Source organism: Myotis daubentonii, chromosome 3 (genome assembly GCF_963259705.1).
Source record: "Myotis daubentonii chromosome 3, mMyoDau2.1, whole genome shotgun sequence".
NCBI classification, from domain to species: Eukaryota; Metazoa; Chordata; class Mammalia; order Chiroptera; family Vespertilionidae; genus Myotis; species Myotis daubentonii.
Genome location: NC_081842.1, coordinates 118,199,407 through 118,271,495, shown reverse-complemented (window position 1 = coordinate 118,271,495; position 72,089 = coordinate 118,199,407).

Below are 72,089 nucleotides of genomic sequence, written 5' to 3'. Positions count from 1 at the left end.
GGCCTGCTCCCGGGTAGCAGAGGGCAGGCCCAATCCCTAGGTGCAGCCCCTGGTCGGGCTCAGAGCAGGGCCCATCAGGGGGGTTGGGGCTTCGTACCCTGTCACGCACAGAGCAGGGCCGATCAGGGGGTTGGGGAGCTCCCCCCTGTCACGCACAGAGCAGGGCCGATCAGGGGGTTGGGGAGCTCCCCCTTGTCATGCACAGAGCAGGGCCCATCAGGGGGTTGAGGAGCTCCCCCCTGTCACTCACAGAGTAGGGCCGATAGGGGAGTTGGGGCACCGCCCCCTGTCACACACAGAGCAGGACTGATCAGGGGGTTGGGGCGCTGCCCTCTATCACCCAAGAGCAGGGCCGATCAGGGGGTTGGGGCACCGCCACTGTCACACTCAGGGCAGGGCCAATGGGGAGGTTATGGCTCTACCCCATCACATACAGAGCAGGGCCCCTTTGGGGGTGGTGGGGGGTGGGGCGCCGCCCTCTATCACCCACAGAGCAGGGCCGATCAGGGGGTTGGGGCGCTGCCACTCTCACACTCAGGGCAGGGCCGATGGGGAGGTTATGGCTCTACCCTGTCACACACAGAGCAGGGCCCATGGGGGGGGGTGAGGGGGTTGGGACGCCGCATCCTGTCACACACAGAGCCGCAGGGTGATCAGGGGATTGGGGAGCTCCCCAGTATCAGGCACAGAGCAGGGCGGATAGGGAGGTTGTGGCCCCGCCCCCTGTCACACACAGAGCTGCAGGGCGATCAGGGGGTTTGGGCGCTGCCTCCTGTCACGCTGATCCCGGTGCCGGGAGGCATATTACCCTTTTACTCTATAGGATAGAGGCCTGGTGCATGGGTGGGGCCGGCTGGTTTGCCCTGAAGGGTGTCCTGGATCAGGGTGGGGGTCCCCACTGGGGTGCCTGGCCAGCCTGGGTGAGGGGATGATGGCTGTTTGCAGCTAGTCACACACCCTTCAGGGTGGGGGTCCCCACTGGGGTGCCTGTCCAGTCTGGGTGAGGGCCTGAGGGCTGTTTTCAGGCTGGCAGGTGACTGAAGCTCCCAACCTGTCCTTTGTTTCTTTTTTTTTTTTTTATTCTGGGCCAGCTTTAGCTCTGGCTCCAGCTCTGAGGCCTTTGCTGCTGAAATCAGGTGTCTAGTTTGTTTGGGTTCTATAATCGAAACAATGTATAACTCCAGTTCTGAGATCCTGGCTAGCTGAAAGCAGGTTTCTGGGGTTTTGTTTAGCTTCTATATTTGTTACAATATTTCAAACTGCAGGCTCAGAGGCCGGCAAGGCAGGCGGGGAACGTTGGTTTCCTCTGTCACTGAAGCAAGCAAGCCTCATGTTAGTTTCAAGCTGCCTGGCTGCCTGCCGCCATCTTGGCTGGCGGTTAATTTGCATATCGCCCTGATTAGCCAATGGGGAGGGTAGTGGTCGTACGCTAATTACCATGTTTCTCTTTTATTAGATAGGATTGGAGATGAACCCCTGGTCTGATGAATCATTGGCAAATATATTCTCCCATACAGGAGGTTCCCTTTTAATCTTATAGATGGTTTCTTTTGTTGTGCAGAAGCTTTATAGTCTGATGTAGTTCCATTTGTTTATTTTTTCCTGTGTTTCCTTTTTCCTAGGAGACATATTTTGTGAGAGATATCTGAGATGTTACTGCTGTGGACGAAAGGGGCCACATGCTGACCTGACAAGCTCAGGGGAGGCCTGCATGGCAGTCTTGAAAACTCAGAGACCTAAAGTAACCACAAAGGATGGTCTGAAATTAAACTTTAACTAAAGCAGTTATGGTGGCCAGTTACGTCCTAGGCCAGTATCTTCATTGACAAGGTCAACCTTTACCTTAACTGAGCCTATCTGTCTTTTTGCATCCTTCATTATCATGTTAATTGATCCTGCACCCACCTAAGTATGTGTCCATCATTTTACTTTTTATCCAATCCCAGGGGTTTCCCTGCTTTGCTTTATCCCTCCTCCTTAATCTATCACCAATGAATTTCATGTAACCCACCTATGTCCCTCCTTTGATTGCAATGTATAAATACAATGTAACCACCATTCTTGGGAGCATTATCTCAATTCGTTGAGGTTCTGCCTCCCGGCATATGTCGACAGTTTGGCTCAAATAAACTCACAAAAATTCTTTACAGGTTTCAATGGTTTTTTTACGTTAACACTGCCTATATTTTCTTCTAAGATTTTAAGTTTTCACAACTTATATTTAAGTCTTTTACCCATTTTGAGTTTATTCTTGTGTAAGATGTAAGTTGGTAGTTTAGTTGCATTTTTTTGCATGTTGCTGTCCAATTTTCCCAAAACCATTTACTAAAGAGACTGTTTTTACTTCACTGTATGCTCTTGTCTCCTTTGTCAAATATTAATTGACCATAAAGGCTTGGGTTGATTTCTGGGCTTTCCATTCTGTGTTAGGTCGGAGAGACCCCAGGATTGGATACATGGAGACGTGTGATGAGATAATGGACTTCCCCTGGAATTTCTCACAGATCAACATGCCAGACACAGATACCGGCTTCTTCTCCCTGAATCCACATACCCCCACACAGACACTGACTTCTTCCTGAATACCTTGCTGACCCCCTGAAACTGAAACTTCCTCAGCTGAATACCTCAGCTCATATCCCCGCCCCTCACCCAACCGCAGTATAAAAAAAGCGCGCCCCTCCCTGTTGGCATGAATCCATGTGCCCTGTTTTGGGGGTACGTGGGTCTCCCGGGGACGCAGAAATAAAACTTTTCCTTTTTTTTTCTTTTTCTGATTCACTGGACTGTCTTATTTCCTATGCTGCCTCCTGAGCCACCTAACCTAACATTCTGTTTCATTGATTTATATGCGTGTTCTTGTGCCAATACCAGGCTGTTTTGATAACAGTGGATTTGTAGTATTATTGATATACTAGTAGCCCAGTGCACAAAAAATTGTGCACTCGGGGGTGAGGGTGAGGGGTGAGGCCAGACCCCTCAGCCCGACCTGCACCCTCTGTCATGTTCCTGGACCCTGGCCACTACTGGCCTAGGCACAGGCCTACAGGCTTGGGGTGGCCTGGCTCCCGAGGCCCCATTTTATCAAGAGAACAAAGTCGGCATTAGTTACAGCCCTCACCGAACCCAGTACAGTGCATCTGTGCATACAACTGCCTCGTTCATGTGCCTGCTTCGTCCTACTGAGTTACTAACATCTTGAGGACATAGATCTGTCTTATCCTGCTTCACCTTCAGTGCCTGGTCTGGTGCCAGGGACCTGAGAGGGTTTGCTGAGTGAGTGAATAATGTGTGAGTTAATGAGCGAATGAATGAGCCAGTAAGTGAATGAGCAAGCAGCTAAGGGGCGGGAACTTCTGCCGCGTTGCCATGGCAACACAGCAGACGTTCCCCTGGCACCCCTCTCCTGGTTGCATACTGAATTAGTAACATCTTGAGGTCATAGCTGCCTTATCCTGCTTCACCTTCAGAGCCTGGCCTGGTGCCAGGGACCTGAGAGGGTTTGCTGAGCGAGTGAATGAGTGAATGAATGAGCGAGTGAATGAGTGAATGAATGAGCAAGTAAGTGAATGAGCAAGCAGCTACCTGTAGGGATAGTTTGCACTCCACTCTGGGCTGCCTGACGCAAACCCTGGGCAGTTCCCGCCCTGCTCCCAGCGGCCCCAATCCCCTCTCCCAGCTGCATAGTATGCGCAGGGCAAAGGCAGCTCGGGTGTGTGTGTTGGCAGATCGGTGCATTAGCACCTGCCAACCCGGGATCCCCGCTGGAGGGCCGTTTGTGGGGCAGCTGGTGTCTGATCAGTGCAACTCGGGATCCCCATGGGAAGGCTGTTTATGGCCATTGGTGGATCGGTGCATTAGCACCTGCCAACCCGGGATCCCCATGGGAAGGCTGTTTATGGCCATTGGTGGATCGGTGCATTAGCACCTGCCAGCCACGGATCCCCACGGGAAGGCCGTTTGTGGGCGCAGCCGGTGTCTGATTGGTGCATTAGCACCGGCCAACCCGGGATCCCCACGGGAGGGCCGTTTGTGGGTGCAGCTGGTGTCTGATTGGTTCATTAGCACCAGCCAACTCAGGATCCCCACGGGAAGGCTGTTTGTGGGTGCAGCTGGTGTCTGATTGGTTCATTAGCACCAGCCAACTCGGGATCCCCACGGGAGGGCCGTTTGTGGGCATGGCCACTGGCGGATCGGTGCATTAGCACCTGCCAGCCACGCATCCCTGCAAGAGGGCCGTTTGCGGGCGTGTCCGGTGGCGGATGGCTGTGGTCCCACAGGCCAGCCCTGGGTCGGGTCCCATACGGGCTGCCTACCGCCTTGGTCACAGATAGCAGGCCCGGATGGCAGGGGGGCAGGCGGGATGGCGCTGTCCTGCCCTGCCTGTAGTATGTAAATTAGCCACCATCTTTGTTGGTGGTTAACTGCCATCTTGGTTGGCAGTTAATTTGCATATCACCCTGATTAGCCAATGGGAAGCGTGTTGGAGGAACGGTTAATTACCATGTTTGTCTATTATTAGATAGGATGGTATTGTGATCCCTCCAACTTTATTCTTCTTTCTCAAGATTGCTGAGGCTCTTTTTGATTTTTTTTTTTTGGTTCCATATAAATTTTGGAATATTTGTTCTAGATCTGTGAAATATGCCTTTGGTGTTCTAATAGGAATTGCATTAAATCTATAGATTGCTTGGATATTATGGACATTTTAATGATGTAGATTCTCCCAATCCATGAACATAGCGTATGCTTCCACTTGTATGTATCTTCCTCTATTTCTTCTTTTATTTTGTTTTGTTTTTGTTAATCCTCACCTGAAGATGTTTTTCCATTGATTTCTAGAGAGTGGAAGGATGGAGGAAGAACAAGAGAGAGAGACACAGAGAGAGAAACATCAATGTGTGAGAGATACGTCACTTGGTTGTCTCCCACATGTGCCCCTACCAGGGCCCAGAATCAAACCCTCAAACCAGCTATGGATTCTTGACAGAGAATTGAACCCTCGATCCTTTGGTCCTTGGGCCAACACTCTAACCACTGATCAAACCCACCAGGCCTGATTTACTAATATCTTGTTGAGGATTTTAGCATCTATGTTCATGAGGGATATTGGCCTGTAAGTCTCTTTTTTTGGAGTGTCTTTATTTGGTTTTGAATTAGGATAATGTCGGCCACGTAAAAAGGGCTTGGGAGGTGTTCCTTCCTCTTGGATTTTTTGGAATAATTTGAGGAATATAGGTGTTAGTTCTTTAAAAATTCCCCTGTGAAGCCATTGAAACTAGGGCTTTTGTTTGCTGAGAATGTTTTGATTACTGCTTCAATTTCATCAGTTGTTATCTTGGCCTATTCAAGTTTTCTGATTCTTCCTAATTCAATTTTGGGATATTGTATTTTTCTAGGAATTTTTCCATTTCATCCACATTGTCCAGCTTGTTGGCATATACTTGTTTATAGTATATTTTATTTTTTTTACAATCCTTTGTATTTCTGTGGTGTCAGTGGTAACTTTCCAACTTTCATTTCTGAATTTATTTATTTGGGTTCTCTCTCTTTGTTTCTTGATAAGTCTGGCTAATGAATCTTGTTTATCTATTCAAAGACCCAGCTCTTGGTTTCACTGATTTTTTTGTAGTCTCTATGTCATTTAGTTCTGCTCATATCTTTATTATTTCCTTCCTTCTATTTACTCTGGGCTTTCCTTGTTCTTTTTCTAATTTATTAAGTTGTAGGAATAAATAGTTTATTATTAATTTTTTATGTTTGTTTGTGGTAGGCCTGTACTACTATGAACTTCCCTCTCAGGACTGCTTTTGCTGTGTCCCAGAGAATTTGATTGTGTGTTCATTTTCATTTGTTTCCAGGAAGTTTTTGATTTCTTTCTTGATCTCATTGGTAACCCATTCATTGTTTAATAACATGCTATTTAGCCTCCTTGTGTATGGGATGCAGTTACAGTGTTTTGGACAGGTTCATGCCTTGGACTGAGGAGAGGGCACAGTCCTCTCATTGCCACATGCAAGTCCTAGCTTAGAGGGTAGAGCCTTCCAAGCACAATTATAGCCAACAGCTATAGTTGTAAGCTTGAGCCTAGGGTCAGAACATGTGGTCCCATATTCCTGAGTGATAGAGTTCAGGTGCATGTAGTTGAGTAGGATTGAAACCCACGAGAATGTTGTAAACATCTTGATCATGCCCTTACTTTGCCTCGTGGCATCTACTATAAAATAAAGACACAGCTTGTGGGCGTTGGCACTGTCCATCAGTGGGGCAGCGTCCCACCGAGACCCAGCTTTCATTCTCTTGTCTGTCTTTTCTAAGCCTTTCATCGCCCCCACTCAGGGTCACTGAACCAGGTTGAGCTGGCATGAGTATGCCATGGCTGTGCCCGCTCCCCACATATGGCGCCCAAACAGGGCTTGAGTTTGGGGGGAAATTAAAAGTAGTCAGGTGAAAGGAGGCTCCCTTGAGGCACATGCAGAGAAATAGAGAAATAAGTAGAAATAAGCAAAGTAAAAGTAAAAAGAAAGTAAGGTGGGGAGCAGAAGTGTAGTAATATTAGCTCGGTGTAAAACTTGGGAAATTCAGGATCCCAGGAAGGGGATCATTAAAAACAATGCTTAATTGAAGCATTTTTAAATTTCTTAAGGAGAGAATAAGTAAAAAATAGACAAGAAATAAGGCAGAAAAGCATAAAAAGGGGATCCCTAAAAACAATGCTTATTGGAGCATTTTTAAATTTCTAAGGTAGAAATAAGCGGTAGAAATAAGCAGTAGATGTTAGAAAAAAAGCAGTAGAAATAAATGGTAGAAAATAAGAGATCTCTTAGGTTTTGTTAAGCTAAAGATAGGTAAGATAGAAAATAAGATAGATACAGATTAAGTGGAAAACTAGAAGTAGAAGATAGTATAGGTAAAATTTTGGTAATTTGTTTGCTGATAGGCACTGGGCCTCGTGGGGTTTTGCGGGTTCAGTTACGGTGTGGAATTTATGGGGATTGCAACCCAGGAAGGTTTGGGCAGGGACAGCCAAGCCTACCGATAGTTCACAGATAGAGGTAGAAAAGAAGTAGAAAATAAGCGGTAGACGTTAGAAAATAAGTGGTGAGAAGTAAGCGGTAGAAAGTAAGCGGTAGGAAGCAAGCGGTAGGAAGTAAGCTGCAGAAATAGGAGCTAGAAATAAGTAGAAAATAAAATAAAGTAGAAAATAGTGATACAAAATAAAGTAGAAATCTTCTAGGTTTTGTTTACGCCACTGTAAAGCAAAATAATGGCTGTGGTTGATGTTGTTTAAGGAAATAATTTTTATTTTAGACCTAGATTGTAAGCTCTTGCTCTGGGCTTTGATTATGTTTGCTTGTGACGGGATATAGCTCTCTGGGACTTTGGGTCTGTGTGACAACCCAGACTCAGAGTTCGAGGTCTCCAGCTCTGCAGGACCGAGGGCTACTCGTTTCCATGCAGCGATGGCTAAAGAAAGAAGCTGCAAAGGAATCGGACTTCCACCCACGTGGATGGGGCTGATTTGACTGGGCCTAGTGCCGACTCAGTGCCAAGGCCAACCGTCCAAGCAGCCTAATCCAGGGGACCAGTTTTGCATCTACAACATCTTTACATCAGCGGCATTTTACTATGCAAGTGACCGAGATGCCAACATGGGGTCAGCTGAAGAAGCTAACAACTGAGGCCCGGCAAATGGCAGAAAAGCAAGGAGTGGAAGCTGCTCCTTCAGCCATGTTTATGACTATGTTAGCATTGGTTAGCTGCCAGTCTTCTGTAAAGTCTTATGCAGCCAAATCTAAGGACTCTAAGTAAGATATCCTGAAAATGTTAACATGTTTGTAGTTTGGTTTTGCATTGGTATTGCTTTGTTATTAGCCAGTTTTGTTCTCTCTTGTTAACATTGCTATGTTTATGGTTTTGTGAATAGCCAGAAGTTTGTTTTGATGTTTTGATTATGCTGAATAATTTGTTTAGAGTTCTTTGATAATGTAAATAGATGTGTTTAAAAACAAAAGCAAAGGGGGCTATATGAGGCGCGGCTACAGTGTTTGGACAGGTTCAAGCCTTGGACTAAGGAGAGGGCACAGTCCTCTCATTGCCACGTGCAAGTCCCAGCTTGGAGGGCAGAGCCTTCCCAGCACAATTATAGCCAACAGCTATAGTTGTAAGCTTGAGCCTAGGGTCCAAACACGTGGTCCCACGTTCCTGAGTGATATAGTCAGGTGCATGTAGTTGAGTAGGATTGAAACCCACGAGAATGTTGTAAACATCTTGATCACGCCCTTACTTTGCCTCGTGGCATCTACTATAAAATAAAGACACAGCTTGTGGGCGTTGGCGCTGTCCATCAGTGGGGCAGCGTCCCACCGAGACCCAGCTTTCATTCTCTTGTCTGTCTTTTCTAAGCCTTTCATCGCCCCCCCTCAGGGTCACTGAACCAGGTTGAGCTGGCATGAGTATGCCATGGCTGTGCCGGCTCCCCACACTTGTGTTTGAATGTTTTGGAGGTTTTTCACTGTAGCTGATTTCTAATTTCATGCCATTGTGATCTGAGATGTTTGATATGAATAAAATCTTCTTGAACTTGTAGAGACTTAGTTTGTGTCCTAACCTGTGGTCTATCCTTTGAAAATTTCCTGTGTACACTTGAGAAAAATATATATTCTGTAGCTTTGAGGTGAAATGTTCTGAAAATGTCAATTCCACCTGATCTAGTGTGTTGATTAGGATTGCTGTCTCCTTGTTGATTTTTTATCTGGAAGATCTATCTAGTGATGTCAGTGGGGTGTTAAAGTCTCCTACTGTGATTGTATTGCTGTTGATCTCTCCCTTTATGTCCTCCAGAAGTTATTTATATATACTTAGGTGCTCCAATTTTGGGTGCACATATGTTTACCAGAGTTATGTCATCTTGTTGTATCAATCCCTTTAGTATTATGAAGTGGCCTTCATTATCTCTTGTTATGGCCTTCACTTTGGAGTCTATTTTGTCAGTTATGAGTATTGCTACCTCAGGTTTTTGGGTTTTTTTTTTTTTTGTTTTGTTTTGTTTTTTTTCCATTTCCATTTGCGTGGAAACAGTTTTTCCTCATCGCTTCACTTTCAGTCTGTGTGAGTCCTTTGTTCTGAGGTGGGTTCTTGTAGACAACATATATATGGATCATGATTTCGTACTCATTCAGCTGTCCTATTTCTTTAGATGGACAATTTAATCCATTTACATTTAAGGTTATTATTGATAGGTGCTTGTTTGTTGCTATTTTTATTCTTTTTGCCTGTGTTTCTCCCTCTCTTTTTATTCTTTTTATAGCAGTCCCTTTAGCATTTCTTGCATGGCTGGTAATAAACTCCTTAGCCTTTTTTGTTTGTTTGTTTGCAAAGCTCCCAATTTCACCTTCAATTTTCTTTTCTTTTTTTAAAATATATTTTTATTGATTTCAGAGAGGGAGAGGGAAAGAGAGATAGAAACATCAATGATTGGCTGCCTCCTGCACACCCCTACTGGGGATCGAGCTTACAACCCAGGCATGTGCCCTTGACCCGAATCGAACCTGGGACCCTTCAGTCCCCAGGCCAACACACTATCTACTGAGCCAAACGAGCCAGGGCTCACCTTCAATTTTCAATGATAATCTTGCCAGATAGAATAGTCTTGAATTCAGTCCCTCAGTTTTCATTACTTTGTATACTTCCTGCCATTCCCTTCTAGTCTGAAGTATTTCTGTTGAGAAATCATCTGATAGTCTAATGGGAGTTCCTTTGTAGGTAACTTTCTATCTCTCTCTTGCAGCCTTTAAGATTCTTTCTCTTTAATGTTTGCCATTTTAATTATGATGTGTCTTGGTGTGGGTCTTTTGGGGTTCATCTTGATTGGGACTCTGTGCTTCCTGGACTTGTGTGGCTTTTTTATTCCTCATGTCAGGAAGGTCTGTCATTATTGCTTCAATCAGGTTTTCTATTCCTTGCTCAGCCTTTTCTTCTTCTGGCAGCCCTATTATGTGGGTGTCATTTCATTTCATGACGTCCCAAAGCTCCCTTAGACTCTTCTCCTGCTTTTTAATTTTTTTTTCCATTTTCTGCTCTGAATGGCTATTTTTTTTTTTTTTTTACCTTGTCTTCTAATTCACTGATTCGGTCCTTAGCTTCTTCTAGTGCACTGTTGAATCCTTCCAGGGTGTTCTTTATTTCAGCCATGTTGTTCCTCATTTCCAATTGAATCTCATTTATTCTTTCAACCTCTCTTTTCACATTGGTTTAGCTCTCATTAAGTCTCTTCATATTCTCATTAATTTCCTTATAATGCTCATTAAGTTGCTTATAGGTCTCACTGAATAGTTTGAGCACTCTTATTTCCACTATTCTGAATTCTTTATCTGAAAAATTGCTCATCTTCATTTCATTTAGTTCCTTTTCTGGCAGTTCTTCATTTTCTTTCATTTGTGGGTTATCTCCCCATTTTTGCTGCCCCTTTGTATTTGTTTCTATGTATTAGATCAAACTGCTATGCCTCTCAGATTTTGGGGAGTGGTCTTACATAGTAAGTGTTTTGTGGGACCCAGTGGTGCAGTCCCTTAGATCTCCTGAACTGGGTGCTCTAGGAAAGCCCCTTGCTTGAGTTATTTTGGTTCTTCTGTTGTAGTTGGGTCTTGAATGTTATTGTTCCATTCTTGGATGGAGCCTTCTCTCAGGCTGGCTGACTATGTGGCTCACTCCTAACCACATCATGCAAGATCCTGTGGAGGTGCTGACTGGACAGTATGAAATACAAAACAAAACATGAAAGAGAATAAACAAAACCAGAACATACACAAGACCCCTATAGCACCAACAAAAGCAACCACCAGAGAAGAGAGAACTAGGGAAGAGAAAAGAGAGCAAGAACGATAGAAAGAAAAGAGAAAAATATGGGGACAAAACAAAACAGATTAACAAAATAACCAAGAAAAGATGGGGCAGAATATGTAGATGAAGAGCTGAAAAAAGAAAATAAGAATGAAGAATTAGAAGGGTAGGGGAAGGAAAGCTATTTACAATAAAGGAGAGAGAAGAGACATGAAAAGACAAGATAAAATTAGAAAAAGAAAATAGAGGACAAAGCAGAGGACTTAAGAAAGAAAAAAGATAAAAAAGCAGGAGAAAAAGAAAAGAGAAAGGAAAGAATGAAAAAAATTGAGTAGTGACAGAAGAAAAATTGAGTAGGAGAAGGAAAGAGGAAAATTAGATATATGAACAAAACAACAGGGACTAGAATAACAAATCAATGAATCAGGTAAATGAAGAAGATAAACTTAAAAGGGGGGGGGGGAAAGACAAACTGAAAAAGAAGAAAGGGAGGAAAAAAAGAGAGAAAAGAAAAAAAATGAAGTGCTGTTCGTTTCAGCCAAGTTTAATATCCCATGAGAGCTCACTTTGGACCCCACTCTTCTGTTCTGTCTGCCAAATTCTGGGCTTCCTGTTGAGTATGTAGGTACTAACTAATGTCAGACACTGTCTTTCGGCTTCAGCAACCTGATGGAAGCTCCAAGTGATCCACTGATCCACCACTTGTGTCTGTCCCCATAGCACTTGGCTGCAAATAGGAGGGCCAATCTGGCCTCTAAAATAGGTTTGTTATCTGGGCGGGGCCCAGGGCTGGGTCAGCAAACATCCCCTGGTTCCCGGGCTCTACCTCTGTCCCCTTTACCTGCTAGCCATCTGTCAATCTTAATCACTCAAAAGTCTGTTTCTGAAAGGGCTTCCATGGGGGAGGTGCTATTTAGCTTCAGATAATGTGGTGGGTGTGTTTTCCTGTTCCAGGGCTACCCCGTGAGCATTCCAAAATATTACTCCGCCCTTGGCTGGACAGAGATCCTTCTATGGAGACCAATGGGGTCAGCTGGGAACCTAGAGTTTTTTGTTTTTGTTTTGTTTTTTGTTTTTTTGAACCTGGAGTTTTTATCATTCTGGTTCCCAGAATAGTGGGGTGGATTGCCCCTCCTCCAATACAGTCACTGAGGGCTCCTTGAGAACTCTTCAGACCCATAAGCTTGGCCTCTGCTTTCTTTTCCTCTGAAAAGCTCAAAATGCACAGTATGGAGTGCAGGGCTCTTGAAGGTAGGACAGGCTGTATCACTTGTCCTGAGGCTACTAGGAGCAGTTAGCTCCTTTCAGGAAAAATGGCGTTTTGGTTTGTATGGATTTGAACGACCAAATGCAGAACTCCTGGCTACTGCTTTTCCACGTCTCTCTGCCCTGCTTCCCACCCCAGCCTCTCCTCAGACCCCTCAAGTTTATACCTCCCTCCCTGTACCAAAGCCTCGGGTGAGTAGTTGCAAATGAAAACTCCTGTGCTCTGCAGTGGTTCTCAACCTTCCTAATGCTGTGACCCTTTAATATAGTTCCTCATGTTGTGGTGACCTCCAACCATAAAATTATTTTCGTTGCTACTTCATAACTGTAATTTTGCTACTGTTATGAATCGTAATGTAAATATCTGATATGCAGGATGTATTTTCATTGTTTGCAACCCACAGGTTGAGAACCGCTGGTTTAGAGAATAAAAACAATGAAACTGCAGCTTTCTTTCTGACCACATTTTCTAGCTTCTTGGCATATTGTTGCTGTTAACGTAAAAAACCATTGAAACCTGTAAAGAATTTTTGTGAATTTATTTGAGCCGAACTGTCAACATATGCCGGGAAGCAGAACCTCAATGAATTGAGATAATGCTCCGGAGACTGGCTGGTTACATCTGTATTTATACATTGCAATTAAAGGAAAGGGACATAGGTGGGTTACATGAAATCCATTGGTGATAGATTAAGGAGGTGGGATAAAGCTAAGTGGGGGAGGGAACCTCTGGGATAGGATCAAAAGTGAAATGATGGACATATGCTTCTTTTATATAGATGGATAGAGGGTAGTTTAACATAAAGTTAACAGTTGATAACAATAACAATGAGGGAATGTCCTGGTGCCATTTGTTGTGCCCTTAGGGGTCAGGAAAAAAGGGAAGTGACAAGTTACCCAGACATTTCGCAGATATGTTATCTTAGAGGCAAAAAGACAAATGGGCTCAGTAAAGATCTAAGTTGATCTTTGTCAGGGAAAATACTGGCCTAGGACATGACTACCCACTATAACTTGTTTGTAGTTAAATATTTAATTTTCAGACCATCTTTTGTGGTTATTTTAGGTCTCTGAGTTTGCAAGACTGTCATGCAGGCCTCCCCTGAGCTTAGGTTAGCATTGCTCATAGTGTGTTCTTACAATACTTTGTGTTTCTGTGGTGTCAGCTGTTACTTTACCTCTTCATTTCTGATTTTATCTATTTGGGTCCTCTCTCTTTGTTTCTTGATGGATCTGGCTAAAGGTTCATCGATCTTGATTATCTTTTTAAAGAACTAGCTCTGGGTTTCATTGATCTTTTGTAATGTTTTTTTTTTTAGTCTCTATGTCATTTATTTCCACTTGAATCTGTATTATTTCCTTTCTTCTACTTTCTCTTGACTTTTCTTGTTGTTTACTTTCTAATTCTTTAAGTTGTAGGGTTCCATAATTTATTAGAGATTTTTTGTTTCTTGAGATAGGCCTGTAGTGCTATGAACTTCCCTCTCAGGACTGCTCTTGCTGTGTTCCATAGATTTTGGGGTTTTGTGTGTTCATTTTCCTTTTTTTCCAGGAAGATTTTGATTTCTTCTTTGATCTCTTTGGTTACCCATTCATTGTTTAATAACATTCTATTTAGCCTCCATGTGTTTGAATGTTTTTGAGTGTTTTTATTATAGTTGATTTCTAATTTCTTGCCATTGTGATCTGAGAAGATGCTTGATATAACTTCAGTCTTTTTGAACTTGTAGAGACTTAGTTTGTGTTCTAACATGTGGTCTGTCTTTGAGAATGACTAGTGTGCACTTGAGAAGAATTTATATTCTGTAGCTTTGGAGTGAAATGTTCTGTAAATGTCAGTTAATTCCATCTGTTATAGTATGTTGTTTAAGATCACTGTTTCCTTGTTGATATTTTGCCTATAAGATCTATTCAGTGATGCCAGTGATGTGATAAAGTCCTCTACTGTGACTGTATTGCTGTTGATATCTCCCTTAAAGTTCTCCGGAAGTTTATTTTATGTTTGGGTACTCCTATATTGGGTGCATATCTGTTTTCCAGGGTTATATTGTCTTTGTTGTGTTGATCCCTTCATTGTCTCTTGTGATGGCCTTCATTTTGAAGTCTATTTTGTGAGACATGAGTATTGCTAGTCCAGCTCTTTTCCCATTACCATTTGCATGAAAAGTATTTTTTCTGTCCCTTCACTTTCATTCTGTCTGAGGTGGGTCTCTTGTAGACAGCATATATATATAGGTTATGTTTTCTTGTCTATTGAGCTACCCTCTGCCTTTTGATTGTAGTATTTAATTAATTTACATTTAAGATTATTTATAGGTACTTAGTTATTGCCATTTTTATTCTTTATGCCTGTGTCTCTCTTTCTATTTCTTCTTACACCACTCCCTTTAGCATTTCTTGCAGTGCTGGTTTGGTGGTGATAAACTACTTTATCCTTTTTTTGTCTGTGAAGCTCTTTAATTCATCTTCAATTTTGAATAATAGCTTTGCTGGATAGAGTAGTCTTGGAGTGAGTCTTTGGCTGAATACTTCATGCCACTCCCTTCTGGACTGAAGTGTTTCTATGGAGAAATCAGCTGACATTCTAATGGGAGCTCCCTTGTAGGTAACTTTCTGTCTCTCTCCTGCCTTTAAGAGTCTTTCTTTTTCTTAATTTTTGTCATTTTAATTAAGATTTGTCTACGTGTGCTTTTTTTTTTTTTTTTGCGGGGGTGGGGGTTCATCTTGATTGGGACTCTATATTTCCTGAACTTGAGTAACTTCTTCATTCACCAGGTAAGGAAAATTTTCTGTTATTATTTCTTCACACAGTTTCTATATTCCTTGCTCATATTCTTCTTCTGGCACCCCTATGATGCAGATGTTGTTAGGTTTCATGATATCCCAAAGTCTCCTCCTGCTTTAAAATTTTTTTTCCTAATTGCTGCTCTGGGTGTTATTTTCTACTTTGTCTTCTTCTTTTTTTATTTTAAATTAAATCTTTATTGTTCAGATTATTACAGTTGTTCCTCTTTTTTCCCCCCATAGCTCCCCTCCACCTGGTTCCCACCCCACCCTCTGCCCTCCCCCCCCACCCCCACTGTCCTCATCCATAGGTATTTTTGTCCAGTCTCTTCCCGAACCCCCCACCAGAGAATAATCAGTTTACTCCCTTTCTATGCCCCTGATTCTATTATATTCACAAGTTTATTCTGTTCATCAGATTTTTTATTCACTTGATTCTTAGATTCACTTGTTGATAGATGTGTATTTGTTGTTCATAATTTGTATCTTTACCTCTTTCTTCTTCCTCCTCTTCTTAAAGGATACCTTTCAGCATTTCATATAATACTGGTTTGGTGGTGATGAACTCCTTTAGCTTTTTCTTATCTGTGAAGCTCTTTATCTGACCTTCAATTCTGAATGATAGCTTTGCTGGATAAAGTAATCTTGGTTGTAGGTTCTTGGTATTCGTCACTTTGAATATTTCTTGCCACTCCCTTCTGGCCTGCATAGTTTCTGTTGAGAAATCAGCTGTCAATCGTATGGGTACTCCCTTGTAGGTAACTAACTGTTTTTCTCTTGCTGCTTTTAAGATTCTCTCTTTGTCTTTTGCTCTTGACAATTTAATTATGATGTGTCTTGGTGTGGTCCTCTTTGGATTCCTTTTGTTTGGGGTTCTCTGCGCTTCCTGGACTTGTAAATCTATTTATTTCACCAGGTAGGGGAAGTTTTCTGTCATTATTTCTTCAAATAGGTTTTCAGTATCTTGCTCTTTCTCTTCTTCTGGCACCTCCATAATTCGGATGTTGGTACATTTGAAGTTGTCCCAGAGGCTCCTTACACTATCTTCATATTTTTGGATTCTTTTTTCTTTTTGCTTTCCGGGTTGGGTGGTTTTTGCTTCTTCATATTTCAAATCGTTGACTTGATTCTTGCGATCTTCTAGTCTGCTGTTGGATCTCTGTGTAATATTCTTTATTTCAGTCAGTGTATGCTTAATTTCTAGTTGGTCCTTTTTCATATCCTCGAGGGTCGCACTAGATTTATTGAGGGTCTCACTAAATTTATCGGCAGTTTCTAGAGAATGCTTGAAAAACCTTAAAAGTGTGGTTTTGAACTCTATATCCAGTAGTTTGCTTTACTCCATTTTCTGTCATTTGTGATCTGTTTCTTTGTCTCTGCATTTTTTATGCTTCGCTGTGTCGATAGAGTGGCTCTCTGTGTTGGGTGTCCTATAGGGCCCAGTGGCTCGGCCTCCCCAATTACCTGAGGTGGACACTCTTGGTGCACCCCTTTGTGGGCTGTGTGCACAGTCTTGTTGTAGTTAAGCTTTGATTGTTGTAGGTATCACTGGGAGGAATTGACCTCCAGGCCAATTGACTGTGAGAATCAGCTGTTTCTACAGTAGGAGAACTTCTGTGCTGGAGACTCCCTTATGGGGCAAGACTTGCTTCAGTGGGGCTTTGGTGCTCACTGAGTCTGCCCCCTGAGTGTGTCCCTTATGGATCTGAGGAGTTGTAATCTGGATGGTCCCACTCTGACCACTGGGTACACTGAGTCTTGGGTCTCTAAGGAGGTGCTAATTTAGCCTCTGCCTGAGGCTACCCAGCAGGCGCCCAGCTGTGAAGCAATGCAAGCTGCTGTGGGGCTTTGGGCCATCTTTTGGAAGTTCTGGGTTTCTGTGACCCAGCTGCAGTTTGTTGGGTAATTTTTAGATTGCAAAGGGCCAGGTCATTCATATGCAAAAGCCTCTGCACACAGCTTGGGTGGGGCAGGGTCTCAGGGAATCAACAGGGAGGAGCAAGCAGCTATGGCTGCTCCTCAGTCCTACCCTAAGAGGCCCCGCTTCTCATTGTTCTGGTAATCGTTGCAAGTACCTCTGAGAGAAAGCCGCCCTCGAGTTCTGACCGATGCCAGACAGTCCAGTTTCTCCTGTATGAGTCTGGGTCCCCAGAGACTCGCCCGGAACTGGACTTCAGAGCAGTCAGGATCTTGAGACTCCCTTCTCGACTGGAAAAGACAACTGTGTCCTCAGTTTCCAGCCCTTTGCACGTGCTCCACGTCCTCAGCTGCCAGCCCTTTTCACATGCGCCGTGTCCTCAGCTGCCAGCCCTTTCCGCATGCACCTCCGTACCTCTGCACTTTACTTCCACACGGCACCTCCTCTGAGTCTCAATGTGCTTTTCTCTTTCCTTCTAGTTGTAGAATTTCTACTCAGCCAGCCTTCATATGGTTCTGGATGATGTCTGTTTTGTCTTTTAGTTGTATTTTTGAAGTGGTTGTGTGAGGCAGCAATTTCCGGTGTTTACCTGTACCGCCATCTTGGTTTTTCACTCTCTACTTTGCTTTTAATTTGCTGATTCAGTCCTCACTTTATAATCTACTTTTGTTTTTTACAGGGTATTCTTTATTTCAGCTATGCCATTCTTCATTTCCTATTGATTCTTATTCATAGTTTCTATTCTGTTTTCATGCTGATATAGTTTGTACTAAGTTCCTTATAATTCTCATCAAGTTATTTGAGCATACATATAACCATTACTTAGAGTTCTATATCTGATAAATTGCTTGCCTCCATTTCATTTAGCTCTTTTTCTGGAGATGCCTATTATTCTTTCATCTGTGGCCTGTTTCTTTGTTTCCTCATTTTTTAATGTTTCTTTATGTTTGTGTCAGAGAAGATTGCTATTCCTCCTAGTCTTGGTGGGGTGGCCTTCTTGTGGGACCCAGTGGCATGGTCTCTTTGATCTTCTGAGCTGGTTGCTCTAGGAATGACCCTTGTGTGGGTTATATGGGTCCTCCTGTTGAATTTGGATCTTGATTGCTAGATTTGCTGGATGAGTTCAGTTCTCAGACTTGTTGCCTGTGAGTCTTAATCCTGACCTCGTTGTGTCAACTCTTATACAGGTGCTGACAGAACAAAATGACAAAACCAGATCAAACCAAAAGGAACATGAAGAAGAAAAAAAGCATTTATAAACAAAATACCACTAATAATGAAAGCAGCAGCCTTAAGCAAAAGCCTTACAAATAGACAACCCGCTTCCCCCCTAACCCCCAAAAAACAACCAAATCAGACACATACACATACACACACACACACACACACACACACAATACTAGAAGACACAAGACCAGAAGAATTAGAGGAGCAAAAAAAAATAAACAAACAAATAAATAAATAGGAATATGATGCAAGGAAATAAGAGACCAGCAATAGCATAAGTATAAAAATAAAGATAGAAAATAATGAATAAAATAATAATTTTAAGGAGTAATAATACTAAATAAAATAAAATATGGAATAGGAAAAGAAAAAGAAAAAATAGAACTAAAAATAAGAATTAACAAAAAGTAAAGTGAGAAAGAAAAATATTAGACTAAAATAAAACATAATATGAGAAAAAAGAGAGGAGAGGAAGAAAATCCAAACCAACCATAAAAAAATGGAGGAAAATACAAAAACAACAACATTGAGTCTGTTATTCACAGAGCTCACTGCATTTTGTATCGATGCTGTTGAATCTGGCCCCTTGGTCTGTGGGTCCCAGGCGCTCTGGGAAATTCTCAGGTGCAGGCCAATGTGAGTTACTGTCTCTGCCTGGCTCTGGGCAGCCTGACGATGGTTCTTCTGTATTTTAGTTATAATTTTGATGTGGTTGTGGGAGGCGGCAAATACAGGCATTTACCTACACCCCCATCTTGGTTCTTTTCTCAGACTTTCAGTTCTTAAAGCATATAGGCTATGTTTTAATACTCATCTTTGACTTTGCTCAGAATTTTGTGTGATGCTGAGCCATAAAACACGGTTTAGATATAGTTGCTGATTGGTCCATGTTGCTGAAGATTACCAAAGAAACTCTTCCTGGGGTGTGGGATCAGCAACAGTTCTGTCCATCAGAGAGAAGAGAGGCACACCAGATTATGGGACAGCCCGTTTTTGCCCATAAGGAGGAAGTCAGAGTATAGGGTCTCTTGGGAAGCCCGGCTTTGGGGTCAGGAGCAGCTAAGCTGCCCACAGTACATAGACTCCTCAGGATATGAGCAGGCCAGACCCCTTCAAAGGGCAGTTTGGATAAACCTCAGACTGAACCCTACCATCTGCTTTGTCCTTAGCTGCAAACATTAAATTCTCTCCAACTTTCTCCTTGCCCCTAATGGAAATATTCCTAAGCAATGAAAATTTCAGAAAAGAACCTGAAGGATCAAAAGCCCAAAGGCTATCTTTCCTTAAGGAAAATCTGGTTTTACAATATGAGAAAAACACCCAGCCAGAGATATAGCCAGTGGTGACATTGGAGTGCAGACCAGTGAAATGTCTGAGGTGTCCCAGGCTGCAAATATACATCCTCCACCCCAAGTACTCAGAGGCCTCTGCCACCCAACACCCCCAGGAATTGTCCAGGTGTAAACAAGCAGGTGCTGGGGCAGAGACTGCTGGCTGTAAGGAGATTCTGCTTCTGTTGGAAGGAGAAAAGGAGTTGGAAGCCCGGAGAATCCCCACAAACCCCAATCCTACACAAAACGTTTCAGTGAGCTATGAGCACTCTAATGTGTTAAGAGCAGGAGCAAAGCCAGGAATGACCACTTCACACTGTGCTTGGACACTGTCAGAAATCGCAGATACTTGTAAGGCACTGCGATCTGGAGGCACAAAGCAAGACACCAAGTAAATGTACAGATTCACTGAAGCAAAAATAAAAAGGACCCTTTCAAATAGTTAGCAAGTGCACTTGCCTGACTCCCTGCCACTGTGCCCTGCCCAGGTGGCTGTCCCCCACCCCTGACATGCACGTAACCTTTAAGTGCTTCCTGATTGTTGTAGAACACAGCCAGAAAGATTGACATGAGGATGTAGGTGTAGTACAGTACTGAGAATACCACCAATTGAAGTCATAGGAAGGCATCCTAGAAGGAAATAATTATGTTTCACAATTTTTCATGCCACAGGGCTACAGTGAATAAAAGATTGAGCTTAGGTGATATCCTACATGGACAGTTCTTAAAGCATATGTGCTGTGTCTTACCAAAGCCATCACCATTTCTCATGCCAAACAGATCACTCAAGTCCTACCTTTTGAAATTCCTAGTACCTTATAGAGGTGCTACCTTTCAACACAGGGAGGACCTTGGAGATTCCCCAATCTCACTCCCTCCCTTCACTATTAGAAAATCAGACCTAGAACGGAGAGTGACTTGCCCAGAATTACAGAGAGAATCTGAAGTGTGGCTTGGGTTTACACTCAAGGCTCTGCAGGGACACCACACTGCCTTGATGGGTGGTAAGATAATTTTCTATGTACACTGGGACAATGAGAATGAAAGGGACACCATTAATAATTATGCCAGCACAAGAGTCATAAATTGGGACACATGCTCACTCTGACTTTGACTGGCTTTCCTGCAGGAGAGAATTTTCAGGTGCTGCCATGAGGCAGCCCAGGTCTATGGGAAGCTCCAAGAGAACACAAAGGGGGCCAAGACTTGACTTTGCTTGTGTTTGGGCAGAACCAGGCCCAAGAATGAGCAACAAACAAGAACCAAGTTGATGTGCTGATCCTACAAGAACTGGACGACAAGAAACCTGCCCCCAAGAGTACAGGCTTGTGCGAGACGGGATTGGCATTTGCAGTGCGAGGTCTGTCCGCACTGTAGACCTGAAGGGCTGCCTACACAGTGTGGCAATGCTTAATAACCATACCTCTGTGAGTAAGGTAAATGAGAAGGACTTCAGAATGTCCACATGTGTGGAGAATTGGCATTTCAGGAGGAAGGCAACAACTACGGATCTTTACATTTCTTTCCTGTTTTTGTTTTGTTTTGTGTGTTTTTTTGCCAGAAAACCACATCAGTGCTCAGGACAACAAGCCATCATCCCTTTAAAAAGATAGCTTAGGTGTCAACATCCAAGACTCAAAGGAAATTTCAGGATAGAGTGCGAGCTCAAACATTTAAGAGCCGGATCCCAAGAGATGTCTCCTGTTGCTTTTAGTTTTTTAAAAATTTAAATAGAGAGGCTAGCCTATTGTTGGTGAATAAATTTTGTAGTCTTCAGAATTTTTACAATGAATATGAATAAAAAGAAAAAAATCATATTTTCCCCTCTTAACCCTGGGAGACAACTGCTTTTAGCAAAGTGAATTCTCTTGTGGTAGCATGGACATGACATTAGGCTGTCTGCACCAGTGACCAGCACATAGAGCTCGAATGCTATTTCCAGGATGTTGGTGAAGAAGGGTGATTATACCACTGTTTTAAGACCCTTAAAAAGAAACTAAAAACACAGAGAAAAGTCACACAAATAAATGATGTGGTTTCTTACACACTTTTCCCCTTTTAACAGCACTCCTGGAGCGTCTGAATGAAGAGGACAGTGTCAGATGACAGGTTCTGCACCAACAGTCTGAACCCAAACATGGGAGAATTCATAGGGGGAAACTCCCAGAGCAGCATGCTCACCTGTCCCCAAAGAGCTCAAGCCCATGAGAGAGACCACCAGCAGATTGAAAATGAACAGGAGGAAGATGCAGAGGGTATCATGCAGAGGGTTCCGGATTACGCAGAAAGCCCAATGCGAAAAGCCCTTCAGATCTATGAAGAAAAACTTTCATGTTGTACAAGAAACCAGCTAATTTTCTGCTGGTTTCAACAAACCAAAACCAAGCCCTCGTGTGTCTATATCACATCCTTATCTGACGACTTTCAGGGAAGTTATTTAGAAGGACTGGCCTTAAGGCTCTTGACTACTGCACAAAGCACATTCATAGCTTTCAGGGACCAGGAAATAATCAGATCAATCAAGATCAGCTGTGAGACACAGGATTTCGATGTCTGCACTGAATTGCTGGAGGGCAGACGAAGTGACTATGTGGATGCATGCTCACTGACCCAGAAGGAGGGTCACAATATGTCATACATATAAAAGAACAAGTTTCATAAGCAGCATGATTCATGCTTTGTAATAGAACATTAATAGTTACTGCCTTTTGTGTGTTTACTCTGTAGCTTATTCCATTTTAACCTGTTACACCTCTAATGTGGGTACTATTCCTGGATGGAGACACTTGAGGCACAGCGAGGGTGAGCATGTGGCCTTGGTCACACAGCCAATAAAGGAAGATGGGACTGGAACCCAGGCAGTGATGTCAGAGCCCTACTGGGGCTAGCACTGCGATGTGCCCTCCACACTGCTTCCTGCCTCACTTTAACTTTCCTTCAATTTCACACATAAAGGAGAGGATCAGAAGTAAGGTAATCTAGAATACACAAAATCTTCTTGATCCTGATTAATGTCAGGTTTATAGTCACCGAGGACAGGGCAAAAGAAGACCTCACTGTGTTTTAGAAAAAGGTAAGTTAAAAGGAATAATAATCTACCATCATGAAAATGGTAACCCAGTCCCTTTGCTGGTAAGGAACAGAGGACCCAGTGAGGTCCAGCATAGGGGACAGAATGGACACAGACAGAAAGAGCTGGTGCCACCCCTATCGCCAAATGGAGGACACAGTGAGACTGACCCAGGGCATATGCACAGCACAAAGAGATATGATGCTTGAGGAGGCTTCATGGAGGAGGCACTTCTGATGTAATCTTACAGCACAGACAGAGCTTTAAAAGGATTAGTCTCAGAAAGGTCAAGAGCCACACAGAAGACACAGTAAAGTGACTCTAGCTCTCCCTACATGTCTGTAAAACAGAGGGTCTTGGGAAGGTGGGCAGAGGGGAGCAGAGAGTGACAGGACTGATGGCAGGTGGCTTGGGAACCAGGCTAAAATGTAAGTCTGATTCCTATGGCCTGGAAAGCCCTGGAAGGCTTTCAAATAAGGGCAGAGGAATGAGATCCCCCTGGCCCCCCCCCGCCCCCCACCGTAAGATATGCAGGACAGCCCGGCAAGTGTGGCTCAGTGGTTGAGCATTGACCTATGAACCAGGAGGTCATGGTTCAATCCCTGATCAGGGCACATGCCTGGGTTGCAGGCTCGATCCCCAGTGGGGGGCATGCAGGAGGCAGCCAATCAATGATTGTTTCTCATCATTGATATATGTCTCTCTCCCTCTCCCTTCATCGCTGAAATCAATACAAAAATATATTTTTAAAAAAGATGTGCAGGACAGACTTGGAGGTTCACACTGTAAGGGAGAACCTCTTATGTGCAGGGCATTGTTGCAGCTCTGGAGAGAGCAAAGCACTAGAGGGAAAGTGTCTGTGGAAGCACATGTGCCATCAGGAAAAGGAAACAACACTGAGGGTAAGTGCCCTGCGGCACGTGGCCCTATGTGATCTAGAGAGCACTCTGGCAGGGCAGGGCTGAGGGTGTGCAGGGGTCCTTTGAGGAGAGGGTGTGGGGGTGAGGCCATGCAGAACAGAGGGGTGGCTCCAGGAAAGGACTGTGCAGAGCAAGGGCTGAAGCAGCCCCACCAGGGAGAGAGCAGGAGAGGGCAGTGGGAAGAGGGAGGTGGGTGGTATGGGAGGGAAAGCGCCTTGGCCATGACAAAGATTCCACTTTTCTCTGGGTGATGTGGGAAGCTGTGGATGATGTGACACAGAGGCAAGGTTACTTGACTTAGTGATTCCCAACCTTCCTAATGCTGTGACCCTTTAATACAGTTCCTCATGTGGTGACCCCCAACCATAAAATTATTTTCGTTGCTACTTCATAACTGTAATTTTGCTACTGTTATGAATCGTAATGTAAATATCTGATATGCAGGATGTATTTTCATTGTTCATGACCCACAGGTTGAGAACCGCTGTAAGTTGTAAAAGTGCCTGTGTGCCAACCTATGACCCTATTCTAGGCCTCATGCTGGGCGTGTGAGGCCGTAAAGGGATACACTGGAGCCTGGCGTCATGGGAGGCACATGGCAGAGAGGTCATGAAACAAGTACACTCTTTTGGGAAGAGAGCAACAGGGTGTCTTTTTCTATTTTCTATACTCTATTGTTTGGATTTCCTGTCCATCTATATAGTTTTGTGGTTTTTTTGTGTTTTTTTTACTGTTTTCCCACCCATGCCATCCTCCACCTTCCTATGTCAGGCAGCATTGTGTTACCCACTGAGTCCAAGCTGTGGTCACAGGTACTATCCCAGATTGAGTATGCTTATATCACTCTTTTGACAGTAGAAAGTGAAGGCATTTCTAAAAATAAGGAAAAAACAGATAGGTAGTTGCCATATTCTGAGGGTTCAGCACATGTGTGAAGGGAAATCCAAACAAATATTTAGAGAAAGGACGAGGAAAGACAGTGGCCCTCTTAGTCAAAATAGATGCCACAAGGGGAGGAAGAGTGAGCAGTGCATATGGACAGCAGGCAGCTCAGAGCCTGGAGTGAGGGCACCCTTCAAAATGTTTGCAGGACAGGCCTCTACAGTTCCCACCTTCTGCAGGGCTTGCAGACACTTTGAGCAAGGGCAGGAAGGGATCTGCAGTGTGCTGCTGGAGAATTCATCCAGCAGTGGCAACCAAAATGCATGTACCAGGGATCTGAGGTTGAAGTGACCACAACAGTTCTGGAAAGGGGTGAGAGGCGTCTTTGGTGGGAACAGAATGTCATGGCGTGCAGCCGAGAGTTGGTGACAACCACATCAGAGGTCACTGCAATGGTCCAGGTGGGAGAACAGGGAGCAGGGGAGGCAGAGGAAGCTGTGCAGGAATCAGAGTCATCCTGAGGGGAAGGGGAGGAGAGGGGAATCTTGGTAAGGCAGACTTGGAACTGGGGGATGAAAGATTAAGCTCCACAGAAAGTAAAACAGCCAAGAGAGCTGTGGAGAGGAAGAGGGTGGGTTTTAAAATATCTTTATTGATTTCAGAGAGGAAGGGGAAGGAAGAGAGAGATAGAAACATCAATGATGAGAGAGGATCATTGATCAGCTGCCTCCTGCACACCCCCCTACTGGGGATCCAGCTACAACCTAGGCATATGCCCTGACAGGGAATTGAACTGTAACCTCCAGGTTTATAGGTCGATGCTCAACCACTGAGCTACACCAGCCTGGCAAGAGGGTGGGTTTGAGTTGAAATGCTGATGTGGAAACAACAGTTGGCCACAGAGAAAAGAAACACAGAGGGGAAATCAGGATCAGCTACAACGGGAGAACCCCTCCCCACCAAGTGTTTGCAGAAACTGAGAATGGAAGGCCTTCCAAGAAAAGAACATCAAGTAGAAAGGGCAGAGGCAAGGGGACTGAGCGTGGATTTAATTGGGAAGAAACATAGATCAGGCACACAGGCCCTGCAGTGACTTGCTAGTTGTAAAGTACCCTAACCTACAATCACTGAGGTAGCCTCTGCTCACTACAGCAGCACTTCAGAATACATTACCCTCCTTACTTGGTATATATGCTTCCAGATTTTCTATGGATGTTAACGGTCTTTCCTTTTTTCTTTTTAACAAAGATGTGATCCAACTGTATTGAAACCTCTTTTGACTTCATAGATAACAAGCATCTCTCCTTGATAACAGACACATTTGTGCTTTAACATTTTAAAGGGCCGTGTGGATGTGCCACATGTTATCGAACACATCTATTGTTAGGAAATAGAGTTGTTTCCAGTTTTTCAATATTAGGAACAGCTCAGCCATGACCAATCTTGTGGGTAATTCTGAGCACATCCTTCTTGATTAAAGGTCAGTGCACACCAATGCAAATCCAGGTGCAAGTCCACACTGGAGTCTTTCCCAGGAACTGCCAGCCAGCCTTCCAGAAAGACAGCAATTCCTCCTCCAGGGGTTCTGTTTTCTCACAACCTTGCTAACATTGTTTTACAGAAATGTTTTTAATTGTTATTTTAATATAAGTTTCTTCATTAGTGAAGTTAATCGTTTTTCATATTTCCCATTGTTTATTTCTTCATTCATGATTTGCCTTTACCTGTTTTCAGCACATTTTTCTATTAGAGTTTCTGTCTTTTCCCTTTTAATTTGGAAGTACTCTTAATATGTTCAAATGTTCACACTGTCACATTTTGCCCTATTGTTAACTCTTTGGCTCCAGTTTGCTTGCAGTTGTGCTGATGGTGTTTGTACCAACATCTGTCACTGTTCCTTGAACCAAGTGAAATTCATCAAGTCTTTCTTCTTCAGTTTCTGCCTTTGATACATACTCTTAGAGGTACCATACGAGCACTCACCCCTATGGTTACCATGATGCAGATGTTTTTGTGTCCTTCCAGAAAACCATTTGAGGAGTAACTTCTGAAAAATGTACAAGTCTCCCAAAGAACGCAGCCAGACAGAGTACTTCTGCTATCGAGGTCACCTGCACACAGAAAACAGATTGAACTCAGTGCCCTGACATTGGAGGCTCAGCTTTAGTTCTCTCATAATCCCACACACCCACCCACCCACTGGCCATCTTGATGCCATCCCTGAGAATTAGCGATGTCCCTTCATTTTACTGAAAGTTGCAGCAAAATTCTTTGCTAGTTGGAATGGTTTCTTCCTCTTGAAAGGAAACCTGCCCTTGAGCCATGAATTCCATGACCCAACGGGCAGGGCTTCCTGAAAGGGGCTGACTCAGCAGATAGAGGACCCAGCTGGCATTTCTCCAGAGAACAGGAGGTCAAGGCCTGCAGAGGCAGGCGTCTTCTGTGTTCTCAAACCCCTATGTTTATATTTAGAATGGACATCCAGCAGTTCAGTCTCTCTAGTGGTAGAGTAACTCCTCAAAGATGCATTTTGAAATGGTGTGTCATGTTTAGACATTACTGCCACTGCTGCCTGTATTTGGCAGGTTAGAAGAGAGAATGGAGGCCACTGACTCAGTGTGAAGTCTTGACAGTCTCCTTCGTATGTTAGAGGGTACCAACTTTAAACTGCCTGTGGACAGCTAGATTTTCAGCCTGTGACTCCCTCCCAGGCTTTGCCTGTGATTGTCAGGAGGCAATAACTCCTCCATGATGAGGGCACTTTCATCCATTGAGAGGGAGCAAAGGGTGGCAAAGTAGGAAGAGAACAGGAAAGAGACAACCTGGCTTAGGTTAGGAGAATGGAAAGGTCTGGGGTGAAGGCTAGAAGGAGTGGACTCCCTAAGGGACAGGGAACAGGGGGCTGGCTCTGGGATCTGAGAGCAGCAGGTGACACAATCCTCCTCTCCCACTCCAGCCCTCATGGGTCCTGGGCATGAATGTGGCTACAGCCCCTTGCAAATCTCCTAGTTCTCAGCCTGTTCATCCTTGAAGAGCTACAGAGAATCACTATTAGGGCCAATTCCAAGACACCCCTGTTCAAAATAAGATTTGCTTGGTAATGCTGGATCTGCCCGCCCCCCATCACATTTGATTTTAGAGACTTCAAGTATAAGTACTGGCCAAAGGAGCACTCTGAAACTGAGGCAGGCAACCCAAAGCTGTATGTGCCCAATAACAAACAGAGGGGTGAGGACTCAGAAAGAGAAGCAAAGGACTGGGAAGATAACCCATAAAATTGTCCCCTTGGCCAGGGTGGGCCAGTGCTGGGGAGAAACCAGTTTTGCCCAGGTCTGTGAATGCACAACTCTTCTTCTTCAGACTCTGTGTTTGTTTGACAGTCATTGGGCTAAAAGTTTTCTATCCCTAAAATTCATTCATTGTGGACTCCTGATCACATGGAAGTGTGGTACACCATCACTTTGGTGGCCTCCAATAAACCACATTCTGGTTTCCACTCCCTTGTGCAGTGTCCTCCTGCATTGACTCAGGGCTTGGACATCTGATGGGCTCTGACCAACAGGACATCAGCAAGTGTGATGCAAGCTGAGATTGATGGTGCTTACACCTGGGATGCTCCTTGGATCCCTCACCCACTGGGAGAAGCCTAAACCACGTGCAGCAGCCGTGTGAAAGATAGCAGGGCTACCTGGCCCACAGTTCTAGCCAGGTGAGCTCCCAACTGATAGCCAGTAGCACCTGCCAACCTCCACAGACCTACAGAGCTTCCAGATAGCTACCACCCCAGCCCATGCCACATGAGCAGGAAATCTGCCCAGTTGAGCTCAGATACCCATGGAATCATGGACGATAATAAAAACTTCTTCTTTAAAGTAAGGGGTCAAAACCTTTATCTTTTAAAGGACCTGAGAGTAAATATTTCAGGCTTTGGAAGTCATGCAGTCTCTGTCACAGCTACGCTCAGAACTGAGTTGCTGTAAAGTTGGGAATTAATATGGGCAGGTCACCAATTTATTAAGTAAACCCACTTGGAGTAGCTGGTTAATTTGATATATTACTTAAAATAACATATGATCAGCCTGGCTGGTGTGGCTCAGTGGTTGAGTGTCATCCTGTGTACCAGGAGGTCATAGTTTGATTCCTGGTTAGGGTACATGCCCATGTTGCAGGCTTCATCCCAAGTGGGGGTTGTGCAGGAGGCAGCCAATCAATGATTCTCTCTCATCAATGTTTCTATCTCTCCCCCTCCATTCCTCTCTCTTAAAAAAAAATCAAAATAAAAACATATTTTTAAAAAATCACATGTGATCAGCTAGTAAGCACCAATAAATACTGTATGATATATCACTATGAAAAAAGATGGAAATGTGAGAAGTACAAGAAGTAACATACTACACTATGTTATGACACTGTGTACTTGTCATTAAATATGCTTCTCAGATACAAGTTGTCTACCTGATTTATCCCTGTGTGCACAGAAGATGAAAACCTTCCACTCCATTAAAAATGCCTCATGATTGAAGCATCAGCTCAGCAAAGAGGCAGAATTCTCCCAAACTCCAGAAATAAAAATAAAACCAAGTTCACATTGAAATTTGAGGGGGGGGGAAAAAAAGCATGGGGCCCACCTCATCTCTGACTAGCTCTGGTCAGCCACCTGGTTTTTGATGCTTACAGGTTCCTCAAAGAAGATGAGAGAGAGGTTGTTGACACAAATAAAGAAGTAGATTGCTCTTCACATTGTCCAGTTGTTATAAAAATAATAAAGTCTGAAGAGGAAATGAGTAAAGGTGGTTATAAACAAGGAGTGGTAGTTAAACCACACTCCAACTTCACAAGAGAAGACTAATGGTGAGTGAATACGAAGTGATGGGTCTGGGCTCCTTTCCTTTAAATTTAGGAAGCAAGAGGCAGCATCTAATCAAACATACACTGCGAAAAGTAACAATTCATGAATATTATCATATCTCAATATACATTCTCTGAACAGTGTCAAGCTAGGATTAGTACCCTTATGGAGTGGTTGAGACAATAGGAGAGTACTGCTGGAAAACTTTGACCAGTGACTGATGTGCATAAACCCTCAGTCAGCGGGACATAACATTGTGTGGCATGGTAGCCCAACTGGTTTAGAACATATCACCACATCCTGACTTGGGAGACTCAGAGATCCCATGGTTATGCTGTCTCTTCCTGTTGGGTTGTGGAGGTACAGTCCTCCCCACCTGCTGGACAGCCTCCAGGGGCGAGGCATTCACTGCTTTTGAAGGCACTGGCACTCGGTCCTGATGATAAGAAATGAGTTTTGTTTGTTTATTTGTTTGTTTATTCTGAGTCAAATTCTTGGTCTTAGTTCAATCCTTAGTGGGTGAGAAAGAAAAGGCTGATTTATCATGAAACGAACAAATGTATGAGTTACATTGAAACACAACAAAAAGGGAAAAGAACAGTTGTCTGTTCACTTAGGTGGCTCTCAGAGGACACTATGTCTAAGAGGAAAAGATGATGACAATTTATTTACTTGGATGCCCTGTCTCCTGTCCTGGGTGCTATTCATTTACTCATTTAACCATCCTTAATACATTTTTGTACATGTGAGGCACCATGCTCTTATTACTTGAAAATACAAGTATTGGACTTTATCCAAATCCATCTGTCATACCCTACACACTTCTCAAAATATTTGTAGAAACAATGTCTTTAGCTTGGGTTCCACTTCAAGAATATTAAGTGCTAAAGAAGAGGTGGTACCATGTGACAGTTTAATACTTCAATAACTGATGGCCTGACAGAATGATTCAAATGAAACGTTTCTGTTGTACTGGGTATCAGAAATGTAGGCAGCTGCCAGGAGAAGGTCCTGCTCCTCCTAAGGAGAAAGTCAGGGGACAGCAACAGTCAGAGCATAAAAGGACACTTCTTTTCATGTGTAAATATGTACCTGTGTAAATGGAAATGCCCTTCACCTCCTCCACCTCACTGTAGCAGAGGCAGACAGGATTAACAGTACTGCATGTCACCTCCAGATGTTCCCTGGGCTCTGAGAATCCCGCAACCAGGCTGAGCCACAGACTCACTTCACTTTCTTGAATTCAAATATAGGCTCTCAGTGGAGGAAATGAAAAAAAAAGAAACACTGAATAGTATACATACATGTCTTTCAATGGTATATTTATACATACATACATAAATACATACATACATACATAGGGTTATTACACAAATACATATATATGCATAAGATATATATATATAAACACAAAATTATATTTAGGCCACTTCATGGGTAGTTAGAGGGTTGCTCAAGGATTAATTTGACAAGTTAATTACTGCTTTTCTTTTCTTTTTTAAATCTTTATTGTTCAGATTATTACAGTTGTTCCTCTTTTTTCCCCTCATAGCTCCCCTCCACCCGGTTCCCACCCCACCCTCTGTCCTTACTCCCACTCCACTGTCCTCATCCATAGGAGTACGATTTTTGTCCAGTCTCTTCCCACACCCCAATACCCCTTTCCCCCAGAGAATTGTCAGTCCACTCCCTTTCTATGCCCCTGATTCTATTATATTCACCAGTTTATTCTGTTCATCAGATTTTTTATTCACTTGATTTTTAGATTCACTTGTTGATAGATATGTATTTGTTGTTCATAATTTGTATCTTTACCTTTTTCTTCTTCCTCCTCTTCTTAAAGGATACCTTTCAGCATTTCATATAATACAGGCTTGGTGGTGATGAACTCCTTTAGCTTTTTCTTATCTGTGAAGCTCTTTATCTGACCTTCAATTCTGAAAGATAGCTTTGCTGGGTAAAGAAATCTTGGTTGTAGGTTCTTGGTATTCATCACTTTGAATATTTATTGCCACTCCCTTCTGGCCTGCAAAGTTTCTGTTGAGAAATCAGCTGACAATCGTATGGGTACTCCCTTGTAGGTAACTACTGTTTTTCTCTTGCTGCTTTTCAGATTCTCTCTTTGTCTTTTGCTCTTGACATTTTAATTATGATGTGTCTTGGTGTGGTCCTCTTTGAATTCCTTTTGTTTGGGGTCCTCTGCACTTCCTGGACTTGAAAGTCTATTTCTTTCACCAGGTAGGGGAAGTTTTCTGTCATTATTTCTTCAAATAGGTTTTCAATATCTTGCTCTCTCTCTTCTCCTGGCACCCCCATAATTTGGATGTTGGTGAGCTTGAAGTTGTCCCAGAGGCTCCTTACACTATCTTCATATTTTTGGATTCTTTTTTCTTTTTGCTTTCCCGGTTGGGTGTTTTTTGCTTCTTCGTATTTCAAATCTTTGACTTGATTCTTGTGATCCTCTAGTCTGCTGTTGGATCTCTGTATAATATTCTTTATTTCAGTCAGTGTATGCTTAATTTCTAGTTGGTCCTTTTTCATATCCTCGAGGGTCTCGCTAGACTTATTGAGGGTCTCACTAAATTTATCAGTGGTTCCTAGAAAATTCTTGAAAAACCTCATAACTGTGGTTTTGAACTCATTATCCAGTAGTTTGCTTTTCTCCATTTCTGTCATTTGTGACCTGTTTCTTTGTCTCCGCATTTTGGCTGCTTCCCTGTGTTGATAGAGTTGCTTTCTGTTCTAGGTGTCCTATTGGGCCCAGTGGCTCAGCCTTCCCAATTACCTGAGGTGGACACTCTTGGTGCACCCCTTTGTGGGCTGTGTGCACAGTCTTGTTGTAGTTAAGCCTTGATTGTAGTTGTTATCACTGGGAGGAATTGACTTCAGGCCAATTAACTGTGAGAATCAGCTGTTTCTACAGTAGGAGAACTTCTGTGCTGGAGACCCCCTTATGGGGCAAGACTTGCTTCAGTGGGGCTTTGGTGCTCACTGAGTCTGCCCCCTGAGTGTGTCCCTTATGGATCTGAGGAGTTGTAATCTGGATGGTCCCACTCTGACCACTGGGTACACTGAGTCTTGGGTCTCTAAGGAGGTGCTGATTTAGCCTCTGCATGAGGCTACTAAGCAGGAGCTACAGAGAGATGTGCAGATTCCTCTTCTTTGTTTGGGGTTTGGAGGTGCCCAGATGAGGCCCAGCTGTGAAGCAATGCAAGCTGCTGTGGGGCCTTGGGCCTTCTGTTGGATGTTCTGGGTCTCTTTGATCCAGCTGCTGTTTGTTAGGTAATTTTCAGATTGCAAAGGGCCAGGACATTCATATGCAAAAGCCTATGTGCACTACTTGGGTGGGGCGGGGTCTCAGGGAATTAACAGGATGGAGCAAACAGCTATGGCTGATCCTCAGCCCTTCCCTAAGAGGCCTCAGGTCTCAGTGTCTCCCGGTAATCGGTCATAGCTGCAAGCACCTCTGAGAGAAAGTTGCCCTCGAGTTCTGCCCAATGCCAGACAGTCCAGTTTCTCTCCGTATGAGTCTGATTCCCCAGAGACTTTCCAAGAACTGGAGTTCAGAGCAGTCGGGAGCTTGTGTCTCCCTTCCAATTGAAAAAGACAACTGCGTCCTCAGTTGCCAGCCCTTTCCGCGTGCGTCTCCGTACCTCTGCACTTTACTTCCACGCCGCACCTCCTCTGATTCTCAGTGTGTTTTTCTCTTTCCTTCTAGTTGTAGAATTTCCACTCAGCCAGCCTTCTTGTGGTTCTGGATGATGTCCGTTTCCATTAATTTTTAGAGAATGTGGAAGAGAAAGGGAAAGATAGAGAGAAACATCAAAGTGAGAGGAACCCTTTGATTGGTTGCTTCTTGCATGAGCCCTGACCTGGGCCCAGGCCAGGGAGGAGCCTGCAACCTAGGTACATGCCCTTAGTCAGAATTGAACCCAGACCCAGCAGTGGGCATTATCCACTGAGCCAAAGTGGCTAGGGCAGGATATGACATTTCTTAGCCCTCCAGCAGTGGACCTTCCTTTTTTTCGCCAGGAGTGTGGTAAAAAACCCTAGATCACCTATTTGGATTCTTATTACCCAAGTTACTAAGAATATTACCAGTGGCATACAGGGAGCTAAGCCAATGAGCAGTCAGAAAAGATGTTTCCTATGTAGTTCACACCAATTGCCGGCTTGGCCCCTGCCTAGGCCTAACGCCTCTGGCCAAGTCATTAGCCCTGGGCAAGGGACCCCCAGCTCCCAACATCACCAGCTCAACCCCTGCTACCCCCAATTGCTGGAACTGCTCCTGCCCAGACCTAAAGCCTCTGGCTGGGGCATTTGGCCTGGGCAGGGGACCCCCAGCTCTCCGCGATCTCCTGCTCCACCCCTGCCCAGGACTAATGCCATGGGAAGGGGACCCCTGCTCCCTGCAATCGCAACTCCTCCCCTGCCCAGGCCTAACGCCACTGGCAAAGGCATTAGGCCTGGGCAGGGGACCCCCAGCTTCCTGCCATTGTTGGCTCCGCCCCTGCCCAGGCCTAATGCCTCACACCGAGGCACTAGGCCTGGTCAGGGGACCCAGAGCTCTCTGTGATCTCCTGCTACACTCCTGCCCAGGCCTAATGCCTGTGGCCAAGGCATTAGGCCTGGGCAGAGGACCCCCAGCTCCCACAATCGCCAGCTCCGCCCCTGCTACCCGCAATCTCTGGCACCGCCCCTGCCCAGACCTAACGCCTCTGGCCGAGGCATTAGGCCTGGGCAGAGGACCCCCAGCTCTCCGCGATCTCCTGCTCCGCCCCTGCCCAGGCCTAACACCTGAGGCCCAGGCATTAGGCCTGGGCAGGAGACCCCCAGCTCTCCCCGATCTCCTGCTCTGCCCAGCTCCCCACGATTGCCAACCCGGCCCCTGCTCCCTGCGATTGCCAGCTCCGACCCTGCACAGGCTTAATGCCTCTGGTCAAGGCATTAGGCCTGGGCAGGGGACTCCCAGCTCCCCGCGATTGCTGGCTCTGCCCCTGAACAGGCCTAATGCCTCTGACCGAGGTGTCAGGGCTGGGCAGGGGACCTCTCAGTTCTGATTGCAGGCTCCGATAGCCAATAGCCGCTGGGCACCTATGTATGCAAATTAACCACCATAGTTGTTGGTGGTTAATTTGCATATCACGCTGATTAGCCAATGGGAGGCGTAGTGAAAGTATGGTCAATTACCCTGTTTGTCTATTATTAGATAGGATATATATATATATGTGTGTGTGTGTATATATATACTGTACTCCCCACATGGCAGTGGTGACAGCTGTGAGTGCCCAAAGTGGAGCCTGCAGGCTGAGCTGAAGTAGCGCCTGCAGGCCATCAGCGCCCAGGAGTGGCTGTGCAAGATCCGCCTCCTGACCCAGAAGGTGCAGGATCGCAGAGACAGCCACCATGGTGGGCCAGACTGACGTCCTCCTGGCCGTACCATGGGGGTTTGCGGATCTGCAAAACCAGAGGCCTCCGGTGTGCACATCCCTCCCTGGCATGCGAACATCCCCCAGCACACTGTCACCCTCCCACGCCTGCAACAGTTGCAAACCAAGGCGTGCACAAGTTCCACATGCCTCTCCACCGCACTTCCATCAACCTTGCATGCCTAACACCCCCACAGGATGGGCACACATCCCCTCTGATGCGCTCACGTCCTTTGGAGAGTGTCTGGATGTTCTGGGTGCTGAGGGTGGGCGCCTGTGAGATGACAGTGAGAGGGTGGAGTGATGATGCCCTGTTCCCATGGAGGCCAGTGCAGCTATGAGATCACCTCTGGGGAGTTAATGCAGATGCTGAGGCGGGAGCAGATGCAGACAGACACACCTGGTGGGCATGGGTGGCCCTCACTGAGGTGCCTTCGGTCAGCGTTCAAGATCAAGAACCCAGAGGCGGAGAGGAATTCCGTCCTCTCAGTGAAACAGTGGGATAGTCGGGGCGACTGTAGAGGAGGAATGTGCACTTTGGGTGCCAGCACCCATGAGCAAAGGCTGCCCTGACTGAGCCTCACTTGCTTGGGGCCTAGCGCACTCCTGCCGGGCAGCGGGTGACAGGACGTGCTTTTCTGAATTAATGAGAGAAAACGTTGATTCTCCTGCTGCCCACGAAGGTGGAAAGTGAAGTGGGGAGACATGTGGGGAGTGAGCGAGGTTCCCTGTCTGGGGGTTCCAAATCTGCTGTTGGTTTCTTTCACTGCTGACTAGAGATATACAGGGTGTCCCCCCCAAATGTATACACACTTTGAATACCTACTAATTCCAATGGTTTTAAGCATAAGAAAGAAACAACAATGGAGCTGTTATCTGTTAAAAGTGTGGGCACAAACAGGTAGTTGGACATTCCCTGAGGGGTCTCAGATTGGAGAGGGTGAAGGCCAGACTGAGGGGCCCCTTCCCCCCCACCCCAGTGCACGAATTTCGTGTACCGGGCTACTAGTATATATATAAAGAGGTGATATACTAATTGGTCCTAATGGTGTCCCAGTCATGACCGGTCAACAGGCTGCATGCGCAGGCAGGAGCTGGTGGGTGGGGATGGGGGGGCAGGGACTTCCGCCCCCTGCCGAGGCGTGCACAGGCGGGCTCAGCATGGCTGGGAGCAGGCCCGAGCGGAGCCTCTGCACGTGAGCTGCAGAGGAAACACCTTTTCTGACCACTCATTGGCTAAGCTCCCTGTATGCCACTCACAGTGTTCTTGGCAACTTGGGTAATAAGAATTCAAGAAAGTGATCTAGGATTTTTCCACCTCACTCCTGGAGGACAAAATGAAGGCTCACTGCTGGAGGGGCTAAGAAATGTCATATCCTTCCCTAGCTGGTTTGGCTCAGTGGATGGAGCCTCAGCCTGCTGACCGCAGGGTCCAGGTTTGATTCTGATCAAGGGCATGTACCTAGGTTGCAGGCTCTGCCCTGGCCAGGGCTCAGGTCAGGGCTCATGCAGGAGGCAATCAATTGAAGTGTCCCTCTCATATTGATGTTTCTCTCTGTCTTTCCCTCTCTCTTCCAGGCTCTCTAAAAATCAATGAAAAAATATCCTCAGGTGAGGATAAAAAAGAAAGAAAGAAAGAAATGTCATATCCTATGAAAGGGACATCTTGAAAACGCCTAAAGAAAATTGTCATTTTTTCGTGGTGAAGGGACTGGAGTCTGTGTTAATGAAAACACCTTGGCAGCTGCGGCAGCTGGCAGTGGCAGCAGCAGTGGGGTGATGGGGGTGGAGTCTTCCCCTGATCAGCATGGTCACCTCCCACAGAGGGAGGCCAGACTGAGACTTAGGCCCGCTCTCCACAGGGAGCGGGCCTAAGCCATCAGTAGGACATCCCCTGAGGCCTCCCGAACTGTGAGAAGGGGCAGGCTGGGCTGAGGGACCATCGCCCCCCCCCCGCCAGTGCACGAATTTCATGCACTGGGCCTCTAGTCTACAATAAAGGCCTGCATTGGGGATAAATAAATCAACAAGGCCTGCCCCTTTGTTCTTGGCTATTTTATTCACTCTCTTCTGGGGAAGTAAAATAATAATACACATCACAGGAAGAATTAAATGCTTAAAAAGTGTAAGTCATTTTAATATTTTTTGTGTAGTTTCAGTTTCTACAATGATTTTCCTTAGCCATATCACTCTGCCCAGGAAACAGTTTTCCACTCAAACGCAAATCAATTTTATTTCATTATTAATGCATTTCCCCACTTTCCTTTTTAATCTTCTCCACCTCTCAGGTCCCCTTCCGCCTGCCTGCTATAGGATAGGTAGAAATAAGTAGATCATCAGGCTCCGCGTGGAAGTGCCAGATCTGATCCCAGATGTCACAGGTGGATGTGGGTTGAAGAATCCCCTTCACAGAGTCGACAATTAGATACTCTGTTCCATCAAATTTTAAATCTTCCAGTTTAAGGTCATTAGTGTCAGAAATCAGAGTACTATTCCAGATAAAATGTTCGTGTTCAGTCAGCACAAAGTTGTATTCCTGATATAATACAGACAATGCAAACTCTGACCACAAGCCCTGTCTAGGGCAGCCTGGAGACGGCTGCAAACCAAGGGAAAGCGCCAAGGCCTGCTGGCCTGAAGTCTGGGGCTGGACTGTTGTTTAGGACTCTGTGCACAGGTTTTCCCCTCTTCCCAGGCTTTCCCCTGCCAGACTGTGACGTAACACCGGGCCTCCCTAAGCTGAGCCCTGCTGCATTTGTGCTCAGTCCTGCTCCTGTGTCAGTGTAACAAGAGTCAGTGCCTAATGGTTCATATCTCTTATCTTTGTGTTCATAATATAACTCTCAGATACTTTCATTTGTTGTTTCTTCTGGGAATTTTAAGCTAAATGAAAAGTTGGAGAGAATTTGCCAGTGGAATTACAGATTGCAACATAGGCTAACTTCCCTTAAAGGCTGAAGGGAAATTTCTGTGGACTGTTAACGTGTGGTCTTAGATTTTAATCTCCCAGCATAAATTTCTGAAAGGGTCAGTTTTGTTATTTTTTAAGCGTAAAACAAATTGTTGTGCCCAGATTTCATGATTCCCAAGAACCCACAGGGAGCCATTGAGTCCAATGCAAAAGCAAAGAGTCATTCATTTCAAACCTAGGTTTGGCTCCCCTGCCACACTCACCGATGCAACGGTAAGCTCTAGTGGCCGAGAGAGAGAGAACTCTGTGTGGAGAGAGGTTTTATAGGGGGTTGGGGTAAGGGGAGGAGAAAGGACTGTGGGCCCTGCCAATTGGCCAGGCACGAGTCGGTGTCTCATTACACAGGATGTGGTCATAGTGATGGCGTGCACTTCCCTTGACTATCTTCCGGGAAGAAGCTTGCTGAGCACATGGCCAAGGTAAGATGGAGGGCATAGCCCTTACCCTGGGGCAAGGTGGAGGGCGTAGTCCTGGCCCTTTCATTCCCCCCTTGTCTTGGAACTTCTGGCTCAATCATGAGACGGACTGCATTTCTATTCCACCGTTGCTAGAGGCCCATACTGGGTACACAGAACTATCAACTGAACTATCCCTATAAGCTTAACAAATGGCCCGGTGGAAGGGAAAGAACAACTTCTATTGAAACAATATTTTTCTTCTTAAAATTCCTCCATGGCTATTCAAAAGCCAAATCAAGATTCCTGATGTTTGCATAAACACAACAAGAATGGTAACTGACTACCTTTGCTGGAATTTCATGGTTGAACCTTAATGTGCCTCGTAGGGCCAGGAAGCCAAGCCATCCAGCTGCCATCAGGCCTGCCTGCAGTATCTGCTGAGTTAGGTGAATCCCTCACCTGTAGCAACTCCACCTGAGCCCACGCTCCAGGCTTTAAGGCCCATCTCAGTAGCCCTCCTACTCGTTATGGCCCAGAGTGTGTGGGGGTTCCACAGGGATGCAGAGGCATCTTTACTGCTCCCCTTCTACTCTTACCAACCGCCAGTGATGGTAGGGCATGGGCCTGATGCTCCAGCGCCAGCCATCTTCAGGGCTCTCAAGCAGGATACCAGGCTTTCTTCGTGGCATTTTTAGTGGCTTCAAGTCTTTAGAGCTCGGACAGGGCTCTTTAAAACATGATACTCCAGTCAAAGTTTTCCATTAGTAAAACAACTATTAGGAATCAGTCTTATTGTATCTATGCAAAGCCTGATGTTTGCCATGACTTATTTAGCATTGCCAGATTTCGGAGGAATTACATAAGGAGAAAAACATACTGATCTGCTCTAAGATTTTCTGACTTTCCTTGCTAATTCCTTTTCATGGATTTAAAACAAAACAGTAACTGTTGGCATAAAACCTTCTTTCTATGCATAACCATGCCTCAGACCTTCTATTCTAAACAGGCTTTTTCCAGCTTTACTACCCCTGACATGGCATGGTGACTCAGGCCTGCAAGACAGTATTACAGGCTGCCAACTGTTAGCTGTCTCTCAAAAGAGACCAAAACCTGATGGGCACCCTTCCCTGCCCAGTTGGGCATCTGCCCTCTTGGCAGCTAGGCACCCTTTACTTTTGGGGGTCACCCCACACAGCTCCCTTTCAGGACAGCCAACATACATTCAAACCTGCAAAAGAATCAAAGGTTAATATAACATATCAATACAATGAAACATAATATTGGCATCATGGCCGCTTCAGGCAGCCAAATCTTCTGCTACCAAACATGTGATCCTATAAATTGTCCTTGTCTCTTTGGAGCCATGTCCATGAAGATGCCGGCATTATCTAAATGTATTACACAGTATTGTGGGGGCTCCTGGTGACAGGAGTGATCGCGAGTCATGTTACCGGCATCAGGCAGGTTGAGCACACCATAGCTTGAGCTTGAGCAGGTTGCGTTGATCTCGATCGATGCTCCATTTGGTGATGAAGTCTTTCCGGGTCATGGATGGATCCGCTGACCGGACGTGAGTGTGATGGACCCAGGTCGCGACGTCATCTACCTTGAGAGCGGTGGGGGTCGTCAGCACCACAGTGTAGGGGCCCTTCCAACGTGGCTCTAGGGTCTCCCGGTGGTGCCTTCTGACGTAGACCCAATCTCCTGGTCTGTGCTGATGGGGAGTTGGGGTTGGGCCGGCCTCGTAGATGGCACGGAGGCGCGGCCAAATGTCCTCGTGCGCCCTCTGGAGCCCTCTCAAGGAAAGAGATTGTTAAAGAAAAGCCACCCAGTCCTCGCCAGTCTCCGAGTCAGATTCCTCCTCTCTTGGAGAACTTCAAAGTCCTGATGGCTTCTAGGTAGCCCTGTTTATCAGTTACAGGTTACAGCGCTCTGCTTTTTTTTGGCCTTTCTACCAGTACCCTTTGTGGCAGAGCAGCAACCAGGCCTCTTTCAAGGGAGTGAGCTAGAAGTGGGTATCAGCCCCTCCTTTGCTAGTAGCAACAGGTACCAAACCCTTTCAGTACATTTGACCAGCTTCATTCCCGCCCACCTTTACAGATTCTAAGGCCCATTGTTTTCCTTTAACCAGCAAGCTAAATGACACTGGCCTGTATTATTTAATTCAGCACAGGCAGGGGGAAGGGCCCATGGAATCTCTGCCTTGGGGAACTGTGAGCCCCACCCTTAAATGTCCCAATCAGACTAGAAAAGCCACAAATACCTTTTAAATCTACCCCAGAATTCCAAAATCCCAACCTAGCACAGAATATACTTCCACACTTACATGAACAAATAATTATACCCAAGTAGACATACAAACATCAAATAAACATCCACACTTACACCCTTTTGTGATTGACTAAGTCAGAGGGAGGGGCCTGCTGTTCCAAGATGGCGGCCCCCAGGGGCATGGCATGCCTTACGGCCAACATGGCGGCTGCCAAGTCAGGCAGCTCAACATTGTGGCGGTCTAAACTGTTCTCTGACAGAAAAGATGATTTCCTCATTCTCACAATAAACAAGGGAAGAGCAAACTAAAACCCCTAAAAGATAGATGGCCAACATTATATTGCAGAACTTTTTAAAATTTTAGGTAGCAAATTAAATACGCTAGCCCAAAACCCTATCCGGAAATGGACGGTGCGCACATTAGTTTTAAGCCAGCTTTTCTCCTAACACGTGCACAGAAATCCCAGATGCATTTACTTGGGGAGGGGGTAACCTGTTTCCACAGACCCTCACTCAGACGGCCGCCCGACCACCACACAAAGGAGGGGGGAGGGCAGTCCCCCTCCCTCCACACTCGCACACTTTCACCAGACATTCATTCAGAGTTTAAACAATCCATTCAATTCCTAACAACTTCCCAACTCCTGAGGGAGCTCTAAACCCTCCCCCAATCTCCTTTAAATGATCAATTACAATACCCAAAGGAGCAGTCTGAGTCCATCCCATAACATCCGTCCAGTACAAACACAGAACACTAAACAGGGCCCGAAAATACAGGCTTCCAATTCCATGGAAGCAACTAGACGTTGGCCTTACGCCAAACCGGCAGGAGCAACCTGCCTCGTCTCAAATCCGCGAGGGGCATATCCATCCCTCCTGGGGTGCAGAACGTCTTCCAACTCTCCCCCACCTGTGGTCGTTCACGGCGCGTCCGCCTAGACCCTTCAGGCAATTACAGATTCCAGAAACGAGCTCACACTGAACAGAACATACAACGACACACACATACCGCGGTCAGTCAGACTCTTCAGATCGGGGGTCCCTTGATGGTCTTGGGAATCCAGGACGAGCCCCCAAATGTTGTGCCCAGATTTCATGATTCCCAAGAACCCACAGGGAGCCAGCGAGTCCAATGCAAAAGCAAAGAGTCATTCATTTCAAACCTAGGTTTGGCTCCCCTGCCACACTCACCGATGCAACGGTAAGCTCCAGTGGCCGAGAGAGAGAGAACTCTGTGTGGAGAGAGGTTTTATAGGGGGTTGGGGTAAGGGGAGGAGAAAGGACTGTGGGCCCTGCCGATTGGCCAGGCACGAGTCGGTGTCTCATTACACAGGATGTGGTCATAGTGATGGCGTGCACTTCCCTTGACTATCTTCCGGGAAGAAGCTTGCTGAGCACATGGCCAAGGTAAGATGGAGGGCATAGCCCTTACCCTGGGGCAAGGTGGAGGGGGTAGTCCTCGCCCTTTCACAAATAATGGTCTATTAGAGAAGGTTTCCTTCCTTTTGCAGACCATTTAATATTAGTATCAATAGGAGTCTCTTCATAGCTATTAAAACATGTACTAATATGTCTCAAAAGCAAAATGTTTGCAAAAACTCCGGAGTTACAGGAGATGGTGGTTGTGTTAGGACACACACCCATTTGTTTCTTCCTTCTTGGAGTTCACTTCCCAGGCTTATGCAGAGTCCCCAGTAAGACTTGTTTCCTTAAAAGTCTTGGGGCTTATTTATGCTGCTTGCTCCTTTCCTTGGAACATCCTGGCTTCTAAGTTTTGTTTTGTTTTTTTCCTCCTGGTTCAACCACAATCTCTCCTTTGCTGACTATCTATAAATAGGCCAAAATCTTTTTAGTTTTTAACTGCTATTAAAAGGTCACCCACTCAAATTTTCTGTCTCTTCTTGTGATATAATAAAGAATATATCTGTCTGGTCCTGGTCTTTGATTCCTGGCAGAGAGTTTAAAAACGTTTGGAAGTTCCTGTTATCAGAGTGTCTTTGGTTATTCACGAGCCCCTTTCAACCATACTTAAGTATAATGCTAATGAGGTGCCTCTCCTGGTGGCTCTAGAGAGCTTCAGAGCAGGGGCTGGCCACACCCAAAAGATCCAGCACATGATTAGAGGGTTAGAACTGTCAGTCCCATCCCTAACTTCCAGGGAGGGGAGAGGGGGTAGAGACTGAGCTCAATCATGTGGCCAATAACATAAGACCCCAACAAAACTCTGGACATGGAAGCATCAGTGGTTGGTGAACACAGTGATGTTCTTGGAGGGTGACATGCCCAGATTCCACAAGAAAAGGGTATGGAAACTCTGTCCCTCTCCTCCAAGACCTTGAACTATGCACGTCTTCCATTTGACTGATCCTATCCTTTATGATAAAACTGTAAGTGTAAGTAGAGTGCTTTCAGTGAGTTCTGTGAATAATCCTAGTGAATTATTAAACCTAGGGGGGTTATGGGAATCCCCAAATTTATAGCTTGTTGGTCATAAGTGCAGATGATCCTGAGACTTGTGACTGACATCTGTCCTTAACTTGTGGAGTCTGCACTAACTTCAGGAGGTCAGTGTCAGAATTGAATTGAATTAGGACACCTGGTTGGTATCAGAGATTGCTGTTGGAATACCTCTCTTGCCCCCAGCAACCCTCAATGACTTTCACAGAATCCATTCTGTTCCCAGAAGTTAGGAATTTCAGTTCTTGCATAAATCGCTTCCCACCCAAACCTTTACAAGATCCCATGAGGGCCTTCAACTAGAGGCCTCTGTCTGTATCCCAAGTTAAGCCACACTTGTTGCTTCTCAGAGGGCTGCAGTCCAAAAGGCCTTTGTCTATCCTGGCAAGCACCAGGCTCACACCAGTGTTGCTTTTCCTGAAATTCTCTTTGGCCCTCGCATGTCTGGTTCTTGTTAAGTTTTTTGACTTCCTTTAAGTCTTCTTTAATGTCTTCCTTAAATGTCCCCTTTCTGAAGATGGCTTCCTTGAACTTCAATGTCAAACGAGGAAGGTCCCCAATTTCCTTGAGTATAGCACTTTCCCTTCCTTTAGAGTAGCTATTCAAATTTAGTTGTGGGTTTTTTTAATTGAGGTAACATTGGTTTATTACACTATATAAGTTTCAGTTGTGCAACATTATATAATTCGACACACGTTTATACTACATTGTACTCAATACCAAAAGTCTAGTTTCCATTTGTCACCATACAGTTGACCCTTTACTTGTTTCACCCTCTCTCTTCCCCTCCCCCTCTTCGTACCACTGATCTGTTGTCTGCCTCTATGAGTTTGTTTACTTGTTTGTTTGTTTATTTATTTTTGGTTTTCATTAAAAATACTAGAGGCCTGGTGCACAAAATTTGTGCAGGGGGGGGCGGATCCCCTCAGCCCAGCCTGCACCCTCTCCAATCTGGGATCCCTCGGACATCCCTCTCACAATCCTGGACTGCTGGCTCCTAATCGCTCACCTGCCTGCCTGCCTGCCTGGTTGCCCCAAACTGCTCCCCCTGCTGGCCTAGTTGCCCCTCATGGCCCCACTGCTGGCCTGGTCGCCCCACGCAGCCTGCTGTTCAGTTGTTTGGTTGTCCCTCACTAACCCTCCTGTTGGCCTGGTTGTCCCATGCAGCCTGCTTGTTCAGTCGTTTGGTTGTCCCTCACTAACCCCCCTGTTGGCCTGGTCACCCCACGTAGCCTGCTTGTTCAGTCATTTGGTCGTCCCTCACTAATGTCCCTGCTGGCCTGGTTGCCCCACACAGCCTGCTTATTCAGTCATTTGGTTGTTCCTCAGTAACTCCCCTGCTGGCCTGGTTGCCCCACACAGCCTGCTTGTTCAGTCGTTTGGTTGTCCCTCTCTAACCCCGCTGCCAGCCTGGTCATAGGCAACCATCTTGTGAGGGTGTGAGGGTTAATTTGCATATCACTTCTTTATTATATAGGATATCACACATGAGTGAAATAGTATTTGCTTTTTCTTTTCTTTTTTAAAAATTTATCTTTATTGTTGAAAATATTACAGATTTTCCCTCCCCCCCCCATTGGCCCACTCTACCCCACACCTGCCCTTCCCAGGCCTTCAACACTCTATTGTCTGTGTCCATGGACTATGCATATATGCATATAAGTTCCACAGTTAATTGCTCCCTAAACACCTCCGCACCCCAGCCTTCCCTCTGAAATTCATCAGTCTGTTACATTCATCTATGTCTCAGGATCTATTTTGTTCATCAATTAATTTTGTTCATTAGATTCCACATATGAGTGAGATCATGTGATACTTATCTTTCTCGGACTCGCTTATTTCACTTAGCATGATAGTCTGCAGGTTCATCCATGCTGTTGCAAATAGTAAGAGTTCTTTCTTTTTTATAGCTGCATAGTATTGCATTGTGTAAATGAACCACAGCTTTTTTTATCCACTCAACTGCTGATGGGCATTTGGGTTGTTTCCATAACTTAGTTATTGTAAATTGTGCTGCTGTGAACATAGCGGTGCATATATTCTTTCTGATTGGTGATTCTGGTTTCTTAGGATATGTTCCTAGAAGTTGGATCACTGGTTCAAATGGGGGTTCCATTTTCAATTTTTTTAGGAAACTTTATACTGTTTTCCACAGTGGCTGCACCAGTCTGCATTCCCACCAGCAGTGCACTACGGTTCTCTTTTCTCCACATCCTCGCCAACACTTGTCATTTGTTAATTTGTTGATGATAACCATTCTGACAGGTGTGAGGTGATACCTCATTGTCATTTTAATTTGCATCACTGATGTTCAGTGACTTTGAGCATTTTTTCATATGTCTCTTGGCCTTCTGTATGTCCACTTTAGAGAAGTATCTATTTAGGTATTTTGCCCATTTTTAAATTGAATTCTTTGTCTTTCTTTTGTTAAGTTGTATGAATTCCTTATATATTTTGGAAATTAACCCCTTATTGGATGTATCATTAGCCAGTATGTTCTCCCATGCAGTGAGCTCTCTTTTCATTTTGTTGATCATTTCTTTTACTGTGCAGAAGCTTTTTATTTTGATGTAGTCCCATATGTTTATTTTCTCCTTAGTTTCCTTTGTCTTGAAGATGTATCGATAAACATATTGCTTTGAGAGATGTCTGAGATTTTACTGCCTATGGTTTCTTCTAAGATTTTTATGGTTTCATGACTTCAATTTAAGTCTTTTATCCATTTTGAGTTTATTCTTCTGTATGGTGTGAGTTGGTGGTCTAAGTTTCATTTTCTTGCATTTATCTAACCAATAATCCCAACACCATTTATTGAAGAAACTCTCTTGACTCCATTGTATGTTCTTCCCTCCAGTGTCAAATATTAATTAAGCATAATGGCTTGGGTCAATTTCTGGGGTCTTGGTTCTGTTCCATTGATCTATATGCCTGTTCTTGTGCCAGTAGCAGGCTGTTTTGATTATGGTGGCTTTTTAGTATAACTTGATAGCTGATACTATGATTCCTCCAACTTTGTTCTTTCTCAAGATTGCTATGGATATTTGGGGTCTTTTGTAATTCCGTATCAATTTTTGGAGTGTTTGTTCTAGATCTGTGAAATATGCCACTGGTATTTTAATAGGGATTACATTGAATCTATAGATAGCTTTAGGTAGTATGGAAATTTCAATGATGTTGATTCTACTAATCCATGAACATAGTATATTCTTCCACTTGTTTATATTTTTGTCTATCACTTTTTTAAAAAAATATATTTTATTGATTTTTCACAGAGAGGAAGGGAGAGAGATAGAGAGAGTTAGAAACATCGATGAGAAAGAAACATCGATCAGCTGCCTCTTGCACATCCCCCTCTGGGGATGTGCCCACAACCCAGGTACATGCCCTTGACCGGAATCGAACCCGGGACCTCTCAGACCGCAGGCTGATGCTCTATCCACTGAGCCAAACCGGTTTCGGCTATCACTTTTTTTTATTGCATAAAGTATTACAAAGGGTATTACATATGTGTCCTTTTTTCCCCCCTGCCCTTGACAGTCCCCTAGCCTCCCCTATCCCCCAGTGTCTTATGTCCTTTGGTTATGCTTATATGCATGCGTACAAGTCCTTTGGTTGATCTCTTACCCCCCTCCCTCCTGCCCCCCAACCCTCCCCGGCCTTACCACTGCAGTTTGACAATCTGTTTGAGGCAGCTCTGCCTCTGTACCTATTATTGTTCAAAAGTTTATAATGGTCTCTATTATCCATGAATGAGTGAGATCATGTGGTATTTTTCCTTTATTGACTGGCTTATTTCACTTAGCATAATGCTCTCCAGTTCTATCCATGCCGTTGCAAATGGTAAGAGTTCCTTCCTTTTTACAGCAGCATAGTATTCCATCGTGTAGATGTACCACAGTTTTCTAATCCATTCATGTCTATCACTTTTTTCAATGCCCTGTAGTTATCCAAGTACAGGACTTTTACCTCTGTCATTAAGATTATTCCTAAGTATCTTAATTTTGTTTTTGCAATGGTAAAGGGGATTGTTTTTTCAGTCTCCCTTTCTGAGAGTTCATTATTGGTGTATATAAATGCCATCAATTTCTGGGTGTTAAGTTTGAATCCTGCTACACTGCCAAATTCATTTATTGAATCTAGTAGTTTATTGGCGAAATCTTTAGGGTTTTCTACATATAATACCATGTCATCTGTGAATAATGACAGTTTAACTTCCTCCTTTTCAATTGGATGCCTTTTATTCTTTCTTCTTGTCTAATTGCTATGGTTAGGACTTCCAGTACTATGTTGAATAAGACTGGTGAAAGCGGACATCTCTGTCTTAGGGGAAATGATTGTAGTTTTTGCCCATTGAGTATGATGTTGGCTGTAGATTTGTCATATATGGCCTTTATTATTTTGAGGTCTGCTCCCTCCAGTCCTACTTTGCTGTGTGTTTTTATCAAAAAAGGGTGCTGGATTTTGTCAAATGTTTTTTCTGCATTAATTGATATGAACATGTGATTTTTGTCTTCCAATCTGTTTATGTGATGTATCACATTTTTTGATTTGTGAATATTGTACTAGCTTTGCATCCTTGGAATAAATACCACTTGGTCATGGTGTATGATCTTTTTTAAAAAAAATTTTTCTTAAAAATATTTTTTTTTATTGTTTAAAGTATTACACATAGTAGTACATATATCTCCTTTTTTCCCTCATTGACCTTCCCCCAGCTGCCCCTAACCCCTGTCACATTCCCTCATCCCACCCCGCCTCCAGTGTCTTGTGTCCATTGGTTGTGCTTATATGCATGCAAACAAGCCCTTCGATTGATCTCTTTCCCCACCCTCCCCAACACTCCCCAGCCTTCCCGCTGTAATTTGACAGTCTGTTCGATGCTTTACTGCCTTTTTATCTATCTTTTTGTCCATCAGGTTATAATGTTCTTTATTTTCCATAAATGAGTGAGATCATGTGGTATTTTTCTTTCATTGCCTGGCTTATTTCACTTAGCATAATGCTCTCCAGTTCCATCCATGCTGCTGCAAATGGTAAGAATTCCTTCTTTTTTACAGCAGTGTAGTAGTCCATTGTGTAGATGTACCATAGTTTTCTAATCCACTCATCTGCTGATGGGCATTTAGGCTGTTTCCAAATCTTAGCTATGGTGAATTGTGCTGCTATGAACATATGGGTACCATATATCCTTTCTGATTGGTGTTTCTGGTTTCTTGGGATATATTCCTAGAAGTGGGATCACTGGGTCAAATGGGAGTTCCATTTTTAGTTTTTTGAGGAAACTCCAAACTATTTTTCACAGTGGCTGCACCAGTCTGCATTCCCACCAGCAGTGCACGAGGGTTCCTTTTTCTCCGCATCCTCGCCAGCTCTTGTCGTTTGTTGATTTGTTGGTGATAGCCATTCTGACAGGTGTGAGATGGTACCGCGTTGGCACTTTGATTTGCATCTCTCGGATAATTAATGACTGAGTATGTTTTCATATATCTCTTGGCCTTCCTTCTGTCTTCTTTTGAAAAGTATCTATTTAGGTCCATTGCCCATTTTTTTTTATTGGATCATTTATCTTCCTTTTGTTAAGTTGTATGAGTTCCCTATAAATGTTGGAGATAAAATCTTTATCGGTGATAACATTTGCAAATATGTTCTCCCACACAGTGGGCTTTCTTGTTGTTTTTCTGATGGTTTCTTTTTCTGTGCAAAAGCTTTTTATTTTGATGTAGTCCCATTTGTTTATTTTCTCTTTAGTTTCCATTGCCCTAGGAGCGGTATCGGTGAAGAAATTGCTTCGGCATATGTCTGATATTTCGCTGCCTGTGGATTCCTCTAATATTTTTATGGTTTCCTGTCTTATGTTTATGTCCTTTATCCATTTTGAGTTTATTTTTGTGTGTGGTGTAAGTTGGTGGTCTGGTTTCATTTTTTTTGCATGTATCTGTCCAATTTTCTCAACACCATTTATTGAAGAGACTGTCTTGACTCCATTGTATGTTCATGCCTCCTTTGTCAAATATTAATTGAGCATAGTGGTTTGGGTCGATACCTGGGTTCTCTACTCTATTCCATTGGTCTATATGTCTGTTCTTATGTCAGTACCAGGCTGTTTTGAGAACACAGGCTTTGTAATACAGCTTGAAATCTGGTATGGAGATCCAACCTACTTTGTTCTTCTTTCTTAGGATTGCTGTGGCTATTCGGGGTCTTTTTTTTATTCCAGATGAATTTTTGGAGCGTTCTTTCAAGGTCTGTGAAATATGTCGTTGGTATTTTAATGGGGAGTGCATTGAACCTATAGATTGCTTTGGGTAGTATGGACATTTTAATGATGTTGATTCTAACAATCCATGAACATGGTATATTCTTCCATCTCTTTATGTCTTCCTCTATCTCTTTTTTCAACATCCTGTAGTTTTCTGCGTATAGGTCTTTTACCTCCTTAGTTAAGCTTATTCTTAGGTATCTTAATTTTTTTGGTGTTATGGTAAATGGGATTGCTTTTTCCGTCTCTCTGTAAGTTCACTATTGGTGTATAGAAATGTCATAGATTTCTTTTTTTTTTAATTTTATTTATTTATTTTTATTTATTGCTTAAAGTATTACAAAGGGTATTACATATGTGTCCATTTTATCCCCCCGCCCTAGACAGTCCCCTAGCCTCCCCTATCCCCCAGTGTCTTATGTCCATTGGTTATGCTTATATGCATGCATAAAAGTCCTTTAGTTGATCTCTTACCCCCCTACCTCCTGCCCCCCAACCCTCCCCGGCCTTACCGCTGCAGTTTGACAATCTGTTTGAGGCAGCTCTGCCTCTGTATCTATTATTGTTCAAAAGTTTATAATGGTCTCTATTATCCATGAATGAGTGAGATCGTGTGGTATTTTTCCTTCATTGACTGGCTTATTTCACTTAGCATAATGCTCTCCAGTTCCATCCATGACGTTGCAAATGGTAAGAGTTCCTTCCTTTTTAGAGCAGCATAGTATTCCATCATGTAGATGTACCACAGTTTTCTAATCCACTCATCTGCTGATGGGCACTTAGGCTGTTACCAAATCTTAGCTATGGTGAATTGTGCTGCTATGAACATAGGGGTGCATATATCCTTTCTGATTGGTGTTTCTGGTTTCTTGGGATATATTCCTAGAAGTAGGATCACAGGGTCAAATGGGAGTTCCATTTTCAGTTTTTCAGGAAACTCCATACTGTCTTCCATAGTGGCTGCACCAGTCTGCATTCCCACCAGCAGTGCACAAGTGTTCCTTTTTCTCCACATCCTCTCCAGCACTTGTCGTTTGTTGATTTGTTGATGATAGCCCGTCTGACAGGTGTGAGATGGTACCTCATTGTTGTTTTGATTTGCATCTCTCGGATGATTAGTGACTTTGAGCATGTTTTCATATGTCTCATGGCTTTCTGAATGTCCTCTTTTGAAAGGTGTCTATTTAGGTCCTTTGCCCATTTTTTGATTGGATTGTTTATCTTCCTTTTGTTAAGTTGTATGAGTTCCCTATAAATTTTGGAGATTAGGCCCTTATCAGATATGACATTGGCAAATATGTTTTCCCACACAGTGGGTTTTCTCGTTGTTTTGTTGATGGTTTCTTTTGCTGTGCAGAAGCTTTTTATTTTGATGTAGTCCCATTTGTTCATTTTCTCTTTAGTTTCAAGCGCCCTAGGAGCTGTATCAGTGAAGAAATTGCTTCGGCATATGTCTGAGATTTTGTTGCCTTTGGATTCTTCTAGAATTTTTACGGTTTCCTGTCGTACATTTAAGTCCTTTATCCATTTTGAGTTTATTTTTGTGTATGGTGTAAGTTGGTGGTCTAGTTTCATTTTCTTGCATATATCTGTCCAATTTTCCCAACACCATTTGTTGAAGAGACTATCTTGGCTCCATTGTATGTTCTTGCCTCCTTTGTCAAATATTAATTGAGCATATTGGTTCGGGCCGATTTCTGGGCTCTCTATTCTATTCCATTGATCTATATGCCTATTCTTGTGCCAGTACCAGGCAGTTTTGAGAACAGTGGCTTTGTAATACAACTTGATATCTGGTATTGAGAGCCCACCTACTTTGTTCTTTTTCAGGATTGCTGCAGCTATTCGGGGTCTTTTTTTATTCCAGATGAATTTTTGGAGAGTTTGTTCTAGATCTCTGAAGTATGCCGTTGGTATTTTAATGGGAAGTGCGTTGAATTTATAGATTGCTTTGGGTAGTATGGACATTTTAATGATGTTGATTCTACCAATCCATGAACATGGTATGTTCTTCCATCTGTTTATGTCTTCCTCTATATCTTTTTTCAACGTCCTGTAGTTTTCTGAGGAGAGGTCTTTTACCTCTTTAGTTAAGTTTATTCCTAGGTAGCTTAATTTTTTTGGTGCGATGGTAAACGGGATTGTTTTTATAATCTCTCTTTCTGAAAGTTCACTATTGGTGTATAGAAATGTCATAGATTTCTTAGCGTTAATTTTGTATCCTGCTACATTGCCGAATTCATTTATTAAGTCTAATAGTTTTTTTGATGGAGTCTTTAGGGTTTTTTATGTACAATATCATGTCATCTGCGAATAAGGACAATTTTACTTCTTCTTTTCCAATTTGGATGCCTTTTATTTCTTCTTCTTGTCTAATCGCAATGGCTAATACTTCCAGTACTATGTCGAACAGGAGTGGTGAGAGTGGGCATCCCTGTCTTGTTCCTATTCTTAGGGGAAATGGTTTTAGTTTTTGCCCATTGAGCATGAAGTTGGCTGTGGGTTTGTCATATATGGCTTTTATTATTTTCAGGTATGATCCTTTTATTCCCACCTTGCTGAGAGCTTTTATCAAAAATGGGTGTTGAATTTTGTCAAATGCTTTTTCTGCATCAATTGATACGATTATGTGGTTTTTATCTCTCAACTTGTTTATGTGATGTATTATGTTTATTGATTTGTGGATATTGTACCATCCTTGCATCCCTGGGATAAATCCTACTTGGTCATGGTGTATGATCTTTCTGATGTTTTGCTGGTTCCGAATTGCTAGAATTTTGTTGAGGATTTTGGCATCTATGTTCATGAGGGATATTGGCCTATAATTCTCTTTCATTGTGTTGTCTTTCTCTGGTTTTGGTATTAGGGTGATGCTGGCTTCATAGAATGAGCTTGGAAGTGTTCCCCTTGAATTTTTTGGAATAGTCCGAGGAGGATAGGTTTTAGTTCTTCCTTGAATGTTTGGTAAAACTCCCCTGTGAAGCCATCTGGCCCTGGGCTTTTGTTTGCTGGGAGCATTTTGATTACTGCTTCAATTTCTTCCATAGTTATTGGCCTACTGAGATTATTAGATTCTTCCTGATTGAGTTTTGGAAGGTTGTATTTTTCTAGGAATATGTCCATTTCCTCCAGGTTGTCCAGTTTGTTGGAGTAGAGTTGTTCATAGTATTTTTTTTAACAATCCTTTGAATTTCTGTGGGGTCTGTTTTTATTTCTCCTCTTTCATTTCTGATTTTGTTTATTTGGGTCCTCTCTTTTTGCTTCTTAGTGAGCCTGGCTAGAGGTTCATCAATCTTGTTGATCATTTCAAAGAACCAGCTCTTGGTTTTGTTGATCTTTTGTATTGTTTTTTTTTTTTTCTTTTTGGTCACTATGTCGTTTATCTCCACTCTGATCTTTATTATTTCCTTCCTTCTGCTTTCACTGGGCTTTTCTTGTTGCTCTCTTTCTAACTCTTTGAGTTGTAGCGTTAAGTAATTTATTACCATTGTTTCTTGTTTCTTGCAGTAGGCTTGTAGAGCTATGAACTTCCCTCTCAAGACTGCTTTTGCTGTGTCCCATAGATTTTGGATTGTTGTGTTTTCATTGTCGTTTGTTGCCATGGCATTTTTTATTTCTTCTTTGATCTCTCTGGTAACCCATTCATTGTTTAATAGCATGCTATTTAGTCTCCATGTGTTTAATTTTTGGACTGTTTTTATTGTAGTTGATTTCTAGTTTTATGCCATTGTGATCTGAAAAGATGCTTGATATGATTCCTATCTTCTTGAATTTGAAGAGACTTTGCCTGTGACCCAATATATGGTCTATCTTTGAAAATGACCCATGTTCACTTGAGAAGAATGTATATTCTGTGGCTTTGGGATGAAATGTTCTGAAGATGTCAATTAATTCCATCTGATCTAGTGAGTCATTTAGGACTGATGTTTCTTTGCTGATTTTTTGTTTAGAGGATTTGTCCAATGGTGATAGTGGGGTATTAAAGTCCCCTACTATAATTGTATTGCTGCCAATCTCTCCCTTGATATCCTTCAGAAGTTTTTTTGTGTATTTGGGTGCTCCTGTATTGGATGCGTATATGTTTACCAGAGTTATTTCTTCTTCTTTTTTATTTTTTTAAAATATATTTTATTGATTTTTTACAGAGAGGAAGGGAGAGAGATAGAGAGTTAGAAACATTGATGAGAGAGAAACATCAATCAGCTGCCTCCTGCACATCTCCCACTGGGGATGTGCCCGCAACCAAGGTACATGCCCTTGACCGGAATCGAACCTGGGACACTTCAGTCCACAGGCCGATGCTCTATCCACTGAGCCAAACCGGTTTCGGCTATTTCTTCTTATTAGATTGCTCCCTTTAGCAATGAAGTGGCCTTCCTTATCTCTTTTTATGTCCTTCACTTTGAGATATAATTTGTCAGATATAAGTATTGCTACCCCAGCTGTTTTTTCATTTCCATTCGCCTGAAAAACCTTTTTCCATCCCTTCACCATCAGTCTGTGTGCGTCTTTTTTTCTGAGGTGGGTTTCTTGTAGACAGCAGATATATGGGTCATGTTTTCTTATCCACTCAGTTACCCCATGTCTTTTGATTGGGCATATAATCCATTTACATTTAAAGTTATTATTGATAGGTACTTGTTTGTCGCCATTTTTATTCTTTACCCCTGTGTTCCTTCTTCATTTCCTATTTCTTCTTTTTACAGCAAACCCTTTAGTATTTCTTGCATTGCTGATTTGGTGGTAATAAACCCCCTTAGTCCTTTTTTTGTCTGTGAAGCTCCTGATTTCACCCTCAACTTTGATTTATAGCCTTGATGGGTACAGTATTCTTGGATTTAGATCCTTCCCTTGCAGGACTTTGTACATTTCATTCCATTTTTTTCTTGCCTGATGTGTTTCTGTTGAGAAATCAGTCACTAGTCTGATAGGGGATCCTTTGTAGGTAAATTTCTGTCTCTCTCTGGCCGCTTTTAAGATTCTTACTTTGTTGTTGGTGTTTGCCATTTTAATTATAATGTACCTTGGCGTCGGTCTTTTGGGGTTCATTTTGTTTGGGACTCTGTGAGCTTCTTGGATTTGTGTGAGTTTTTTCTTCCCTATATCAAGGAAGTTTTCTGTCATTATTTTTTTCAAACAAGTTTTCTATTCCTTGCTCAGTTTCCTCTCCTTCTGGCACCCCTATTATGCAGATGTTGTTTCATTTCGTGTTGTCCCAAAGTTCTCTTAGGCTCTCCTGCTTTTTAATTTTTTTTTTCTAGAAGCTGCTCTGCTTGGGTATTTTTTTCCTACCTTGTCTTCTAGCTCACTGATGTGGTCCTCTGCTTCTTCTAGTCTACTGTTGATGCTTTCTATTGAGTTCTTTATAGCAGCGATGTCATTTTTCATTTCTTTTAGTTCTTCTTCATTTCCTCTTGGTTCTTACACATATTGTTGAATTTGTCTTCCATTCTTTTCCTCCGCCTTATGACCATTTCTCTGAATTCTTTCTCTGACAGGTTTCTTGCCTCCATTTCGTTTACTTCCTTTTCTGGTGATACCTGCTTTTCTTTCATATGCAGGCTGTTTCTTTGTCTCCCCATAATCTCTGTTCTCTGGGTGTCTGGTTATGTAGTTCTCTCTCTCCTTTCTGTGAGGGGGTGCAGTGCTCCTCTGAATCCGCATGTTCACACCGCTTGGGGACCAGTGCTCCTGGGTTTCGCAGCTGTTCGCTGGGTGTCATTGTAGATTCCCGGGATTTTCAGGCTTCCGATAACATCCACTCTCCCCTTCAGATGGCGCGGTCTCCGTGTCAGAGCTAGTTGCTCCAGGAGGGATCCCAGCAGCAGTGGAGGCTGCCCGGTCAGGGGAACCCTGTCCGGCAATCCCCCACAGTCCCCTGGAGTATAGCTGTCCCTCAACTCACAAACCTCCCTGTGCGACCACAAACTCTCCCTTCGTTCTCTTACACACTATCTTGCAGTCTGCCTCAGTGTATGATCTTTTTAATGTATTTGATAACATTTTGTTGAGAATTTTTGCATCAATATTCATCAGGGATATTGATGTGTAACTATCTTTCTTTGTAGTGTCTTTATCTGATTTTGGAATTAGGGTAATGCTGACCTCATAGACAGAGCTTGGAAGTGTTCCTTCCTCTTGGATTTTTTGGATTCATTTGAGGAGTAGTTCTTCTTTGAATGTTTGGTAAAACTCCCCTATGAAGCTGTCTGGACAGGGCATTTGTTTTCTGGGAGTTATTTTTTTTTTTATTACTGCTTCACTTTAATCAGTACTTATCAGCCCATTCAGGTTTTCTTATTCTTCCTGATTCAGTTTTGGAAGATTATATTTTTCTAGGAACATGTCCATTTCATCCAGATTGTCCTGTTTGTTGGGACATAGTTGTTCAGAGTATTTTTTTATGACCCTCTGTGTTTCTGTGGGGTCAGCTGTTACTTCACTTCTTTCATTTCTGATTTTATTTATTTGGTTCCTCTCTCTGTTTCTTGATGATTCTGACTAACGGTTCATCAATCCTGTTTATCTTTTCAAAGCTACAACTCTTGGTTTTATTAATCTTTTATATTTTTTTCATCTCTAAATCATTGATTTTTCACTCTGATCTTTATTATTTTCTTTCTTCTACCTACTCTGGGCTTGTTGTTCTCATTATAATTCTTTAAGTTGTAGAGTTAGATAGCTTATTGAAAGTTTTTCTTGTTTTTTGAGATAGACCTGTAATGCTATGAACTTCCCTCTGAGGAATGCTTTCACTGTGTCCCATAGATTTGGGGTTGTTGTATGTTCATTTTTATTTTTTCCCCAGGATTTTTTTATTTCTTCATTGATCTATTTGGTAACCCATTAATTGTTTAATAACATGCTATTTAGCCTCCATGTGTTTGAATGTTTTTGCATGTTTTTATTGTAATTGATTTTTAATTTCATGCCATTGTGATCTGAGAAAATGCTTGATGTGATTTCAATCTTTTTGAAATGTTAGAGACTTAGTGTGTGTCTTAACATGTGGTCTATCTTTGAAAATGTCCCATGTGCACTTGAGGTGATATGAATGTATATTCTGTAGCTTTGAGGTGAAATGTTCTGAAAATGTCAATTAATTCCACCCGATCTAGTGTGTCATTTAGGATCATTGTTTCCTTGGTGATTTTTTGTCTGACATATCTATCCAGTGAAGTCAGTGAGGTGTTAACGTCCCCTACTATGATTGTATGGCTGTCAATCTCTCCCTTAAAATCCTTCAGAAGTTTCTTTAACATATTTGGATCCTCCTGTATTGGGTTCATATATGTTTACCAGAGTTATATCATTTAGTTGTATTGATCCATTTAGTATTATAAAGTGGCCTTTCTTATCTCTTGTTATGGCCTTCACTTTGAAGTCTACTTTGTCAGATGAGTATTGCTACCCCAGCTTTTTTCATTTCCATATGCATGGAATATTTTTTCCATCCTTTCACTTTCATAATGTGTGAGTCCTTTGTTCTGAGGTGGGTTTCTTGTAGACAGCTTGTATATGGGTCATGTTTTCTTATCCATCCAACTATCCTATGTCTTTTGCTTGAAGCATTTAAGCTATTTACATTTAAGATTATGATTGATAGGCACTTATTTATTGCCATTCTTATTCTTTATGCCTGTGTTCTTCTCTTTCTCTATATTTCTTCTTAGAACAGTCCCTTTATCATTTCTTACAATGCTGGTTTGATGATAAACACATTTAGCTTTTTTTTTTTTTTGTCTGCAAAGCTCTTTATTTCACCTTCAATTGATAGAGTAGATTTGAATTCAGTCCCTGGTTTCCATTACTTTACTTCATGCCATTCCCTTCTGGCCTGAAGTGTTTCTATTGAGAAGTCAGTTGACATTCTAATGGCAACTCCTTTGTAGGTAACGTTCTGTCTCTCTCTTGCAGCTTTTAGGATTCTGTCCTTGTCTTTAATGTTTGCCATTTTAATTATTATGTGTGTAGGTATGGGTCTTTTGGGCTTCATACTGATTGGGACTCTCCATGTTTCATGAACTTGAGTGATTTCTTTCTTCAACAGATTAGGAAAATTTTCTAACATTATTTCTTCAAACAGGTTCTCTATTCCTCTCTCAGATTCTGCTCCTCCTCGCATTTCTATAATGTGAATGTTGTTATTTTCATGTTGCCCCAAAGCTCTCTTAGATTCTCCTCCTGCTTTAAAAGTTTTTTCCATTGGATGCTTTGAATGGGTGTTTCTTTCCTACCTTGTCTTCTAATTCACATGGATTCAGTCCTCAGCTTTTTCTAGTCTACTGTTGAATCCTTCCAGGGTTTTCTTTATTTCAGCTATGTCATTCCTCATTTCAAAATGATTCTTATTTATTGTTTCAAGCTTTGTTTTCATATTAGTGTAGCTGTCATTAAGTCCCTTATACCAGTAATTTTCATTAAGTTGCTTGTATTTCTCACTGAATTGTTTGAGCACACTTATTACCATTATTTTGAATTCTTTATCTGACAAATTTCTTCTACCATTTCATTTAGTTCCTTTTCTTGTGATTCCTCCTTTCCTTACATTTTGGGGTTGTTTCTTTGTCTCCTCATTTTTGCTATCCCTTTGTGGTTTTTTCTATGTATTATATCAAACTATTATGTCTCACAGACTTTGTGGGGTGGTCTTATGTATTAGGTATTTTGTGAGACCCACTGATGCAGTCTATTATATCTCCTGAGCTGGGTGCTCTAGGAAAGTCCTTTGCTTGAGTTATTTGGGTTCTCCTATTGTAGTATGGTCTTGAATGTTATTGTCCCATTCATGGATGGAGTCTCCTTTCAGGCTGCTTTACTATGTGGTTCATTCCCAACCACATTGTGCAAGCTATTATGGATGCTGACCAAACAGATAAAAATACAACACAAGAAAACACAAAACAAAAGAAACAAAGCAAAACCACATACAAGACCCCTACAGCACAAACAAAAGCAACCACCTGATAAGAGAGAATTAGGGAAGAGAAAAGAGAGCAATAATGATAGAATAAAAAAAAGAAAGAAAAAAATCTGAGGACAAAACAAAACTAACAAACAAAAAGTACAAAAAACCACACACAAAACCAACAATAAAGGGGGAGGGAAAGAATATGTAGATGCAGAGCTGAAATAAAGAAAATAAGAATTAGGAGAGTAGGGGAAGGAAAATGGTTTACAATAAAGGAGGAAGAAAAGAAAAGAAAGAAAAATATTTGAAAAGGAAAATAGAGGAGAAAGCAGATAGACCTAAAATAAGAAAAGGGGGAAAAAAAGAGAAAGGAGGAGAAAAAGAAAAGAGAGAAAGAAAAGAAAAAAAAATTGAGTAGTAAAAAAAGAATAAGAAAGAAAAGTAATTGAATAGAAAAGGGGAGGAGGAAAATTAGATATACGAACAAAACAACAGACTAGAATAAAAAATCAATAAAGAAGATAGATAAAGAAGATACATTTAAAAAGGGAGGGGGAAAGGAAAGAGAGAAAGTAAAAAAAAAAAAAAAAAAAAAAAAAAAAAGGAAGAAAAAAGACAAAAGGAAAAAAAAAAAGTGAAGTGGTGTTCGTTTCACCAGAGTTTAATGCCCCATGGGAGCTCCCTTTGGATCTTACTCTTTTGATGGTTGTGGCTGAATGTTTTATCTGCCAACTTTGGGTTTCCTTTGAGGTACTTAGGTGCTAATCAATGTCAGGAACCTGGTTAAAGCCCCCAAGGAATCCACCATTTGTGTCTGTCTCCACACTTAGCTGCAAGCAGGAGGGGCCAATCTGTCCTCTAAAATAGGTTTGTTAGCAGCATGGGGCCCAGGGCTGGGCAGCAAACTTCCCCTTGTTCCCTGGGCTTTGCTTCTGCCTGCCTTTGCTTTCTATCCAGCTGTCAATCTTAACCACTCAAAAGTCTATTTCTGAAAGGGCTTTAGGTGAGGGAGGCATTGTTTAACTTTTATGGAATCTGGTAGGTGTGTTTCTCTGTCCCAGAGCTACTCCTCCACAAGTGGCCCAAAACATTAGTCTGCCCTCAGCTGGGCAGAGATCCTTGTATGGAGACCAATGGGATCAGCTGGAAACCTGGAGTTTCTATTAGCTCTCCTATGGGGGGAAAGTATCAGACAGGTTCCCAGGATAGTGGAGTGGATGGTCTTTCTCCCAATTCAGTCATTGATGCTCCCTGAGACTGTTCAAACCCACAGGCTTGGCCTCTGCTTTTGTTTCCTCTGAAAAGGTCAATATACAGAGTGTGGCATACAGAGCTTCTAAGAGTGGGTCAGACTGTATCACCTGGGGGTGAGGGGAGGGGGTTTCTTCTCCTGCCCTGCAGCTACTGGGAGCTGCTAATTTCTCTCAGGTACATGGCCATTTCCATTTGGGGGGCCTATGACCAATTATTCCTGGCTTATGCTTTTCCCTATCTCCCATTAATATTTCCTATCCTAGTCTCTCCTTAGGCACCTTGAGTCCACGCTTCCCTCCCTGAACCAAACCTCGGTGTGTAGCTGCAAATGAAAACTCTTGTGCTCTGGGTTAAAAACAAAAAATGAAATGGTGGCTTTCTCTCTGACTGGCTCTGGTCTACTGGCTCCAGACTCTGCCAAGGCCAGCAGCCCTGCTGCCTTTCATGGCTGGATGTTCCGTGGGCTGCTAGTCTTGGCTCTGGTGCTCTGGGCTGTGGAGCCCATTCTGAGTTCCTGGCCTCTGTCTTCTGAGGGAACAGACCCTCTTATAGCCAGGAGCTCCCTCCTTACTCTCAGCCTATTGACCTGGCTCTCCTGGAAGTTGGGTCAGCTCCTCTTGCAATGATGCCCTTTCTACTGGTCTCTACGTGTTTTCTTTCCTTCCTTGATATACAAGTAAGTCTCCTTAGCAGGGCCTCAGTTGGTAATTCCAGGTGAATGTTCTCCAATTTAGTTGTATTTCCTTTCAGGCCCTGGAAGGAGGTGCACAACAGGTCTGCCTACTTGGCCGCCATTTTTCCCCCCACTTGTAGTTGATTTTTCCATTTGACTTATTTCACTTAGCAGAATATCTTCAGTCTATCCATGTTGTAGCAAATTCACCTTTTTAATAGCTAAGTAGTATTCCAGTGTGTGTGTGTGTGTGTACACAGATATATGCACATACCACATCATTCTTATCTATTTATCCATCTGTGGACACTTAGGTTGTTTTCATATCTTGGCTGTCCTATATAATAAAAGCCTAATATGCTAAGTGTCCAGTCATCTGTTCAACAAATCAAAGTGTAATATGCTAATGATATGTTAAGGCCGCTCAACCGCTAGCTATGACGTGCATTGACCATCAAGGGGCAAACGCTCCAACTGGTAGGTTAGCTTACTGCTGGGGTCCAGCTGATCAGGATTGAGCAAGACGGGCCAGACATGCCCTGGAGCCCTCCCGTGGCCCCTCCCTGGCTGGTCAACCTCCTGCATCCCTCCCTGGCCCCAATCATGCACCAGTGGGGTCCCTTGGCCTGGCCTCTGCCCTCTCACAATCTGTGACCCCTCAGGGGATGTCAGAGAGCTGGTTTTGGCCCAATCCAATAGGCCAGGCCAAGGGACCCCACTGGTGCATGAATTCGTGCACCGGGTCTCTAGTTGTAAATAATACTGCAATGAACATAGGTGTGAATATATCTTTTCAAATTAGTGTTTTTATATTATTTGGATAAACATTCAGAAGTGCAATAGCTGGGCCATATGGTAGTTCTATTCTTTATTTTTTGAGGGCTCTTCATACTGTTTTCCATAGTGGTTGTACAGCAGGTCCTCAAATAACATCATTTCATTATAACATTGATAAGATGCCATAGGAATTTAACTCTTGTTTGTATCAATTAGCCTTGGTAAATTGGTTTCATTATATATTGTTTCCATAAAGTTACAGTCAATCAATGATGTTATGTGAGGACTTACTGTACTAATTTACATTCCCACCAACAGAGTACAACAGTGTACCTTTCCCCACATCTTTGACTTTTGTTGTTTCTTGTCTTTTTGATGATAGCCATTCTAATGGTGTGAGATGATATTTCATTATGGTTTAGTTTGCGTTTTCCTAATAACTAGTGATTTTTAACTTTTTTGCATTTGCCTGCTGGCCATTGGCATGTCTTCTTTGAAATATGTCTATTCAAATCCTCTGCCCATTTTTAAATCAGGTTATGTGTTTATCTTGTTGTTGTTGAGAAGTATGCATTTTAAAACATATTTTGGATATTAACCCATTATCAGATGCATGATTTGCACATCTCTTCTCCAATTCGGTAGGTTTCCTTTTTATTTTGTTGTTGGTTTTCTTTGCCATGAAGAAGCTTTTTAGTTTGATGTAGTTCCATTTTTTTTTTTTTTTGCTTTTGTTTTACTTGCTGTTGGAATAGAAGCCACAAAACATTGCTAAAACTGATATGAAGGATCTTGCTGCTTATGTTTTCTTCTGTTTCTTTTTCACTGTTTTAGGTTTTCAGGTCTTTAATTCAGTTTGAGTTAATTTTTGTGTATGGTGTAAGATAGTGATCTAATCTTATTCTTTTGATTGTGGCTGTCCAGTTTTCCTAAAACCATTTATTGAATATCCATTTTATATTTTTGCCTCCTTTGTAATAAATTGGTAGTCTGTATATGTGTGCATTTATTTCTAGGCTCTTGATTTTGTTCCATTAATCCATGTGTCTGGGTTTGTTTGTTTTTTTAACCAATACCATACTGTTTTGGTTACTACAGCTTTGTAGTATAGTTTGAAATTAGGAAGTGTGATATCTCTGGCATTGTTCTTTTTTCTCAGGATTGCTTTGGTTATTTGGGATCTTTTATAGTTCCATACAAACTTTAGAATATTTTTGTTCTATTTCTGTAAAAAATGCTGGTGGGATTTTGATAGGGATGACATTGATTCTGTAGATAGCTTTCAGTAACATGGCCATTTTAACAATATTGATTCTTCCAATCCACTAGCAAAAAATAACTGCAAATTTCTTTGTGTCTTCTTCAATTTCTTTCAACAATGTCTTATAGTTTTCAGTGTTCAGATCTTTTACCTCTTGATTAAATTTATTCCTAAGTATTTTATTGCAATTGTAAATGGGATTTTAAAATTTCTCTGATTTCCTGTTGTTGGTGTATAGAAACACAGCAGATTTTTGTGTATTGATTTCATAGCCTACAAGTTTACTGTATTTGTTTATTAGTCCTAACAGTGTGTGTGTGTGTGTGTGTGTGTGTGTGTGTGTGTGTGTGTGTGTGTGTGTGTGATCTTTAGGGTTTTCTATATATAAAATGATGTCATCTGCAAATGGTCATTTACAGACAGCTTTTGTTCTGTTTTGCCAATTTGAATAATTTTTTTGTTTGTTTCTTCCTTGCCTGATTGCTCTAGCTAGGACTTCCAATAGTATGTTAAATAGTAGTGGTGAGGGTGGACTTTCCTGTCTTGTTTCTAATTTCAGAGGGAAAGCTTTTTTGTTTTTCACCCCTGAGTCTGATACTTGCTGTGGATTTGTTATAAATGGCCTTTGTTATCTTGAGGTACATTTCTTCTACACCCACTTTGTTGAGTTTTTGAAAAATCATAAATGTATACTCAATTTGTAAAATGCTTTTTCTGCATATATGGAGATAATCATATGATTTTTATTTTTCATTTTGTTAATGTGGTATGTCACCTTAATTGAATTGCAGATATTAAACCATCTTTGCATTTCTGGAATAGAGCTCACTTGATCATGTGGCAAGATCCTTTTAATGCATTATACTCAGTTTACTAATATTTTGTTGATAATTTTTGCATCTAAATTTATCAGAGGTATTGCTTGTATTTTTTTTTCTATTTTCCTTATCCTGCCTTTTATTTTTTTTGGGAAGAGTTTGAGAAGAACTGGTATTAAATCTTCTTTAAATATTTGTTGGAATTCACCAATGAAGCTGTCTTGTTCTAGACTTTTTTTGGGGGGGGGGAGGTTTTTTTTATTACTGTTTCAATCTCCTTGATAGTGAACAGTCTATTCAGGTTTTGTACTTTTTCATGATTCAGTCTTGGAAGGTTGTATGATTCTAATACTTTACTTATTTCCTTTCTTTATCCTTTCTTTCTTTCTTTCTTTCTTTCTTTCTTTCTTTCTTTCTTTCTTTCTTTCTTTCTTTCTTTCTTCCTTTCTTTCTTTTCTTTCTTCCTTTCTTTCTTTTTCTTTCTTTCTTTCTTTCTTTCTTTCTTTCTTTCTTTCTTTCTTTCTTTCTTTCTTTCTTTCTTTCTTTCTTTCTTTCTTTCTTTCTTTCTTCTTTTTGTGTATAGTTGTTTATAGTAGTCCTTTGTATGATCCCTTGTATTTCTGTGGTATCCATAATAACATCTCCTCTTTCATTTCTGATTTTAGTTATGAGAGTTTTCTCTCTTTATTTCTTAGTGAGTAGCTAAAGGTTTACCAATTTTGTTTATGTTTTCAGAGAACCAGTTCTTAGTTTAATTAATCCTTTTATTGTCTTTTCAGTTTCTATTTCATTTATTTCTACTCTGATTTTTATTATTTTTTTTCCTTTTACTACTGAGTTTGGGCTTTGTTTGTTCTTCTCTTTCTGGTTCCTTTAGGTATAAGGTTAGATTGCTTATTTGAAAATTTTCTTGTGTCTTGAGGTAGGTCTGTATTGCTATGATACCATATTTGCTGAATACTATAGTATGTGATATGTCAATTTTTCTTTTTTCTCTATGTGTGTTTTAAAAAGTTCTTTGCTTTACTCATTGACCCAACAGTTGTTTGGTAGCATGTTATTTATATTCCACATTTTTTTGTTTTTTCTAGTTTTCTTCGTATAGTTGATTTCTAGTTTCATACCTTTGTAGTCAGAAAAGCTTCTTGCTAGGATTTCAATCTTAGATTTATTGAGACTTGTTTTGTGTTCCAAAATATGGTCAGTCTTTGAGAATGTTTCATGTGCACTTGGTAAGAATGTAAATTATGTTGCTTTTGGATGGGATCTTCTATATAGATTGATTAAATCTATCTGGGCTAAGAATGTCATTTAAGGTTTACTTTTCAGGTCTTTCTGTCTAGATGATCTATGCATTGATATAAGCGGGTTGTTAAAGTCCCCTATTATTATTGAGTTTCTGTCAATTTCTTCCTTTAAGTCTGTTAATATTTGCTTTATATATTTTAGTGCTTCTATGTTGGATATGTATGTGTTGATAAATGTTATCATCTTGTTGAATTGTCGCTTTTGTCATTATGTAATGTCTATCAGTGTCTCTTGTTACCTTTTTTGTCTTGAAGTCTATTTTGTCTAATATATGTATTGCTACACCTGCTTTCTTTTGGCTACCATTTGTTTGGAGTATCATCTTCCACTTAATTTTGAACCTTTATCTTTAGAACTGAGATAAGTCTCCTGCAGGCAGCATATAACTGGGTCTTGTTTTTTAATCCACCAACCTACTCTATGTGGGTGAGTTTATTCTATTTACATTTAGTGTAATTATTGATATGTACATTGAGGGCCTACTGCTGAAATTTTATTGTCTGTTTTATATTTTCTCTTTATCTCCATTGTTTTTTCTTTTCATGTTTCTGTTTGCCATTATAACTTGGTGGTTTTCTATGATGTTTTTCTCGGTCCTTGTATTTTATAATTTGTGTCTCTGCTGTAGATTTTTGTTTTGTGGTTAGCATATAGTTTGTATGAAATGTCTCATAACTAAAAATGTTCTTTCTCTGCTGATAGTGTTTTATCTTTACTCACCTATTATAAGTTCTGTCCTTTTCTTCATCCCTTTTTATTTTTTGTTGACACAAATTATCCCTTTTATGTTGTAAATTTATTACCAAATTGAAGAAACTATTTTTTTTAGTGTTTTCTTTTGCCTTTTAACTTTTTCATTGTTGTTAATCCTCACTTGAGGATATTTTTTCCATTGATTTTTTTTAGAGAGAATGGAATGGAGGGAGGGACCAGCAGCACAATCACATCTTTACAATATTTGCTTAAAGGAAAAAAGTTAAGTAACCAAATGAGCTATATAACTCAATATGGTTTATATAAATTAAAAACTATACAAACTCAAGCAAAAATGTTCACTTTGTAAAAACACAAACAACCCAATATATATATATTAAAAATCATGATTTCTATGGGAATGGATATAAAGATAAAAAACAAGAGAAGCCTTGTATGGAACTCAACCCTTCTATCCCCCATGTGGCTTATTCCACCTTTGCACTTCCCATCATTTCTAGGACTATTGAAAAGAGTCTTATTATAGAAAATGCATGGATGGTAATCATTGAATTGGTAGGTATTATCATTGAGAAGATCACTAGACAGTCCAAATTTTTACATTTCCACTAGTCTCATTCATAACCTGTGGAAAGTAGTGATGAGGAGAAACAAGAATTTTTCTTTCCTGGATCCCCTGGATCAAGGGCATATGCCATGAATACTGCTTCTGAGTTTGGTTGCTTATTCCATGCCTATTCCATTTAGAATTCCCCTTAGTATATCATGCTGTGCTGACTGCCCCCCCCCCCCAAACATATGCTGGCATATTTTTATGTGAATATGTGGGAACATACAGGTTATGAAAAGTACTATACAAATGTAAGGCATTATTACCAGGTCTCTGCCATATTACTACTCCATTTTCCAGCATTTATTGCTCTCTCAAGTCATAAGACAATTGGGGAAATAATAAGATAATGCCTGGGAATTGAACAATCCCTAAAAACACCCTTTTAATTTTTGTATTATCTTGTTGCTCTGAGACCAGAAACAGGAGACATCAAGCCTCTGCCCCACCCCAGGCCTTCACCACACTATTGTCTGTGTCCACTGGTTATGCATATATGTATATGAGTTCTTTGGTAAATTTCTTCCCATCTCCACCCCTTCCCCTCTGAGATATGTCAGTCTCCTCCATGCCTATTTTTTTCCCATCAGTTTGTTATATTCATTAGATTCCACATATAAGTGAGATCATATGGTGTCTTTCTCTGACTGGCTTATTTCACTTAGCATAATAATCTCCAGGTCCATCCATGCTGTCACAAAAGGTAAGATTTCCGTTGGTATTTTTTTATGGCCATGTAGTATTCCACTGTGTAAATGTACCGTAGCTTTTTAATCCAGTCTTCTGCTGATGGGCACTTGGGCTGTTTCCAGATCTTGGTTATTGTAAATAATGCTGCTATGAACATAGAAGTGCATGTATTCTTTTGAATTGGTTTTTTGGTATTTTTAGGATATATTCCTAGAAGTGGGATCACAGGGTCAAATCGGAGTTTCATTTTTAATTTTTTGAAGCTCCATAATGTTTTCCAAAGTCGCACCAGTCTGCATTCCCACCAACAGTGCACTAGGGTTCCCTTTTCTCCACATCCTCACCTGCACTTATTGTTTGTTGATTTATTGATGGTAGGCATTCTATCAGGTGTGAGGTGATATCTCATTATGGTTTTAATTTATATCTCTCTGGTGATTAGTGACATTTGAGAATTTTTTCATATGTCTCTTAGCCTTCTGTATATCCGCTTTGGAGAAGTGTCTATTGAGGCCCTTTGCCCATTTTTAATTGGATTATCTTCCTGGTGTTGAGTTGTATAAGTTCTTTATATATTTTGGAGATTAACACCTTATTAAATGTGTTATTGGCAAATATGTTCTCCCATGCAGTGGGTTCCCTTTTCATTTTGTTGACGGCTTCTTTGTGCAGAATATCCCCAGGACTTTTTAAGACTACTGTGAGATAAGCTCTTTGGTTGACATTCTGGTACATTCTTCAGCTCATCCTCAAGTAGAAGTGAATGTTCAGTTGTTATTAATTCATGTCATCTAGCCTGGCTTATGTCACAGGCTAGAAACATGCACATTCAACCTAGAAGAGACAAAATATCTGGGGAAAATTTTCTCTCCTGGAAGCATCCACTGCTGTCCTATCCCTAACCCCAGGGATGGGCCTAGTGACATTGGGAAGCCAGGTAAAAAAAAAGGCTACTGTAAATTCCTTTTCTTTTAGATTATTATTATTTTTAAAGTGTGACAAAAATCCATACGTATTTTTTTAATATATTTTTTATTGATTAAGATATTACATATGTGTCCTTGTCCCCACGTTACCCTCTACCCCCCCCCCCCGCTCATGCCCTCACCCCCCCGTTGTCCGTGTCCATTGGTTAGGCCTATATGCTTGCATAAAAGTTCTTTGGTTGATCTTTCCCCCTTACCCCTCCCCTCCCCTACCTTCCCTCCAAGGCCCGACAGTCCAATCAATGCCTCTCCGTCTCTGGATCAGTCCTTGTTCATCAGTTTATGTTGTTCATTATATTCCACAAATGAGTGAGATCCTGCGGTATTTATCTGCTCTCCAGTTCCATCCATGCTGTGGCAAATGGTAAGAGTTCCTTTTTCTTCTTCCTCTTCTTAAAGAATACCTTTCAGCATTTCATATAATGCTGGTTTGGTGGTGATGAACTCCTTTAGCTTTTTCTTATCCGTGAAGCTCTTTATCTGACCTTCTATTCTGAATGATAGCTTTGCTGGATAAAGTAATCTTGGTTGCAGGTTCTTGCTATTCATCACTCTGAATGTTTCTTGCCACTCTCTTCTGGCCTGCATGGTTTCTGTTGAGAAATCAGCTGACAGTCGTATGGGTACTCCCTTGTAGGTAACTGACTGTCTTTCTCTTGCTGCTTTTAAGATTCTCTCTTTGTCTTTTGCCCTTGGCATTTTAATTATGATGTGTCTTGGTGTGGTCCTCTTTGGATTCCTTTTGTTTGGGGTTCTCTGTGCTTCCTGGACTTGTAAGTCCATTTCTTTCACCGGGTAGGGGAAGTTTTTTCTGTAATTATTTCTTCAAAAAGGTTTTCAATATCTTGCCCTCTCTCTCCTTCTGGTACCCCTATAATTCTGATGTTGGTACGCTTGAAGTTGTCCCAGAGGTTCCTTACACTATCTTCATATTTTTGGAATCTCTTTTCTTTTTTCTTTTTCGGTTGGGTATTTTTTGTTTCTTTGTATTTCAAATCTTTGACTTGATTCTTGGGATCCTCTTGTCTGCTGTTGGATCTCTGTAAATTATTCTTTATTTCAGTCAGTGTATGCTTAATTTCTAGTTGGTCCTTTTTCATGACCTCCATGGTCTCACTATACTTATTGAGGGATTCATTAAATTTATCGGCGGTTTCCATAAAATTCTTGAAAAACCTTATAAACGTGGCCTTGAACTCTATATCCAGTCGTTTGCTTTCCTCCATTTCTGCCATTTGTGACCTGTTTCTTTGTCTCCGCATTTTGGCTGCTTCCCTGTGTTGATAGAGTGGCCCTGTGCGCCAGGTGTCCTGTAGGGCCCAGTGGCTCAGCCTCCCCAGTTACCTGAGGTGGACACTCTTGGTGCACTCTTGGTGCCTTGGTTGTTGTAGGATCACTGGGAGGAATTGACCTCCAGGCCAATTGGCTGTGAGAATCAGCTGTGTCTGGAGTGGGAGAACTTCTGTGCTGAAGACACCCTTCTGGGGCAAGACTTGCTTCAGTGGGGCTTTGGTGCTCACTGAGTCTGCTCCCCGAGTGTGTCCCTTATGGATCTGAGGGGTTGCAATCTGACCACTGGGTACAGTGGCTCCTGGATCTAAGGAGGTGCTAATTCAGCCTCTGCCTGAGGCCACACAGCAGGAGCCATGAAGAGGCTCAGCTGTGAAGCAATGCAAGCCGCTGCGGGGCCTTGGGCCTTCTCTTGGAAGTTCCGGGTCTTCCTGGCTCGGCTGCAGTTAGGTAATTATCAGTTTGCAAAGGGCCGGTACATTCACATGCAAAAGCCTCTGCCACAGCCTGGGTGGGGCGGGGTCTCAGGGAATCAAAGGGCAGAGCAAAGAGCTATGGCTGATTCTCTGCCCAGCCCTAAGGAGTCCCGAGTCTCAGTGACCCGATAATTACTGCAAGCACCTCTGAGGGAAAGCCGCCCTCAAGTTCGCCCGCTGCCCGACAGTGCAGCTTCTCCCGGTATGAGTCCTGGGTCCCCAGAGACTTTCTGGAACCGGAGTTCAGAGCAGTCGGGAGCTTGTGATTCAAAAAGACAGCCGCGTCCTCAGGTGCCACCCACTTTCCGCGTGCGCGCGTGAGCCTCCCGTACCTCTGCACTTCACCTCTGCAGCTCCTCTGGCTCTCCCTGTGCTTTTCTTTCCTTCTAGTTGTAGAATTTACACTCAGCCAGCGTTCCTGTTGTTCTAGATGATGTCTGCTCTGTCCTTTGAGGTGTTTTTCAATTGTTGTGGGAGGCGGCAATTTCCCGGTGTTTATCTATGCCGCCATCTTAGTTTCTCCCATACGTATTATTAATTGCATTGAAAACAAAATGTTCTTCAACTCTTTTTTTTAATCCTCACCAGAGGATATTTTTTTCATTGATTTTTAGAGAGAATGGAAAAGAGGGAGGGACAGGAAGAGAGAGGTGGGGGTTGTGGGGAAGAGAGAGAGACATCAATGTGAGAGAGACACATCAGTTGGTTGCCTCCCACACGTGCCCCAACCAGGGCTGGGGAATCAAACCCACAACCCAGGCACATGCTCCTGACTGGAAATCAAACCTGTAACACTTTTGTGCATGGGCCAAGGCTCCGACCATTGACCCATTAAGGCCAGGGCAACTACTCTTGATATCTAGCTTTACTTCTCAGGGTTCTATGCAGAAAGCCAGAGAAATACCAGCCAATTTTTTTCATAGTTTATTAAATTGCTTATTCTGAGCAACTAAGAAGTTATTTTTTTTTTCAGCATATTCAACCCAACAGCCACTAGTTGGAAACCACTGCTCTAAGTGGACAGTTAGGTGGAACTATGTCTTTAAGAGAAAGGCCTGATGAGGAGTCTTTCTGGACTTTTCCTTAAGGCAGAGTTTATAGCCTGGTCCCCATAGCCATGAAAGTAGTATTAGTTTGCTTTTTCTGGTTCTAGCTCTGCATTTGAGTTTCAGCTCATTGAGGGCAGAATTTAGAAATTTCTTACCTGTATTAGCTACTATGGCTAACACCTAGTGATAGGAATTAAGCAAAAATGGAAACAAGATTTACAATTATTTGTTACTAGAGGCCCAGTGCACGAAATTCGTGCATGGGTAGGGTCCCTAGTGGCTGCTGGCCAAGGCCAGGGCCTTTCTTTGTTCCGCACCACCCCCTGGTGGTCAGAGCACATCATAGCGAACGATCGAACTCCCAGTCTCCTGTTCGAATTCCTGAGGGGACACTTTGCATATTAGGCTTTTATATATATAGATATGACCCCTGACCCAAGCACCTGAAGGGCAGGGAGTGTGTCTAATTCCTACTTGCCTCTTTAGCACTGCATCTACAATGTCCGTTGTGCCTCATTATCAAAAGTATTATCTTAGGCTAGTATCCTCAAGTTCCTTTTGACCTGCCTTACAGCATCCATGGACATAGAAGCCTCTGATTATATAAGCTTTAGCCACCACAGCCAGAGGAGTCCTGGTACAAGGAAGGCTGCAGTACTTTTCCAAGTTTAACTCGGAGATGAGGAACACAATGTGGATAAGACCTTCAATAGCTCCACCTGCCAGATTAAGAGAGGTTTTACATATTGCCGACTGATCTACTCTCTGTCCCTGGAAGGGTTCTGGTCCTACTTCCTGGTTTATGTGACCCACAGGGCAGACATGAGTGGAACCTGACTCACTCAGGATCTTTTAGTGCTAACCTAATAGTTTGGACTCTCTGAGAGCAGCTTATATACCCATTTCTAGGGTAAAGTTTACAATTCTATAAATAGAAGCAGGAACAAATTTTACTGCTTATTCAGATTTGTGATTATATTTTGCAAAGAACTTGGACATTCATCAAAGAGGAAAACTATAATTTTACTCAATGTGAAATGAGAGCAATCTTTGACTCTATCTCAGGGATGAATTTCTCATTGGCAGACTCTTTTCTCCAGCAACCTATGACATCAGGCCAACCCGTACAATGTAGCATTCCCAGACAAATCAGATAGGAGATCAGACATCAAGATAAGTATTGGGGAAAAAATAAATCTGAGGAAGGTAGATGGGATGATGACATCTTAGACTTAAGTTTTTATGTTCCATTAATCTTTTGTAAAAAAAAAAAAATCTTTTATAAAGCAATAACATTTGTCTGTAATGTGTTTGTGATCATATTGGCCTTTCCTAATTTTTTCAAATAAATTTATCAACCAGATAATATTTTGGCATTAAGAGGAGGAACTAATTTCTCTAAAGTGATAGTAATTCATTATACTTATTTTAGAGTGTTACTCTACCCCCTCAAGGTAGGAGGTTACCAGGATTAATTGGTTGATTGATTAATTTAATTACATATTGAACATGGGCAAAAGCTTTTGCCAGACCCTGTAATAACATGATGGCTTCTTCCATTTGATGGCAGTGTTGAGCCCATTCACATGTCCAACTTTGTCCAAGACACTCTTTGTACTCTGGATATGTCAGCTATGTCATCCTGGTGCTTTGTCCTCCCCCTCTTTTTTTTTTTTTATTGTTGAATTTCCAGGTACCGGGTTTGGTCTGTGCTTCCTCCACTCTACCACACAGCTAATTGAATGGGGTGGGTGGTTATCTGAGGGCAGGCTGGTCAAATTCTCTCCTGGGCATTGAAGCAAAAATACAGAAAGAAGTTGTCAATTTGTCCTTATAATAGCCCATAAAGGTAACTAGTGAGAAGGCAGAAAATAGAAGAAAGAAGATTCTCTTAGTATCCTATATGTGATCTCTTAGTGTTCCATTCTAAGACAACAACAACATGTAAAATAAGACAAAAATGGTCCTAGCCAGTTGCTAAGTGGGTAGAGTGTTGGCCTGCAGGCTGAAGGATCTAGGGTTCAATTCCAGTCCAGGGCACATACCTCCATTGCAGGTTTGATCCTCGGTCCTGGTCCAGGCAAGTGCGGGAGGCAACAAATCAATGTTTCTCTCTCTCTGTCTTTTCCCCTCCCTTCCACTCTCTAAAATTCAGTGAGTAAAAATTATCCTTGGGTGAGGATTAACAAAAAATAAAAATTAAGAAACACAAAAATCCAGACAAAAATGAATCTAAAATCTTTCTCTCAATGGACTGGAATTCCTATTTGTTCAAAAGTTAGTGAAAACTATTTCTCTTTTTGCCTTGACTTTTAATAAGCCCAGAGTGGATTATGACCAACCATGGGAACTTTTAAATAGTCTTTGTTTTGGTTGTAACTATCTCTTGCTATACGTT